The 72,089-nt window shown below is 35.0% G+C and overlaps 2 protein-coding genes across 4 annotated transcripts; both read right to left on the bottom strand.

The window, feature by feature from the left end:
• Nucleotides 1–36,699: 36,699 nt before the first annotated feature.
• Nucleotides 36,700–42,922, bottom strand: LOC141664725 (calmodulin-binding protein 60 B-like). Its single transcript, XM_074470681.1, has 8 exons — nucleotides 41,778–42,922; nucleotides 41,615–41,690; nucleotides 40,431–40,483; nucleotides 38,862–39,322; nucleotides 38,466–38,629; nucleotides 38,153–38,362; nucleotides 37,463–37,634; nucleotides 36,700–37,326 (listed from the first exon to the last, which is right to left on the bottom strand). The coding sequence occupies exons 1-8, from the start codon at nucleotides 41,867–41,869 to the stop codon at nucleotides 36,881–36,883; spliced, it is 1,674 nt and encodes a 557-aa protein (XP_074326782.1). The 5' UTR covers nucleotides 41,870–42,922; the 3' UTR covers nucleotides 36,700–36,880.
• A 231-nt stretch (nucleotides 42,923–43,153) lies between these two features.
• On the bottom strand, nucleotides 43,154–50,302 carry LOC141664713 (uncharacterized). Of its 3 annotated transcripts, XR_012552052.1 has the most exons (8): nucleotides 50,170–50,302; nucleotides 48,679–48,950; nucleotides 47,932–48,583; nucleotides 47,624–47,823; nucleotides 46,080–46,324; nucleotides 44,566–45,612; nucleotides 43,987–44,288; nucleotides 43,154–43,602 (listed from the first exon to the last, which is right to left on the bottom strand). XR_012552052.1 is itself a non-coding variant. In XM_074470668.1 (6 exons), exons 2-6 carry the CDS (start codon nucleotides 48,948–48,950, stop codon nucleotides 44,627–44,629), a joined length of 2,355 nt encoding a protein of 784 aa, XP_074326769.1. In that variant the 5' UTR covers nucleotides 50,170–50,302; the 3' UTR covers nucleotides 44,290–44,626. The 3 variants fall into 3 exon arrangements, 1 of the variants encoding a protein (XP_074326769.1); XR_012552051.1 differs by lacking the exon at nucleotides 43,987–44,288 and having other exon boundaries at nucleotides 43,162–43,602; XM_074470668.1 differs by lacking the exons at nucleotides 43,154–43,602; nucleotides 43,987–44,288 and having other exon boundaries at nucleotides 44,290–45,612.
• Nucleotides 50,303–72,089: the final 21,787 nt, after the last annotated feature.

Genomic DNA, 72,089 nt, shown 5'->3' with positions numbered 1-72,089 from the left:
ACTGAATGTTTTAGGTGTAGTCAGAAGTGACATTATGCGTCAGAATGTAAGGTGGAAAATCCAGGAGTCGTCTGTTATAACTGTGGTAAGGTAAGGCATGTTGCCAAGAATTGTAGAAGTACTTCCCGAGATAGCATTGGAGGTAGTGCATCAAAAGGTTTGATGTCCAGTACAGCCAAGGCTAAGACTTGTAATATGATTAAAAGTTTAGCTGCTCAGGACCCTGATAAGGAATCAGGGAAATAATTGATTACCGAAAGAAACAAACGATAATCTTTGCGGAAGCTAATATTGGAATAAGTATTCAAGGACATAAGCAAGAAGATAAGGCATAACTAGTGCATAAAAGGGATATTAAGAAGGAAACTTCGGAATTGTGGGATGAAAGAATAATGAGATAATGTGCATTCCGTGTTGTGCACCGAGGTGATTTATAGGAAAGAAGGATGGATGTATGAAGTTACGTGTTGATTATCAGAAGTTAGAAAAGTTGACGAATAGGAATAAGTAACCCTGCATAGAATGGGTTAGGAGTGCTGTAAGTTTTGGTGATAATGGGCGGAGTAACAAGTATATTAGTTGTCTATAAAAAAATAAGGAATATGGTGTATCAGGAGTACTTGCATGGTATAATCGTATTTATTGATAACATCCTCACCATCTAAGGGCTAAGGAAGGCCAAGTTGAAAACCGAAAGAAATGCTGTGAAAGGTTGCACAATAACAATTGTATATTAAACCTTAAAGGTATGAGGTGCTGGTTAGGAGCCTGTGTGTTTTAGTAACTAATAACCAAGTAAGGTCCATTTAGGGACCGATGTCTGGAATAGGAGAGAAGAAATGAATATGGTTAAGATTCCTGAGGAATTAATAGAAGAACTAGAAAGAGTGGGAGGTGAAGTTCGAATACCTGAAGGTAAGAAGAAGTGAAGATATGAGATTACCTTCCAGCCTTAATTAATGGAAATGAGTAAAAAGTGTTCAAATGTTTGGAAATTGAGTTAAAAGAGAGTACCATCTATCATCCGTAAACGAAGGGCCAAAGTGAAAAGACGATTTATACAATATAGAGAATGTTGAAAGTATATATATAATATGATATAAGTGTCAATGTTAAAGCGATATGTTTCTAATTTGAATCAAGCCATTGATTAGGAGCCAACGGGCTCTCATCCAAATTTATTCTGCGTGGAATAATCGATCCAAATCCTAGATTGTTAAGAGTGAGTATATGTGAATAGCTAATATTTTAATCTCGTAATGGAACAGAAACGCTTTAAGTTACGTATCCCCTGTATATGGAAATGTTGTTTAAAATTATGTTTTGGGAAAAAGTAACTTCTGAAGACACCTATCTCTAAACATGATTTAAATGAAAAGAGTTTTGAATAGTGTGCTCTAACAGAATGGTTTTAAAAAGAGATAGGTGACAGTGATTTTGGAAACTGGATAAAGAGACTGTTTTAATCCACCTATGTCGTGGAAGGTTTTGATCCACCTATGTCGTGGAATTTTGGAAAGAGGCAAAAAGGGAATTCAGTTGATCTATTGGAGTTGCGTAAGAGGCCCGTTATTCGGTAACGGCCCAGCATGAGGTTGCGTAAGTGGCTAATTGGATTGGCATTCTGTTTAACCGATTAGTCCAGCGTGGGGGAAAGACCTAGCTAGTCTTTTTCCAAGTTCCGGAACACATTCTATTTTTGGATGGCCGCTAGTCGCTGTCCGGTGAGGGTAGACTGATCAGCTATCTTCACCCGTTAAACGTCCAATAGATTTGATTGATTCAGTTTTGAAATTGTTTAACAAATCAATGTGTTTGAGATAGTTGATGTTGTGGTTCCAGTAATGGAACAAGTGATTTTGAGGTTCCCGGAGAGGAAATGGTTTTATAGGTCCTGTGATGGGACTAGTTTTATGGTTCCCGTAACGGAACAAATGATTTTGGGTCCCCGTAACGGGATAGATGGTTTTATGGTTCCTGTAATGGAACGGAAGGTTTGAAAATGGAAATAGAATGCTAAAATTAAACTATGGTTTTTATGCACAGCACACTACTGATGATATTGTTTTACAGAGCCTGCTAGTTTTGATATCCAGTTTATACTTGTTTTACACGTTTCTGGCAAGATATGAATTATGTTCTTAAAACTGCTTTACTTTAAACTATTTTACTTGTTATTCATATAGTGGTGCTGCTGAGCAAGCAATTGCTCACCCTTGCTAAATATTTTATATGTATTGCAGATGTCTAAGAGATTCTTGCGCGGTAGTCAGGGCAGAGTTCCAGCTCCTTTCGTGTCAGGCTCCTCTGAGTTAGTTGTGTTCATACCAGATGAGGTCTGTTGAGTTGCTGCATTAAATTAGTAGTCAGGTTTGTGTAAGGTAATTTGGGTTGTGTTTGTTGAATAACCTAAGTCATACTTAAACCTGGAAAAAGTCTTGGTAAAGGGGTCGTAGTGATGTATTATTAATGAGTTGGACTGAATTATGATTGTTATTATTGTTGTTAGTGACGTCAACTCCTGACCCCGGGGTTGAGGCCGTCACAGTTGGTATCAGAGCTACAGGTTTGAGTCCCTGATTTAGGTTAGGAATGGAGTCAAAAGAGTGCAAGAAGGTTTATGTGTAGATGTAAGTCAGCAACTCAATCAGAGGAGCGAGTCTATGAGTTTAGCCAAGGGTTTCGGAAGCGTAACCTTGACGTTTGTTAAGGGTTGACTGGAACTGCCCTAGCCTAGAGTACGTTCCCTTCGTATATGTGTTATTAGTAATGTTCGATTGAGATTTCTAGTTTTCTCGAGAATACGAGTCTGGTTGCGAGGATTCAGTGTTGAGCGGGCCCTTGTTGTGGCAGTTGAGAAGATGCCAACGTTATTCCCAAATATTACCTCTTCTATATCAAGGAATGTTATTGGCCCGATTGTGTGACCTTGATGAGTTCGGATAACATGATAATAGTCAGGGGTTGCTATAACAGTCAAGTCTCAAAGTGAATGTGGATCAGTACGGAGGTGTATATTTTGATTCCTTGTACTTCTTTCTTGAGATCTACTTTGTTTCCAGAGTAATTATTTCATGTTCCATAAGTTACTTATTTTCCTGTGAGAAAGTTGTGAACCCAAAGTAAGCTACTTAGGGTTTTGTTGATTTCATTACAAATCAGATTCACCCCTCTTCCTATTTGTGAATTTTCTTTCGAACCTTGTTTCTTCTCTCGGAAATTTTATTGGTTGATTGGGGCAAACAATGCATATGAATTGATCATTTGTCTGTGTGGCAAAAGGGTCTGGTGGGACGCCACCGAATTATGTGTTGTGACCGTATGGTACTAAGACTGGCCAACTTATGTACTTGTATGGTTGCTCTCAGTCATACCTACATTTTCTTCTTCACTGTTTCTTCTTATTCGATTTCCTTGAGCCGTAAATTTCATTGGATATTCTATGGAAATGAATTTATGTGATTAGATGGTCCTCGTTATTAAAAGCAAGTAAAAGCGACTATTGAGAAGAACGAAAGTCCTATATCAATATATCATTTAAGAAGAATGATAATCGCGAGAGTTCAGGACTTAATGATGGAATTATAGCCTTAGGAAAAGTGAATCAATGGTTGATGGGTTACTTGCGATGATAAGGAAATGATCCTTAGAAGAAGGGTTAATTGAAACATGAACGATGGTGCTTAGTAGAGTCAGTGTCCCTTAAGCTTGACTCGATTTATCGGCTTGTTCTACATAGTGTGTGACTAATATATTCAGCCGACTTTTGTGGTATGTTGGATAAATTTAGTTGTTGTACCTGAGTAGGGATGTAAAGTTGTTCAGTTGCTGTTATATTGAGGAACCGTGCTATGGTGACTAGTTTTTTATATTTTCATTTTTCTGTACTGTTGTTGATTCTGCTACTGTCATTGTTGCTATTGTTGCTAATGCTACTAATCTAAATTTCTTTTGTAAATGGACCCCGATATTAAAGACATGGGTACTGTGATTGGGCAGCATTTTCCTGATACAGGTGCACCGTTTAAACGGTGATACCTTTTGTCAAATATTTTTGTTATTGAATAAACTCATTTATATATTCCAGGAAGATGCCACCCAAGAAAGCTACCCAGTCTAAAGGAAATAGTAGTAGTTTTACGGAGAGTCCAGCTATAAATGAAATTCTAGACTTGTTGCGTCAGCAGCAGCAACAACAGTTGCAGTTAATCCAACAGGTTCAGCAACAGCAACTATTGTTGCAGCAGCAACAACAAGGAGTGAACCAAAGTGTTAGTTTTAAATCTTTTCAGAATGTTAGCCCTCCTGAATTTAAAGGTGATCCTAATCCAGTAGCTGCTGGAGTATGGTTAAAAGAGATGGAGAAAGCTTTCAATCTTGTTCAAGTAAGTGAGAATCTTAAGACTGATTATGCAAGCTATTTCTTGAAAAATGAAGCGAATTATTGGTGGGAGTCAACCAGGGCATTAGAAGGAGAAGGCCATATTCCATGGGCTAGGTTTACTAAGTTATTTTTGGAAAAGTATTTTCCTGACTGCGTAAAGAATCAAATGGAGATTGAGTTCCTAGAACTGAAGTAAGGTGACAGAAGTGTAGCTGAGTATGAGGCTAAGTTCACATAGTTGGCTAAATTTATACCAGATTATGTGTGCTCTGAAGCTCAGAAGGCAAGGAGGTTTCAACAAGGATTGAAGCCTGAAATTCGTAGTGGAGTGGTGGCATTGTAACTCAAGACGTATCCTTCCGTAGTTCAGGCCGCCTTAGTAATTGAATTTGATCAGAAGTTAGCCACTAGAGAAAAAGAAGATAAGAAGTGAAAGATGGATGATATGGAAGAAGCGCCAGGTCAAGAAGGATCCAGTCAGAAGTCTCATAAAAAGGTCGGAAGGAGTAAGAATAAAGAATTTAGAGAGAAAAGTATATCTTTAAATAGAATTAGTAACACCTCAGCCAGCTCTAATCAGGCCAATTTGGTTAAATCGCCTATATTCGAATGTAAGCAATGCGGTAAAAGACATGGTGAAAGGTGTAAAGCAAATACTGAATGTTTTAGGTGTAGTCAGAAGTGACATTATGCGTCAGAATGTAAGGTGGAAAATCCAGGAGTCGTCTGTTATAACTGTGGTAAGGTAAGGCATGTTGCCAAGAATTGTAGAAGTACTTCCCGAGATAGCATTGGAGGTAGTGCATCAAAAGGTTTGATGTCCAGTATAGCCAAGGCTAAGACTTGTAATATGATTAAAAGTTTAGCTGCTCAGGACCCTGATAAGGAATCAGGGAAATAATTGATTACCGGAAGAAACAAATGATAATCTTTGCGGAAGCTAATATTGGAATAAGTATTCAAGGACATAAGCAAGAAGATAAGGCATAACTAGTGCATAAAAGGGATATTAAGAAGGAAACTTCGGAATTGTGGGATGAAAGAATAATGAGATAATGTGCATTCCGTGTTGTGCACCGAGGTGATTTATAGGAAAGAAGGATGGATGTATGAAGTTACGTGTTGATTATCAGAAGTTAGAAAAGTTGACGAATAGAAATAAGTAACCCTGCATAGAATGGGTTAGGAGTGCTGTAAGTTTTGGTGATAATGGGCGGAGTAACAAGTGTATTAGTTGTCTAGAAAAAAAATAAGGAATATGGTGTATCAGGAGTACTTGCATGGTATAATCGTATTTATTGATAACATCCTCGCCATCTAAGGGCTAAGGAAGGCCAAGTTGAAAACCGAAAGAAATGCTGCGAAAGGTTGTACAATAACAATTGTATATTAAACCTTAAAGGTATGAGGTGCTGGTTGGGAGCCTGTGTGTTTTAGTAACTAATAACCAAGTAAGGTCCATTTAGGGACCGATGTCTGGAATAGGAGAGAAGAAATGAATATGGTTAAGATTCCTGAGGAATTAATAGAAGAACTAGAAAGAGTGGGAGGTGAAGTTTGAATACCTGAAGGTAAGAAGAAGTGAAGATATGAGATTACCTTCCAGCCTTAATTAATGGAAATGAGTAAAAAGTGTTCAAATGTTTGGAAATTGAGTTAAAAGAGAGTACCATCTATCATCCGTAAACGAAGGGCTAAAGTGAAAAGACGATTTATACAATATAGAGAATGTTGAAAGTATATATATAATATGATATAAGTGTCAATGTTAAAGCGATATGTTTCTAATTTGAATCAAGCCATTGATTAGGAGCCAACGGGCTCTCATCCAAATTTATTCTGCGTGGAATAATCGATCCAAATCCTAGATTGTTAAGAGTGAGTCCTTAGTAATGAATTTATGTATATGGTGAGTATGCGATGAATAAATCCCCAAGTAGAAGAGTTTACCTGGAATTTAGAGTCAAATATGTTTGACAAATATCCTCACTTGTTTAGTTAAATCAGATTCTGAGGACAAAATCTTTTTAAGGGGGGAAGGATATAACGACCCGTATATTTTTATTATTATTTTAATGTGTAATTATGGAATAGATAATTAAATAAAATATTTAAGTGGGTTCAGTCAGTGGGTTATTACTCTATCACTATGTGTATGTGATTATTAGTGTATGGAATTGAATTGCATGGTTAATTAATGAATGGTATGATTTTGTATATTTGTTAAAGATGGTATTATTGCAGTTTTATTTCCATAAATACTTGGATTTTCTCTAAAATTGTTTTTATAATTTTATAATTTCAATAATTATTTTTAGGACTTTATAAAATTGAGAAATCAATATTTTGTTAATTATTTATTTTTAAATAATTTTCTGAGTGTGTTTAATGGTAAAATCTATATTTAATTATGGAAATCTTCAAAAATTATGAAACTTGTATTTTATTAAGTTCGTATTATTCTGAGAATTTTAAAATTATTTTGGGAATTTTCGGAGTTAGTTTCACCCACGCGTCGATTCGTTTATTTGATAAAAGCGGGTATGAATTGTGTTTCGGAAATTATTTTAAAATTTCGAAATTCATGTTTTTATTTACTTCGGGATATTTCTTACATTTTAAGAATGTTTTCGTGATTTTCTGAATTTGTTTTAAGTGCCGCTCGGTTAATTGTGAAATGCGGGTACGAGTTATGTTTTAAAAATGCTTTAAAGAATAATGAAAATTTTATTTTATTATTTTTGGGATATTTAGAAAATTCTAAGACTATTTTGGGATTATTTTGATTAATATTTAGTTGCAAAGCTTCGTTAAATCGCGGAAATGCAGATCAGAGCAGGGTTCATACTAAAATACAGGTGTCCTAATTTTACTACAACAGGTGATTCGTGGCAGCAACTCATAAATTATAAAAAAAAAAGAAACCCAAAAACCCACCCCACCCCTGTTGTTTCTCGATCTCACCTTCTTCCTCTAATCAATCTCTCACACTATCATTTTTCTCACAATCTCTCTCGATTACTCTCCCTCCCCCTCACTATTTTCTATTTATTTTCTCTGTTTCCGTTTGCTCTTTCCGTTTTGGTGAGTTTTTCCGGCCACCATTTCTGTGTTTTTTTTAGTTTACTTGCTCCGGTTGCTGTTTGGCTGATATACACACGCATATACACGCGTGCATGTGTGTGTATCAGTTAATGGTTGTGGTGTTAGATCGTATTTTGTATTCGATTGTTCTTCCAGGTTGTTGTCGCCTGGTTTTCTATTTTCCGGCCTGTTACCCGGCCGTGTGTGGTGTTTTCCGATTACTGTTGTGCGATTATTGATCGGAATTGTTCTATGTTTGCAGGGAAATTATTTGACTAATATTGGTGAAAGTAAAATAATTTCGAACGGAAATTTAATTATCGATGAAATTTATGTTGGAAACCCGAAATTAATCGGGTACCCGTAAATTTTATTGCAGTCGGCGATGAGTTTCGGCGAGCCGATGGTGGACTATGATGAACATTTCTGAGTCCTACAATTTAAAATACAAAATAGGATTTAAAATGCAAATCGCGAATAAAATAAAAATATAAGATTTAAATAATAATTAGTTGGTTCAAATCGGTGGTTGGGAAATTGTTAATATGGATTGCGTGATTGGTTTGGACTGAATGGATTGGTTGTGATTTGACGTCGAGTTGTTCGACGGGTAGGCCGATAAACAGAGGAGGTGCTGCCGAATTTTTGGAAATTAAATTCGGAAATTCGGGGCATGCCCTGTAATTATCGGAACGTCGAGTGAGTATAAATAAGTATATACATAAGTTTTATGCGGAGTCTGATTGTATGTAATGATAAATTGTTTTGCCAAAATCAATAACCCTATTTTCGTACAATGACGAGTACGCGTATTTTCTGAAAATGAACACCGAACCTATTTTTTGAGAATGTGAACCTTAAGTTGATGCGTGTATTGTAATAATGTATATAAGTACGAGTCGGGATTTGATATCGAATGGGTAGATGTATATCGAGGATATGTCAAGCATACCTAGACGTCTAACGTAGGGTATTTCGGCTCTGTAGGTTCTAGTTGAAGGACTCCAGAAGTGAAGTTGAACTAAAGATAACCTAGTGATCAGTCGACAAGCCTAGCAAGGTTCTAAGCAAAGGACCTGAACATTGAAGTCGGATCCAGGATAGTCTGATAGTAAGGCGATAAAGCTGAGTGTCCAAGTTAGTTCAAGGTCAATCAGAGATAGTCGTAAGCTCTGCAAGGCAAGTACCCTTGACCATTCTTTTATGGTTCAGTATATGTGAATTGCTAATGTTTTAATCTCGTAATGGAACAGAAACGCTTTAAGTTACGTATCCCCTGTATATGGAAATGTTGTTTAAAATTATGTTTTGGGAAAAAGTAACTTCTGAAGACACCTATCTCTAAACGTGATTTAAATGAAAAGAGTTTTGAATAGTGTGCTCTAACAGAATGGTTTTAAAAAGAGATAGGTGACAGTGATTTTGGAAACTGGATAAAGAGACTGTTTTAATCCACCTATGTCGTGGAAGGTTTTGATCCACCTATGTCGTGGAATTTTGGAAAGAGGCAAAAAGGGAATTCAGTTGATCTATTGGAGTTGCGTAAGAGGCCCGTTATTCGGTAACGGCCCAGCATGAGGTTGCATAAGTGGCTAATTGGATTGGCATTCTGTTTAACCGATTAGTCCAGCATGGGGGAAAGACCTAGCTAGTCTTTTCCCAAGTTCCAGAACACATTCTATTTCTGGATGGCCGCTAGTCGCTGTCCGGTGAGGGTAGACTGATCAGCTATCTTCACCCGTTAAACATCCAATAGATTTGATTGATTCAGTTTTGAAATTGTTTAACAAATCAATGTGTTTGAGATAGATGATGTTGTGGTTCCAGTAATGGAACAAGTGATTTTGAGGTTCCCGGAGAGGAACAGGTTTTATAGGTCTTTTGATGGGACAAGTTTTATGGTTCCCGTAACGGAACAAATGATTTTGGGTCCCCGTAACGGGATAGATGGTTTTCTGGTTCCTGTAATGGAACAGAAGGTTTGAAAATGGAAATAGCATGCTAAAATTGAACTATGCTTTTTATACACAGCACACTACTGATGATATTGTTTTACAGAGCATGCTAGTTTTGATATCCAATTTATACTTGTTTTACACATTTCTGGCAAGATATGAATTATGTTCCTATAACTGCTTTACTTTAAACTGTTTTACTTGTTATTCATATAGTGGTGCTGTTGAGCAAGCAATTACTCACCCTTGAAGAATATTTTATATGTATTGCAGATGTTTAAGAGATTCTTGCGCGGTAGTCAGGGCAGAGTTCCATCTCCTTTCGTGTCAGGCTCCTCTGAGTTAGTTGTGTTCAGACCAGATGAGGTCTGTTGAGTTGCTGCATTAAATTAGTGGTCAGGTTTGTGTAAGGTAATTTGGGTTGTGTTAGTTAAATAACCTAAGTCATACTTAAACCTGGAAAAGGTCTTGGTAAAGGGGTCGTAGTTATGTATTATTAATGAGTTGGACTGAATTATGATTGTTATAATTGTTGTTAGTGAAATCAACTCCTGACCCCGGGGTTGAGGCCGTCACAATCACCACGTAGCCCGTCGCTGGAACGATCTACGCCTTGAAGGTATCCACGCGAATGATCGCTCGGAGGATGGGTGTGTACTAGCATGTTCTTGAGGCCGCCTTCTTGCTCTCTCTATCTCTCCTGAGGCTGCTAGGGTTTATGTTTTATCAAATAAAACGTGTAACCCTAATTCTATTAGAAAGAGATATTATATAGGCAAGAGTTAATGGGCCTCCAACCCTAAACTGAATTTTAGAGTTATTATTATTATTAAATTCGAAATTCTAATTATTGTATTATTAAGTCTCACTTAATCATCCAATAACTTAATTTCGGATTTAATATTAAATTCGAATTTTCCTATTTATTTAATTAATTAAGTCACACGTAATTAATAACAAATAAATCAAATTACTTACATTTAATTTAAATCCGAATTTAAATTAAATAATCCTCCAATCATTCTTTGTGCGACCCTTTAGATTATTATTACACTGGCAACAATTTTAAATCTAATTTAAAATCATAAACAATGAGTAGCATCTAGTAATACATCATTGTTACCCAAGTAATAATAATTAAATCGGTGATCAATTAAACCTTTCCTGAATAATGAACAATGTAATATAATCCCTTTAGCCTTATATTATAGATCAAACTCGAGGCATGCATTGTGTCATCCTCTGTTAATGTTCAATCCTTCTTTCCTTGATTAATGAGTAAACTATTACACAAATCAGTATTTGAGCACGACCATGCATTTTATAGTCTTACTCAATCAAGAGGCCAATAATATCCCTCCTTTATTAAAGGAGGGCTAAAACCCATCTAGATCATTCATATTTCTCATATGATTCATAATATACCCAATGTATACTTTTATTATTACCCGGTCAAGGATAACTTTCAATAGTATCAAAGTATATTAATTCTCGTATAGAAATATAATGATTTCAGGTCAAAGGACCAATACATCATTATCACTGTGAGATTAACTTATGACACTATAAACATGTAGTATCTCTCAACGGGTCAATCCAGCACCATGTATTTAATACATGTGCCTGTGTTTTTGACTTTAGTATCACCATACCTATGATCAATGAGATGTGATCATCAGCCAACAAACACACTAGTCTCAATGTATTTATTATCATCCCTTAACAATAATACTTGACTAGGAGACCTTTAGGAATATCAATACTATTCTCATAATCTCATTTCTAAGTCACTTACTTAGAGATATAGATTTACATATCATATTCCAAGGACATTTTTTAATCTAACATCTTATCGCAGAAAATAAAGATATAATAAATTACTAAAGAATAATCCATATAATCATAATTAATAACCCAAATGTTTCATAATATAAACATAATAGTGTTGTCTCTAGGGCACAAACACTAACAAAAGTAACTAATGTGGTCATGCAACTAGAGTTTGTTAATCTCTCTCGAGTATTAATGCTCTAAGAAATCCAATGATGCTCTCGCACTCAAATTCAGTTCTGCTAATCGTATGTGTATCTCTAGTAGTATATCTCTCGATCATACTCTTATTTGCTTAGAATTAACTCATGATATTGGTCGATTACACCACTTAATGGTGAAAGCATAATCAATTAGAATCAAACATAATCAATCAAACTACTGTGAAAATTATGCAAATATTATAGTGCAAACATGACTTCCTCTTCTATGCTGGGGAAAACACTACTCACTAATAATAAAATAAGTAAAGCAACCAATAAAAGAGAGATTCATAATTTAAACTAATAAGAACAAAAAAATAGATAAGAAAACCTGAAATCACAAATCCTCTCAAAAGATTCAGATCCGTGACTTTTCTTTAAGTAAAATTGTACACATATGTGTCTCTCTCTAAGCTAATAATAAGATCTCATTACTATGTTTCTAATTAAAATAAAAGTTAGACTTCTAAAATGAGTAGGATTCCCTCGTAAACTTCTAAGCTCTCTGTTATCCTCTGTTTCTAGGCTGCTACAGTTAGATTCTCCTTACTAGATCATCTTTGAATTAAAAAGAATTTTTTAGGCTTTGCATGGACTGTAATATCGTCAAAAACGGACTTGTGGAACTCAAGATACAGCCCAAATAGTACTTGTAGCCCGTGTAGTCCAATAATACGATTTTTCTTCTATTTTCACTCAAAAATAAGACTTTTTGCTCCAAATCCTTCCAAGTATATAATTTTCTTATAACATACAGTAAAATATCAAAACGTACTAAATAAATATCAAAATCAGTGCAAAACATAATTAATATGAGAATAAAATCATCTAAAATATATAAAAATATAATTTATCATTCACTGAGTAATCCAATTTTCTTTTCAGCTGCTCCATTATGCAGTGGAGTTATTGATACAGAAAACTCATGAGTTTTTCCCTTATGTACACATAATTATTTGATGTGACTATTGATGATTTCAACAACTTTAATTTTTGAAAGCTAGAAGAATATCTAAGTAAATATTGAAATACCACTAGTGATCATCAGATAGAGTTTACTTTGTTGCACAATATGGACTTACCCACATGAGTCCATATGTAGAAATTGCAGGTGGTTGTCAAATAATGACTATGTCTTCTCCTTGGATAAGATCATCTTCTTCTTATCAGATTGATAAGCAACAAGAAGACCATCCTTGGTAAGTTCCAATTATGGTGTTACTCCGACTGGGCTCTTTTTGATTGAAAGATTCAATTGAGAGAGCTTCTTATTTTCAAGCCATTTTTCATCCTTATTTGTCTTACTGAGCAGACAAACCATAGTTTCAGCATTAGTTGAGGTGAAATCAGCTACATATACATTTCTTTTTCTCTTTTCAGATAAAAGGACCTTGTTTTCATTTTTGTTAATGACTACACAGACTTCTTTATCAAAAATGACCTTAAATCCATTGTCACATAGTTGTCTAACACTTAGCAAGTTGTTCTTGAGTCCCTCAACCAGTGTTAAATCCTCTATGATAACATTTCCAACTAAAACCAAGCCATATCCCATAGTGTGACCTTTGGTGTCATCTCCAAAGTTAATACTTGGGTAAGCTTTCTCTTCAAACTTGGTGAGCAGGGATGAATCTCTAGTCATGTGATATAAACAGTCACTTTCTATGTACCAGATATTCATCCTTTTCCCTGCACACAACAAAATCATTTTAAACTTATTTAGGTACACAGATCCTCTTGGGTCCAATCATGTTGACTGCCTTCTTTTCTTTGTGACCACCTGTTGTCCTAGGATTAGTAGGATTCAGGTCCACTTTTACTCTAGGTGTTGATCTTTGAGCAAAAGTATTAGTTTTATAGTCATATGAGAGACCTTGAGAGTGAATCTTACTAGAGGAAGATGCAAACATGTTATTCATACCTTGCATACTCGATATCATGTTAAATGCAATGTGGTAAGGATTAAAATTGATTGCACAATAGGCATATTTGGCATGGCACACATAGATATAGGAGGAACAAATATGACAAGCATGAAAATAGTTTTACATCTAGTAGATAAATGATTAACACTGCCATATTTGACAGGATTTTCTTGAAGCAAATTTGTCAAGAGTGTAGTCGATGTGCTTGTTAATCTCTACTTTTCCATACATGTTGTTCTTCTTCTTGATTTCCATTCTATATTCAAGCTTACCCTTTAGTTTCTTATTGGACAAGTATCTTATGTTGCTCTGCTGAACTCTTTTGATTTTGCTGCTTACTCTCTTCAAAGAGCTCTTACTCATCGGTTCATCATCTTTAATTAACATGTCCAGTTTGCAAGTACTGATACTTTTTTTGAAAAAATAATTTTTATCCTTTATTTCTCTTTCTTCAATGGATAATTATTTTTATTGATGCATAGTTATCAGTAGATTTATCTTGTTCAAATTTATTTTTCTCCCATTTCCAAGCATCTTCACCAAAAGACTCAACACTTTCAAGATCTGTGAATTTGCTTGCTACATGCCTAGATTCCTTTCATTTAGCAATTACCTCTTGTTCAAGATTTAATTTCCTTTTTAGAATGTTTCTCTCTTTAAGATCCTCAGCAAATCATCTTTAGCAGCTAGGCAATCATTCTTAGCATTCTCATTATCAAGAAACTGAGTCGCTAATAAATTGTTTCTCTCAAATAATGAGAAATTAACATTTTTAATCCTTAGTATTTTCCTTTTTAAGAGAATTCAGAGTGACATGCAAGTTGTATAATTCAGAAGACATATCATTGATAGTTTCTTGATATTCACCCTTACTCAACTTAGAAAGATCAGTTGTCTGACTGCTTCTTGAGGTTATCTCTGAATCATCATATTTTTCCATGAGAGATAGATCTAGAAATTCTTTGTTCAAATCTGGAATCTGGGCTTCTACCTCCTTCTTCACCATTGTTGATTGAATCAGCTTCAAGACCTTTAGACCTTATGTTGTTAAAGGTTTGCTCTGATACCAATTGTTATTCACTAACAATCAACTTAGGTTAATTGTTAGAATGGGGGTTGAATACAAATTAAAATTTTCAAAATAATCTGTACTTGGGAGATGAAATATGAACACCGATATTCAAATTTTCAGGTGATTTATTTTTTGACTTGCCACTCGAGATTTATTTGAAGAAATAATCTGTGACAATTATATGAGTAATCTCACAGCTGCGATTTACAGTGTTTTACTCAGAGGAGGATCTCTCTCTCTTTTGCTCTCTGAAAATGTAAAACCTATTTCTTGACTGAAATATCTTCTACTTAGTTTAAAAATCACTAAGTTACAATGCTTGCTAGATAGTACATAACACAGTCTTAATAGTCCAGCAAGATTGCTTCTTTATTCTCTTTCCCGTGAGGCTTGACAAATGAGGCTAGATTGTATCCTGATATATTGCTTTGAATATTCATCCAATTTGTCATGCATGGAAATGGAATATTTCTTCTTATTCAGAATCCAAGATCTCATGCAAAGTTTGTCTTGGCTTCCATTTTCTTTACTAGGATTCCCATCAGTGTCATACTCGAGACTTGACCACTGTCTAGTCACTATCACCAGCTATGTGATTTCTTTTAGTCGTTGACAGTTACTTGATTAGTCGTTGGTGGGGTGATATTGCTAGCCATTGATGATGTATCTTTATTTAGGATTTGGTAGTTCATTTTCACTTATCAGAATTACATGCATCGAGTATTTACAATTAAACACTCTCTTCTAGATTATTTATTGGTCAACATGACTTCTGAATGAATAACAACATTGCTATCTAAAACAGAGAAATCTCATAAGAAAGTGTTGCAAAATCCTTATCTGTTGATGGGCAACTCCTTCAATGGTATCCCTTAGTTAGGCTAGCCTTTGAAGGCTACATTTTGTCTTAACTTAATTATGTAATGTAATTTGTTAATCATTAGGATTTATGATTGATTCCTAACATATACTTCTATTCAAAATATGTTAACTACTACATTACTACGAATGAAGTACTATGAGTGTAAATTCTATCATTTTTCTTTGAACCTTTGAATTTTGTATAGTTTATATTTAAATATTATTTCAAACACTTAAATATATTTTTTAAATATAATAAATATCTAGAAGTGCTTATCTCATGTTCAAATTCTTATACTTAGGAGAGTACTTAATAATATGTATAAATATTATGTTTTATTAAATAATTAAATAATAAATAATATTTTAAATATTATAATTCTAATAAATAATACTTTAAATAGTATAAAACTCGTTTATTCTTATTTACAATTATATTCATTTGATGGCCTATATCCATTATTGTTCTTGTGTTCGAAACTTATGGTCCCTAGATCTATTTATTTTTAATTATTTAATCTTAAATGATATATGCCCTTATTTAATATTTTATTAAGGTTAAATTATTTAATTTTAATTTTTCAATAATATGTGATTTGCAGACTATAATTTTGGAGAAGTTACACTTGACTTTATGGGTTTTCTCTTTTCGATTATTAAAGATTTATTATCTAAATGTTTGGAGATATATTCATATGCCTTTCGGTCATATAATAAACTTTTTTGAAAGAAAAAAATTATTGATGTGAATATTATATCTCTATCCAATTCATCTATGTGTATGTAGACCTGACAAAAAATTTACAAAAAAAATGAAATAAAAGAGAAAAATACTTTGGTAATGCCTTATAGCGGCGTCCACAATGGTTCATTACGAAAGATTTTTGCGTTGAAATATTGTGAAAGGCTTCGACGACCCAAATTTGTTGGCTCAATATCTACGTCGTAACTTTTGCCATAATTTAATTATCAAGTTTATTTAAAAATTATAATAAAAAAATCAAATGCAAGGTACGATTTGAAATCGTGATAAATTGGGAGGATCGAAAGTTTCGTGTTTAATTAAAAACTAGAATCATAGCCCGTGTAAAATTAAGTCTAATTGTTTAGTTAAATCTAAGAGTTGCAAAGTAAGTACTTTTTTACGCCCAGTTTACCGCATAAGTTGAGATTATAAATTTCAATAAAATACCTTCATGACAATATTGTTACTAGTTTAGTAGAGTGTCAACTTTGTTATTATTTAATTAATAAAGCCATTTTTTACAAAATTTAGAGACAACAATATTGGTGCTTTCGTTGCAATTGAAGTCCTTTAGTTTAGATAAAAATATCTTATAATGTGGAATGAGAAGGGAGAACCAATCTAAACCCCATATTTTTAACTACTTTAAATCTTAGTCACGACATTTTTAATGAACCTATTATCACTTTTACCCATATTTCTGCTTCATTTTATTCATATAACTTATTTCAAAAATCCTCTGCGTACTCATTTTTATCATCCTCCGACTACACCCCTTCCACCTAAATCTTTCAAATTAGCTCATTTGTCGATCATATCGTATAGGTATATTTATCTTTCCATTGACCACTTATTTTGATCTTTAACGACTTCAAATTTGTTCAATCAGTCCTCACTCCGACCATTCTCATTTATCTATGATAATCTTCGAACATGTTATTATTTTCAGAGCATTATGATTACAAAGAGGACGGTGGATACAATAATCATAGGTTGATTATTTTTCACATTTAAATTATGAATGTTCAGAGAAATTGATATATGATTGTATCATATGAACTACCCATTAATAGGTAGATTAGAACATACACATAATTGTACAACTCCTTACATCACATCAGGGACACAACTAAAGTCATATGTACTAAAGTCCTAAGAACTGAAGTCCTAAGAATCAGGAATATACACAAGTCAAATATATTGGCATTTCTCTCCTCTAGTTCACACCTAATATGTACACCATAAATCTACACTCCCCCTCAAGCTGGGTTATGTATATCAAACATTCCAAGCTTGCATATTAACTCATTGAAAACAGTCTTGGAAGGGCTTTGGTAAGAACATCAGCTGTTTGAAGTCTTGATGGAGTATAGATAGTTTGGATAATTGCATTTTCGATCTTCAACGTGGTGAAGTGTATGTTTATCTCGATGTGTTTTGTTCTATCATGATGAACGGGATTTTTGGCAATACTAATGGCAGCTTGATTGTCACAAAGCATTTTTATGGGCTTGATTGCACAAAGTCTTAGTTCACCGAGCAATCATTTCATCCAAATTCCTTCACAAATGTCTAGAGCAAGAGCTCTAAGTTCTGCTTCAGCTAAACTTTTAGAGACTAATGCTTAGTTTTTACTTCTCCATGTTACTAGATTAACCAAGACATAGGAACAATATCCTGACGTACTTCTTCTATCTGTTACATCTCATGCCCAGTCTGCATCCGTGCAGACTTTGATCCCTCGATTATCATTTTTCTTGAATAAAAGACCTTTCCCTGGATTCAATTTGAGGTATCATAAAATTCTTGTAACTGCTTCCATGTGTTCGTCAGTAGGATTATTCATGTATTGACTAACAATGCTTAATGAGAAACCAATATCAGGTCTGGTATAAGATAGGTAAATGAGGCATCCTACTAACCTTTGATATCTCCCTTTGTCAACCAGTTTTCTTCCAAATCCTGAACTGAGCTTTTTTTTGGAGTCTTTTGGAGTTAAGGCTGCTTTGCATCCTAGCATTCCTGTTTCCTTTAGTAAGTCCAGAATATACTTGCATTGTGAAAAAATATGCCATGTTTTGATCGTGCAATTTCCATGCCTAGAAAATATTTAAGATTTCCGAGATCTTTTATCTCAAATTCCTTAGACATAATTTTTTTCAAACTTTCCAATTCTTCTTTGTAATCACCCGTCAATATTATGTCATCCACATAAATGATGGGGATAGCTTTCCTTTCGTCAGATGAGAATTTTACAAACAAAGTGTGGTATGTTTGACATTAAGTATATCCGCTCTGAATGATTGACTTTGTAAATTTTCCAAACCATGTATGTGGTGACTGTTTAAGACCATACAAAGATTTATTAAGTTTGCAAACTTTACCTCGATTTTTCACATCCATATAAACATCCTCTTCAAAATCACCATTCAGAAAAGCATTTTTCACATCAAGTTGATATAAGGGCCAATATTTGTTTGCAACAATAGATAATAACACTCTTATAGTGTTAAGTTTAGCAACTGGCGCGAAAGTTTCTTGATAATCAATTATGTAGGACTGAGTAAAACCTTTAGCAACGAGGTGAGCTTTATACCTCTCAATGCTTCCATATGCTTTATGTTTAATAGTAAAGACCCATTTACAACCTACAGACTTTTTTCCAGCTGGAAGATCTGTGATATTCCACGTACCATTTTTCAGCAAAGCGGCAATTTCATCTTCCACTTCCTTTTTCCATTGGGGATTTGTCAATGCCTCTTGGATTGTTTTAGGAATCTGTATATTATCAATACTCGAGACAAATGTCAGATATGATGGTGACAACTTCTTATATGACATAAAATTTTCAATAGGATGTTCAGTACATGCACGAACTCCCTTTCTCAATGCAGTAGGTAGATCTAAATAATTATGAGGAATATCATTATCGTTAGAATTAATCAAACCTGAATGAGTTTCTAGAGAGTGAAGATGAGCATCCAGTTCTGATTTATGGTGGTCCTCCAAATGTGTTTTGTGCTCTATTAGATATATTTGATAATGTCATGGCTAATATATTTTATGTTTAGCTTTCAGAATCTTACGTGAACAGGATAAATCAGTACTTAACTGTTGATCAGTACTTATACTGGAAGTCAGGACTTAAGGATATCAGTACTTATATTATCAGGAGATAATCATCAGAAGATAGATATCAGAACTTAAGTGCTGAAGGACAATCAGATAAGGACAGTAGCTGATTAAAGAAAAGAAGATCGAGATAAACATAAGAAGAGATATGCATGAAGAAGGAATTCCGTGAAGAATGGAATACTTGGAAGAAAAGATATCTGATTGATATATTTTAGGAAGCAAAATTATATTCCATATCAATTAGCGATTATCTTGTAACTGTGTAGTATATAAACACAGACATAGGGTTTACACTACAAGTGTTATCATTATTAGAAAAGATTATTCATTGTAACCCTTGCAGCTCTCGTGATATTTGTTCATCACTGAGAGGTAACAGTTCCATATTGTAACAGAGTTTATTGTTTCAATAAAGTTTGTTTTCTGTTACTTAAGTTCTTAAAGTTCGATTTGAGTGTACTATACACTGTATTCACCCCCTCTATAGTATGTGTGTGTGACCTAACAATTGGTATCAGAGCCTATCTGTTAACATACATACAGTTAAAGATCCAAACACAATCATGTCGGACACAGAAACTCCAACTAAGCCTACCACAACTGAGGAACCACCAAAGACACAAATTCAGAGTCGGTATGAGACCATTAGAGTCCCCATACTGAGACCATCTGAATATCCCATATGGAAGGTAAGGATGACCATGTTCCTGGAAGCAACAGATCCAGAATACCTTGATAGAATCAAGGAAGGTCCTCACAAACCAACCAAACTCACTGTTGCAGTTGCAGGTGAAGCAGCAAAGACCGTACCAAAGGAGAAGAGTGATTATACTGCTGAGGACATAACATCAATTGCTAAGGATGCTAAGGTACGACACTTACTGCATAGTGCCATTGATAATGTAATGTCAAACAGGGTAATCAACTGCAAGACTCACTCAAGAGTATGAACACTTTGACTCAAAGACTAATGAGTCATTGAATGATTTATATGATAGATTTGTCAAACTTTTGAATGATTTGTCATTGGTTGATAAAGAGTATGATCTTGAAGATTCAAACCTTAAGTTCCTGTTAGCTCTTCCTGAATGCTGGGATTTGAAGGCAACGACAATAAGAGACAACTACAATCTTGATGAAATAACTCTTGACGAAATCTATGGAATGCTCAAGACTCATGAGCTGGAGATGGAACAAAGAAGCAAGAGGAAAGGAGGAAAGTCAAGGACAGTTGCTCTTAAGGCTGAAGAAGAATTCCCCAAAGCAGCTTCCTCAAAGAAAGACAAGGGTAAAGCTCTTTTCATAAAGTCTGATACTGAGTCATCAAGTTCTGAGAGTGATGATGACTCAAATTCTGAAAGCTTGCCTGAGACTGATGCTGATGAGGAGATGATGAAGTTGTGTGCTCTTATGGTGAAAGGAATCACAAAGATTGCATACAGGAAGTTCAGGAAGGGAAAGAAGTTTTCCAGGAAAAGCATAAGTTCTGATAAGAAGAATTTCAGAAGATCTGAAGGCAGAGGAGGAAAGTCTGACAGAGGAGATTACACCAATGTTAAATGCTATAACTGTGGTGAGAAAGGCCACATATCTCCTGACTGCAAGAAGGTAAAGGGTGACAAAGGCAAGGCTCTTGTCACAAAGCAGAAAAGCTGGACAGACACCTCAGACTCTGAAAGTGAGGAGAACTATGCATTGATGGCAAATGCTGATAAAGAAAGTGCTGAGAGCAGTTCTGAAGCTGCTGAAACAAAGGTACCTCAGACTACTTATGCTTTTCATACTGATGATATTAATGAGTTGAGAAGATATCTTAAAACCATGTTTGTTAGCTATAGAGATCAAACTTTAACATGTGAAAGATTAACTTCTAAAAATCTTGCATTTAAGAAAAGGAATAATTTCTTAGAAAAAGAGTTAGTCATGTTCCATCAAACTCAGAAGGATAGAGATGATGCTTTTTATGTTAGGATTGAAGTGCTAAAATTAAATGAATCTCTAAAAACTGAGTTAAAAAAGTGAAACTGCATCTATCTTGATTGATCATGTCAAACAGCTAGATAAAATGGTCAAAGATTCTGTGAAAATTTTAAGGAGTGATAATGGCACTGAGTTCAAGAATTTGATAATGGAAGAGTTCTGCAAAAGCCATGGAATAAAGCAGGAATTTTCTGCTCCTGGAACTCCACAGCAAAATGGAGTGGTTGAAAGGAAGAATAGAACTCTCATTGAAGCTGCACGTACAATGCTTGAAGAAGCAAAGCTTCCAACATATTTCTGGGCTGAAGCTGTGCAGACTGCTTGTTTTACTCAAAATGCAACACTCATTAACAAGCATGGAAAAACACCATATGAGATGGTGAAGAAAAAGAAGCCAAATCTGAAATATTTTCATGTATTTGGATGCAAGTGTTTTGTTCTCAAGACTCATCCTGAACAGCTATCAAAGTTTGATCTAAAAGATGATGAAGGAATCTTTGTTGGATATCCACTTTCCACAAAAGCCTTCAGAGTCTATAATTTGAGAACAAAAGTGGTCATGGAATCTATCAATGTATCTTTTGATGACAAGAAGATCACTGGTCTTAAAGATTTCATTGACCATGATCAGCTGAGATTTGAAAATGAAGACTCATATTCTGATACTGAAAATCCTGACAGTCTAAGTCCTGATACTGCAAACTCTGATGGATTAAACTCTGATGTTATTGAAACTATGGTGACTACGTTAAAGGAAGATGCACCTATGCAGGGGGAGCATACTCAAGATCCTACCACATCTCAAGAAACATCAGAACATGCATCTGGCTCTTCAAGTTCTGATTCGTCAAGTTCTGATAAGCCAAGTTCTGATAGTGCTGAAAATCTAAATACTGAAGAATCCAACTCAGAGAGCATAGTTTCAGGGGGAGCATCAGAAAATGAAAATGAAGATAGCATGGATCATGGGGGAGCATCCAGTTCTAGAGAAAACCTTCCATCTGCAAGGAAGTGGACAAAATCACATACACCTGATTTGATAATTGGAAATCCTAATGCAGGTGTCAGAACTAGAACAGGTACTTCAAATGAGTGTCTTTACAATTCTTTTCTCTCTCAGACTGAGCCAAAGAAAGTGGAAGAAGCTCTTCAAGATGCTGATTGGGTGCAAGCAATGCAGGAAGAGTTGAATGAATTTGAAAGAAACAAAGTCTGGACCCTAGTGCCAAGACCAAAGAATAGATCTGTTGTTGGTACAAAGTGGGTATTCAGAAACAAAACTGACAGTGATGGCATAATTACAAGGAATAAGGCAAGGCTGGTTGCAAAAGGATATTCTCAACAGGAGGGAATTGATTATGATGAAACATTTGCACCAGTTGCTAGGTTAGAAACCATAAGGATATTTTTGGCTTATGCTGCTCACAAAAAGTTTACTGTCTTTCAAATGGATGTGAAAAGTGCTTTTCTCAATGGAGAATTGGAGGAAGAGGTATATGTTGAACAACCTCCAGGTTTTGTAGATACCAAACATCCAGATTATGTCTACAGGCTTGATAAAGCACTTTATGGACTTAAGCAAGCTCCTAGAGCATGGTATGAGACTTTAGCTCAGTTTCTTCTGGAAAGTAGATTCAACAGAGGGATAATAGATAAAACACTGTTCTACCTCAACCATGGAAAGGACTTACTTCTGGTCCAGATTTATGTTGATGATATCATTTTTGGATCTACAAATGACAAACTTTGCAAGAAGTTTGCCAAACTAATGCAGTCAAGATATCAGATGAGTATGATGGGGGAACTTAGCTATTTTCTGGGCCTTCAAGTCAAGCAGAATGAGGAAGGCACTTTTATTTGTCAAACCAAGTACACCAGAAACTTGCTAAAGAAATTTGGAATGCAAGATTGTTCAGGTGCATCCACTCCAATGGCCACTACGACAAAACTGGATAAGGATACCGGTAAATCAGTAGATATTACTGACTACAGAGGTATGATTGGATCTCTACTCTATCTAACTGCTAGTAGACCTGATATCATGTATGATACCTGTCTTTGTGCAAGATTTCAAGCAGATCCAAGAGAACCTCATTTAACAGCTGTAAAAAGAATCTTTAAGTATCTTAAAGGAACAGCTGCTCTGGGATTATGGTATCCTAGAGAATCAGATTTTAAACTAATAGGTTACTCAGATGCAGATTTTGCAGGTTGCAAAATTGACAGGAAAAGCACAAGTGGAAGCTGCCAATTTCTTGGAGGCAGATTGGTTTCTTGGTACAGCAAGAAACAAAAGTCAATTTCCACATCAACTGCAGAAGCAGAGTATATTGCTGCAGGAAGCTGTTGTGCACAGATTCTTTAGATGAAGAATCAGTTACTGGATTATGGGTTAACATATTTCAAAATCCCTATTTACTGTGATAATCAAAGTGCTATTGCTATGACAGGTAATCCAGTTCAACACCCAATGACAAAGCTCATCAGCATCAGGTACCACTTCATCAGGGAACATGTGGATGAAGGTACAGTGGAATTGCATTTTATTCCCACAGATCAACAATTGGCAGATATCTTCACAAAACCATTATGTGAAGCTACTTTTACAAGATTGGTAAATGAACTTGGAATGGTTTCAGGTTCTTTCTCTAAATCTGCTTAGACTTGTTCTATGTTATCAGACTTTATGCTCAGTATTTACAGAATTAATCTCATTGTATATTCTGTGCTTAATTGATAAATGTCTTTAAGTACTGACTGTTGTCTGATATATGTTTCTAAACTCTGATAAGTGATATGTTTGTTCTAGTACCTATTCAATCCTATGAGGATAACTGTGCTAGATAACTGACCTAATAGTCTTTAATAAACAAATGATTCCATGTAAGAAATAATTATTTCGGTGGAAATCTTATGACACTAGCAAATTCTGATAATTGAGCTTAGTTAAGTTTACTTTGTATATCTTATTACTAAGTCACAAATTAGAATAATGCTACTCATCTGTTAAGTTCTGATACTAGTAAAACTGCTGAATGTACTAAGTGCTGATAAACCTCACTTATCAAAAGAAAAAGCAAAAAGATCAAAGAATAAATCAGGTACTCCTTTGAGATCTAGAGTAAAAATGTGGAAGGGACGACCCAAGTGCATTGCTGGTATTAAGTAAATATGCATTAGAAAAGCAAAATATTTTCTTGGTGACTTTTCACACTCTATGATTACTGGAGAAATACTCTGAAAATAGCATAAATTCTGATAAACAGTCGTGACTCACTTACACTGAGAAGCCACTGTAAAATAGAATTGCAAAATATGCATAAAATTAGCACAAAACAGTTGAGATGGACTCAAGCATGAACTCATTCATCAGTAGGTTTCAAGACGATGACAGATCTTTAGCAAAATTTTAGTTATGCCTTATTTCTAAGATGTACTGAAGTGAATCAGACTTTACTCTTTGTCTGTTTTTAGCTTAATGCACACACTAATCACTCCATCTGAATGATGAAAATTTCTGTGGTGGTCTATGTTATTTTAGATAAACAGTCATAGTGTCATTATTGCACAAATTCTGAGGAGAAGTTCTAAGTTACATGTTCTGATGATTAAGTTCTGACGTCCATAACTCAGAACTTGTATGAGTATTTACTAAGATGGGCATTCCTTTTTCGAGTTAAGAAATTATGTTCTGATGACTGTTAAGTTCTGGTATAGGTCTAAGTTCTGATTTCTCAGTCTAATCCTTTACTTGGCTTATCTGTGAATAAAATTTGATAACAGTCTCAGTTCGAACTAGAATATGTTGAAGTGGAAGATTAATAGTCACTATGATTAGGATTAATGGTATTCGTACTTGAACAGTCCACTGTTTCTTGTGTCTTGTGCGGTCTAGACCATGATTCATCTTTCCAATGTCTGTTATTCTTTTTCAAAGTCTAGGGAGACGAGGTAGAATTAATTCTACCTGTCAGCATTAAATATCTTTGTGTCTCTTGGCATTCTCTTGCCTATATAAGCAACCACTTCACATCAGTCTTTCCATCACATTCTTCTCACACACTTATCCTCCTTTTTCTGTCAAAAACACAATGGTCCGATACAACATGTTTTTGAACTACCAAACCTTCAATATGGAGCTAAGTTGTGCCGAGTGGCAGCAGGAGTGGCATGTAACAGCCATTCCTGAGGAGATCTGGGATTCTGTCCCACAGGAGGTGCTGACTCACCTTCTATTCTTCTATATGGATTACCATCGCCATCTGGAGCGATTGGAGGAAGAAAGGCGGGAAGCTATCCGTCAGCAAGAGCGAATCATACGACTCGCCATCTTGTTCGTCGAAGATAGGAAGAGGAAGATGACTTAATCTTGTCTTCTTCCTGTTCTTCTTCATCCTCGGCTTTGTCAGGCTTCTTAGCTAGGACTAAAGCTGTTGATGTTAGGATTAGGAGCTTAGGGAAAATCTTGTATAAGTATTGATGTAATTTCCATTTCGTAAATGTATTGTCTTGATATATTAATGAAAGTTGTTTTTACTTCAAGATTTTGTCTCTGATTTATTTCATCTTGTGTTGATAAATCCTGATTGATGTTCTGATGACCATATATATTTTGTTTTATATTAAGTTCTGATTCATTTTCAGCACTTACTCATCTAATTTATCTTGGTCATTTTCATGTGATGTATTTTCAGAATATCAATGATGCAGTGAAAAATAATTCAATCAGTACTAATGGTTTAAATTTTGAATTAAAACTGTTTCTCTTGATTAATGGAACGGTTTTTCCTTGAAACTAGGCAACTGGGTAAGTAATGATTCCTGTTTTCTCGAGCCCAGTAACTGACCGTTATTACTGCATGTCTGACAGGTGTCCAACGGTAACATTTTTTGTTCAGAGTATAAGTACAATAGAGAGAAGATTTCTTTAAGTTTTTATTTTCTTTATACTTTATCTCTCTCCTTACTTTTACTCTCTTTCTCATTCTTTCTCACGTTGGTTTTTCATACAGACATTATCTCAAACACCCAACAGGCATACTTGAATCTCAATATTTTTTTTCACATGGCACCAAAGGATTTAATCATTGATGGAGCAAAGTTTGTTCCAAACAACTATGCTGCAATTCTTGATCATGCTGAAGCTCCATCTGAATTACACTTTGTGCAAGATCTTCTTGCACATAGTGAGGTTGGGTACGCCTTAACTCAGCCTGAATTATTTTCAAGTCAACAAGTTCTGAGGTTCTGGAGGACTGGAGTTTTTGATGATGATGGTAAACGAGGAACTCCCAGTATTATCTTCCAAGTGGGTGATTCATCCTATGTAGTCACTCCTGGTACAATACGCAAAGCTCTACATCTCCCAGAAAATTGTACTTTTTCAACTCCAGAGGAATCAGCACTTCAGGAGTTAATGGCTGATTTGGGATATGAAAAGAGTTTGGCAAAGCTTGGGCAGTTAAAAAGGGCTAATATCAGAAGAGAATGGAGTTTCTTCTTTGACTACATCACCAAAGCTTTTGGGAACAAATGTTCGAATTTTGATGTTATCCCAATTCTGAGTCAGCACATAGGGTATGCCATTATTCATCAAACTCATTTTGATTTTGCAACTGGAATAATTGGTTTTATTGGGGATAGGATGACAGAGAATAGAAATATTGTCTATTTTGCTAGATTCTGTCAACTTCTATATACTTTTTGTACTGATGAACCTCAATTAGTCAGTTCCTCAACCCCACCTTTTAGAGTTGCAAAACGATACTTTAATGATCTGGTAAATGCTGATACAAAGAAAAAAGTGGTTAGACCATTACAGATTCCTCAGTCTGTAAAACAGATCCTAGTAAATGTTGATCCTGATACTTATAGATCTGTTTACTTTGATTTCCAACCAACCACAAACACCCAAAAACCATCATCCTCAGCACCTACCACTCATTCTACTCAACCTACCCTCATGAATTATCTCAAATCCTATCTCTCTACTTCACAGACTGTTAAACCCTCATCCTCCAAGCCAAAGAGGACAAAAACTATTCCTCAAACATCTCAAAAGAGAAGGAGGATTGTATTGAGAGATGAATCTGATTCTGAGGAACAGGTTTCTTCTCGAGAACCTATTGTTTCTGAAGCTGAGAAAGAGGTTTCTCAGAAGGATTCTGAAATTGGGGGTTCTAGGCTTCTCAAGAGGCTTAGACGAATGATAGTTCCTGAAACTCCCAAGGAATCCACATCAACAAGGAAGTACAAGAAACAGAGGGCATAAAGGCCAGTTTCAGATGATAAAGAGGAAGCAGCTAAGGAAGGGGATCAGGAATCTCTGATCTCACAAGACAAGGAATTTGCTCCAGTCACTTCTTCTCCATCAACTCCATCTCAGGAAGCTGTATCTGACAAGGCTAACTCACCATCTGTGTCTCTTGTTGATCCAGGCACAAGTGTTGAAATTGATATTCAGAACCTGGTTGTGCCTGAAATACTTTTCTTAGAAGCTCCAACAGCAAATAATCCTTCCACAACACCTGTTACTGATGTTGTTCAAACTCCAGAGTTATCAACAACACCTTCTCTGCATCAAGATGCTGATGATCAGATTTTAGGTGAGCATTAGGATATGGCTGTTGATCAGAACTTAGTATCAGATCAGCAATTAGAGGATGTTGAAGCCTCCATTGCTACTCACACTGTTGTCTTATCAGAAGATACTGATTCTTTAAGTTCTGATGCTGCAAATGTTGGAGATACTGGTGAAGCTGCTCCAACTGTCGATGCTGATGAAGCAGGTCCTTCAGGACATACTCCACCACCGACTCTTCCTAAGTCTGAACTGGTAAAGGAGTTTGTTATCAGGGATGCACCAATGCCTTGGAGTGAAACTCCTGCAGGTCAGGAGTGAACTAAGGAATGGAACTCAGCTTAGAGTCACTGCATTGAGTACTAAACATCTACAAGGTCTTCATTCAACTACTCATGCAGAGCTACACAAGATTCAGGAGAACTTTATCAAACAGGAACAAGTTTGGAAAATTGATAAGAAAAAGTTCTTTCAACCTACCATTGACAGGATTGCTTATATTGAGAAAACTCAAGAGAAACAACAAGCTCAGATTGATCAAATTCTGACAAATCAAGCTTCTCAGCAATCGCAACTTACTGAAATCCAGACCTCAGTGGAACTACTTATCTCTCTTTTACTACCTGCTGATGCCAAAAAGGGGGAGAAGGTAATTAAGTCCAAATGCAAAACCAACAAGACACTGCAAGGAAAGGATGATGGAAAAGATGACCAAGGAAACTCTGGAATGGGTAGCGGTCATAGTCAAGGTAGAAGGTTTACATCAAGACAAGCTAGTCACAGAACAAGTTCTGATACTGGGAAAAGAATAAGTTCTGCTGCTGGTAAAAGGATAAGTTCTGATGAACTTCTAGATCTTGATGAGGAAATGTCAAGACAGTTATTTCTTCAAGAAAATCCAGGAATGGACTTGGAAAGTTTAAAGGAAGAAGAAGCCAGACTTAAATCAGAGAAAGTCACATCTAAATCTGAAGCTTCTGGTAAAAAGTCACTTCCAAAACTTAAAGGCATTGTGATCAAAGAAAGGACACATACTGAAGCAACATTGGCTAGATCACAACCACATATAGATCCAAGATCTAAGGGTAAAGAAAAGGTTGGTGAACCTATCAAGGGTTATGTACCTCCTGAGGAAGAAGAAATTGCTGATGAAAAAGATGATCTTGCTCTGACTTCAAGAAAAGTTCTTAAAACAACCTCTGACATGGCTCAAGTTGTTCAGAGTCAAGAAATTGTAAGTTCTGATATTCAGAAGAAGCAAGTAACCTCTGACAGAGCTCAAGTTAACTTGATATCAGAAAATAGATCAAAGACACTCCTACCAGGATTCACTAAAGCAAAACAGACTCAATCTTTGAAGACTACTGCAAGTGGTTTTGAAGCAAGAGTAGTTACTGGAAAGGAAGCTAGAGATAAAACTGGATTGGGAAGTGCTGATGAAAGAAGAGTACACAACACTACCAATGATCCAACTTCCTTGAGTGAACCAGGTATTGGAGCAACTCCTGAGAGATTGAATCAACTGGAATTTGTACAGATGGTTTACCATACCTACTTGAAAGAATACATCATGTTGTATTTTATGATAGATGGTAGGGTTTATCATATAAGACAAAATGTCATTCCTTTGAAGTAATTTGAAGAATTGGAGCATGTACTTTTCTTACTTCAAGTGGATGACAGAATAACAGAGACTGCTGCAAACTACTTAAAAGAACAGATTCAGAGACAGAAAAGGCTTTATTCTGTTAAGTCTGACAGCATATATGTTCCAAAGTACAGAGATCACAATGGTGATATTGTTGATATGAAGCCTAATACTGCACAGATCAGAACGTATCTTGGTATTAAGGGACTTGAATTCAATCTTGAGTCTGACAAAGCTTATGTCATAAGACTAGATCAGGAGTTGAGAAAAGCAAAGATTAATGATCTCAGAGCTGCAATCTTTCAAACTGGTGAAGATACTGCAGAGCTTAAAGATGTTAAAAGGAGAATGATTGATGAACTAAGATATGCTGAGAAATGTTTGTTGAAGAACTATCTCAGAACAACTCCTGACATCAGAGAGATCAGAAAATGAAGAAGCCAAGTCGAAGATCTACAACTGCTTAAATTCTGATATTTATACAGATTGAAGTTGTTATCAGAAGTTGAAATTGGTAAAAACTTTAAGGACTGTAAGTTGTAGTTATCTAGTCAATTTCTCATGCATTTGTACTTAATATTTTTGACATCATCAAATATCTGTTAAACTTGTATATTTTGTTAATATACAAGTTGGGGGAGATTGTTAGATATATTTGATAATGTCATGGCTAATATGTTTTATGTTTAGCTTTCAGAATCTTACGTGAACAGGATAAATCAGTACTTAACTGTTGATCAGTACTTATACTGGAAGTCAGGACTTAAGGATATCAGTACTTATATTATCAGGAGATAATCATCAGAAGATAGATATCAGAACTTAAGTGCTGAAGGACAATCAGATAAGGACAGTAGCTGATTAAAGGAAAGAAGATCGAGATAAACATAAGAAGAGATATGCATGAAGAAGGAATTCCGTGAAGAATGGAATACTTGGAAGAAAAGATATCTTATTGATATATTTTAGGAAGCAGAATTATATTCCATATCAATTAGCGATTATCTTGTAACTGTGTAGTATATAAACACAGACATAGGGTTTACACTACAAGTGTTATCATTATTAGAAAAGATTATTCATTGTAACCCTTGCAGCTCTCGTGATATTTGTTCATCACTGAGAGGTAACAGTTCCATACTGTAACAGAGTTTATTGTTTCAATAAAGTTTGTTTTCTGTTACTTAAGTTCTTAAAGTTCGATTTGAGTGTACTATACACTGTATTCACCCCCTCTACAGTGTGTGTGTGACCTAACATGCTCTATAACTTTACCAGATTTATTTCTTCTTCTTTAGATGAGAGTTTCTTTATTTTCTGGTATGAGTCAAAGATAAAGAAGGGATTGGAGAATTTTCAGTAATTTACAAAGAAACTTGATTATCAGTGACTTGAGAGTTGGAATTGGTTTTTATACATGAAATATTGTCCCAAATATGAGATTCACTTGCATTCTCCCCCTGAATCTCATAATTGTAATAAGCAAGTTTTTCAAAAAAAGTGACATCCATAGAGTTATATATATTCTGAGTGATAGAAGAATAATATTTATAACCCTTTTGATGAGAAGAATAACCTAAAAATATACATTTGATAGATTTAGGGTCTAGCTTACTTCGATTTTGAGAATGGTCGTGCACGAAAACAGTGCAACCAAAGATCTTTGGATCAAGAAAAAAGACCTATGAAAAAAGATCTATGAATGTTCAGAAAAATTGATATATGATTCTATCATATGAACTACCTTTTAATAGACAGATTACAACACACACATAACTATACAACTCCTTAAATCAGGGATACAGAACCAAAGTTCTATGTGCTAAAGTCCTAAGAACTAAAGTCCTAAGAATCAGGAATATACACAAGTCAAGTATATTGACATTTCTCTCCTCTATTCACACCTAATATGTACACCATATATCTAAAAAATTCATGATATCCCCACCTATTCTGATTTTTTTTAAATCGCGGGATCAGGAATTTTTGTATTTATGTTAAAATTTTCGAAATTTATACAAAATATTATGGTGTCAATTAGTGGCGCAAAAAATGTTGTTCACATAAATGATTTTTCGTATAAATAAATTTTAATCATTACACATATTCTTATCGTTTGTATAATATGCATATTTTTAAATTTTTTTAAAGAAATATTTAATAATTATAACTCCCGTCTATTAAAATGGTTATAGATGTGAATGTAATTTCATTTGTTCATAGGGTTAGCCGGTGTTAAAGTGATATATGTGTAATTTATTAAATAGCGTTATAAACTTTTGTTAAAGACATATAGTTAATGATTTTACAAAACTGTATCAAAGATTGTGTTGGTGTAATGGTTGTATACTTCATCATAATCTTTCTTGTTTCATGAGGTCATGAGTTCGATTCTAATAAAAAATATTTTAAACTTAATTTGGTTGAAACGGTATATAAGTAATTTATTAAATAGGTGGAAAACTCATGGTCACCTATAATATGTATAATAGATAAATGTTGTGAAGTTAGTGAAGGGCGAATTTATTAATTATATATTATTTAAGTGATTAGTTATTAATATCCATAAGTGATTTATTAGTATCAAAACTATGATATCATTTAAAAATCATAGCCGTGCGAGGCACGGGCATTGCTCTATTCTGAAATATTTTAAAATTTGTATACATGCTTGTTTTTTTTTGACAAAATGCTTTTTATAAATTGCATCAACCAAAATTACAACTTAATTTCAATAGGAACAAAACTCCCATCGAAAAAAATACAGTCAGGATTAAACAAATAAACGAGCTAAGCAAATAGTCGCTTATATTTTCAGACTGTTTAACATCATGAATCTCACGATTCTTTGAATGAAAAAAGATTAAAATAGCTTCCTGATCGATCATACATGTACCAATCCTGGAACTAGTAATATCACAAATGACCTTCACATACGCACCACTTGTAGCCCAATGTTCAGAAGCACCCAAGCTATCTACATGCCAAAAACCAGGTATACACAAGCCGGGGGTGAAAGATCTCAAAAGATGAATATATTTTAGTTGTGAAAAGTAAGCTCTTGTAATAATCGGCACCAGCCCAAATTTAATGCACGAAAAACAGATCTCCCACAAAACCACATAAATCATTTTCAAAGTAGCCAGATTAACCCAAGCATGACTAAGCAAAAACATAACAAACACTCCAAAAGGAGAGACAGATACACACTCCAAGAGGAGAAACACACAAATACCCAAAAAAATTGGATTTTATTGAAAAGAAATCAACGAGAATAAAAAATGAAGGGATTGGGGCTTTCCACTGGAGAAAACCAGTAGAAGCCCCTCGATTTACTTGAAAATTGAAAAACCCTAGGAGAGGGGACAGAGGAGGGGAGGCGGCTTCATTGTATACATGCTTGTTAAGTAGATATATAGCATGTTTTGCGTGTGCAGTGACCTCTATTGTAAGTATAAGCTTCTCCGATTTTTATATTCTATAATTACCCGCGCGAGGCACAAATTTTTTTTAAACTCACGTATGAACTGTTTTAATAAACATAAATGAAGTATATATTATATTGTGAGATTATCTATTTTCTAACTTTAGATCGAATAAAAAATATATAATATTCGTAAAATATGTACTTTTTAGTGTTCTGAATTTTGAAATTTTACAATTGGTGCCACCGAGTATGGACATTCAAAATTATTTAACAAGATCATGTTAATCGATTAAGAAAAAATTTAGTTCATTTTCTTTAGTTGCCTTAATTTTTTATTTTGGGTTTGCAGTATTTACTGTAGCAATTGTCAGTCTTTTTCACCACACATGTTTAAAATGCGAATGAGTTGTTTTTTTTAAAAAAATACTAATGCATTTTGTTAAAAGTGCGATATTTTGTTAAAAGTGCGATAAGTGAGTTACATGATTGTTGATCTTGATGGAAGTATATTTTGTGAGACCGATGATCTCATGAACTGAAAGTATGTATCGTAATATTAATGATTCTCAAGTTTGTTTAAATATTTTTCTTATGAAAATGAAAGTTTTATATTTGTTATATCTAAATATGTTTGAAATTTTTTAGCAGTGCATCACATTTAGCCTTAAAAATTTCAGTCTGATCTTTGTTTATATTTAATTTTTGTCATTTTATGATAACGATACTTTATTATAATATTTTTTGTATTATCATAATAAGATAAATATATACATACATATAGTTATAAATTGTTAAATATTTTAGATAATGAATTAGTAATAAATATACGTAATAATGAGGCATACTAATTAATACAACAATAATATTAAGTTAGATTCAATTAATACATGCATATTAAATGAAATAATTATTAATATACAATTATGAGGGGTAATGTAGTAATTTTAATATGATAAAATATCTCAATCAACCTCCTAATTACTCTATTATATATATAATAGATAAATAATAGATAGACAGATGTTGTGAAGTTAGTCAAGGGCGAATTTATTGATTATCTATTATTTAAGTTATTAGTTATTAGCCATAAGTGATTTATTAGTATCAAAACTCAATGTCATTTGGTAATCATCGAATATATTTTTTTACTCGTTGGAGAATTTTTAGGTGATATTTACTAAATCATATAAGAACTAGCATAATAACTCATGCGAGACACGAGCCATTTTCTAACAATTTTTAAAAATTCAAAAGTATATAAATTTTTTTTGCTAAATAAGTGTATAAATTTTTAAACTTCATCTTTGGCGAGTTTTTTTTAGAAAATACAAATTAAAGTCAATGACAATATGATTAATATATGTACATCTTAAAGCAGCTTATACTCAATGATTATTTAGACCGTAGAGTGATGATAAATTGCGTCTTGTTCATAGTCTGTTTTTTTAACTTTGATGATTCTGATCATGACAAATATTTTGATTGTATATGATGTCCAAGTTTAAGATATGTTGATATTAATTATAATTTGTGTATGTCCGGTATCCATGGGTTGTCAAAGTGTATTTAAAAAATGTAGTATGTGTATTGTGTATATATGAGATATATATTTTAAAATGTCATCATGTGTGATCGTGTTAATGTAAGTTAGGCAAATATTGTTTTCTTGTATATGGACCACTTAACATTATTTTAATCATTATGAAGTTTTATTTTTGAATAATTGGTGATTCTGATCCAGACAAATATTTTGATTGTATATGATGTCCAATTTTAAGATATGTTGATATCAATTATAGTTTGTGTATGTCCGGTATCCATGGGTTGTCAAGTGTATTTAGAAAATTTAGCATGTGTATTGTGTATACGTGAGATATTTATTTTAAAATGTCATCATGTGTGATCGTGTTAATTTAAGTTTTCTTGTATATGGATCACTTAACATTATTTTAATCATTGTAAAGTTTTATTTTTGAATAATTTCAACCTTGTTTCATATATTTATTAGAAAATTCTTTTTAATTTCTATTAAAGAATTCATGCGATCATTTTTGTAATTATTATAAATATGTTTGTTTAAAATACAGAACGGATCGAATCAAATCTTTTAGTTTAGTGTATTTATAAGTTCTTATTAATATATATATTACATTTTAAAATATTAAAATAATTTTGAATATACCTAGTTACCTAATCTTTCAGGTCTCTCATATAAATATAATGTGATGATTTATTATGCTAAACAGGATGATTAAAGTTTTTACGACATTAAATAATTTCGTATCAAATTAAACAATTGCGCGAGGTTCAATATTCGTTAAAAAACTTTTGAATAAAAATGTAATTTTTGTTATATGAAATAATATACAATTTACTTACAGTTTGTTGAGTATAGCGTTCATACTTTTACCTGATCATACTTTTACCTGATCGTGCGATAATTGAGACCAAATCTTGAGTATTTCAATAACCGGGCCAAGTCCCTAACTAACACACTAATTTTTTGTGGATGTATAATGTTACAAACACCCCAATTAATTAAGTTCACGCATCGAACTAACAAACAAACTTACTAAATTTGAGAGTAAAGAATGACATTTCAGCCTAATCGGGCTATGAAATTATTTGTGAAAAATAGTCAAATTTTGTGTATGTTTCAAAAATTAATTTGAGTTCCAATGCTGAGTTCGAAATAAGCTTATATATTAGTCCAAATCAAAAATCGAATATAGTTATGACTTGTGAGTACAATTAATAGTTATATCTATTGATCCAAATTAAAAATTGAATATAGTTTTGATTTGTTGGTACTTTTAATAGTACTCAATTTATCTTATAATTATTGACTTTTTACGGTCAATTAGACCAAATAACTAAAATTTAAGATTTTACTCTCTTAAAATTACATTTCAAATATTTTCTAATAATATAAATTTTATAATTATTTTCGGTTAAATTGTAGATGTGTGTCTATAAGTATGATTCATAGTCAAATTGATCAATCTCACCTTAGAAAGTTAACCAAATCAAGATGTATAAGACGAAGAAAATAATACGCATGTTCATAAATTATTTAGATTATCTTATTATTCTTGATACGAAATTGGAATATTAGAAATCTGTAATTTATCTGGCATATCAAATATTATTTGTACAAATATATTAATTATGATTTTAATTTCAAAATTCAAATAATTAATTAATTTAAATTAAGTATATAACATCTATAATATCTTCACACTATAATATATATTATACTATTGCACATACTAATTTCGTTACGTTTTATTAACTTATCGAGATTTTATCGTAATTTTTTTTATTTCAATCTAATTCAATATGTTTGGTATCACCGGATTTAACAAAATATTTAATTTAAGTTGACTACATATCATATATAACTAATTTATGCTATGTAATAATATAATACAAAATGAAAAATAAAAAAATAAAAAATATGATTAAAATTATTAGTAAGTCTTAATAATATTAAATAATTAAAACACCAGATAGTTATCATTTCAAAGACACAAGCATGCCTTTTATGTTCACATCTGATTAATTGGCTTAGCAATTTGATGCCACGTAAAGCAATAGTGACACTCAAATTCAATTCTCACAAAAAAACATTCATTTTGAATGAATAGCAAATATAAGAGCAAATTAGACATTTCAAGCTGATTAAAATGTTCATAAATAAATTGTCTCATGATTTTTATCCTTTATTCTCCTATTATATATTGAAGAGATATTCTATATTTTATTTCAGAGAATGGATGGTTAAATATGAATAAGATTTATCTTTTATATAATTATATGTTATATTGTAGTGGGTTATATAATAAGTCAAGGAGTGTATAGGGCCCAAAATAAGTGGGCCAATATTGAGCCCAGGAAGAAATTACATAAACATGAAAATAGGACTCCAAAGCCATTACTGTACTTAATACAAAAGGTATTTGATACAAGTATGTACTGACAAGGCCAAGAAGCTATATGTACAAGTTGTTTATGGCACTGAACCAGCTCAACTTCTGTAACATGAGCCAAGCTATAATAGACCCAAAGACCTTGCCCTTCTTTTAGCAGCTACATCCCGCCTGACGAATATTCCCCATGTTATGACAGCTCGTAACTTACACCACCTTGCTTTTGGTCTTTGATTGCTTGAACAACCACAGTCGATATCAGAAGGAACAAAGACAGCTGACTGATTGTTGGAGTCAAGAAAAAGCTCATTCCATTGCCATGTCGATTTTCGGACCTTAAATATGTCATCAGTGGTTAAATTCCCAGTCATTAAAACTGAGTTCAGCAATCCACTTTGAGGATCATGCCTTTCATTTTCAAATCCGTAGCCAATATCTTCCATCTTGAAACTGTTAGCAGGCAAAAATGCCTGCATCGGATGACAGTTATTTGTCCGGGAAACTTCCAGTGAACTTCCTTTACCCTCTTCAAAAACATCTGGTGCGGATGTTTTCATATGAAAATAGCCTTAAGCAGAAATTGTTAGTAAACTTTAAAGATGGATGTAATGATATGGAACTACAAGTAATTTTGTTTCAACAGAAAATAGTAAATGAGTTGACAACAGATCAATATTGAAGATAACCCTGGATAGTTTGCATACCTTGGTCTGCAATTAGGTTGTTCGTATCTACTACAGTTGTACTAGAACTGTAAAGAGGTTCAGAATGAAGACTTGACAATAGTGTTGCTGGGTCAATAAAGGGTTGTTCACTGAATGGCACCAAATCATCTAAACTTAGATAAGCCTGCTGTTTCACTTCCTCAACCAACCGCTGTCAAATTTATATCAGAGTTCATTCTTCATCAGTGCAAATTAAAGGGAGATATAAATGTCTAAAGCTTAAAATTGCAGATTTATGATGGATATGGTGATGGAAAAATAAAAACTGAAATTCATTAATTTTTAACAATTCATATTTAGCAAAATAACCACCTATGGCTAGAACAAATACATTACAGACTTTGTATATTAAATTGAGAAAGAATCATCACTCACCCGTCCATCATTTGAAACAAGTTAAACACTGGATATAATTCCAGAAGCAAATAAAACTAGTTACCAAACTTAGATGACAAAGGTGAGTGGTGTTACTTTACTAGATAAAGCACAAAAAGAAATACGAATGAAGTTTTAGTAACGCAGTTAACAATTATCTTTTCCTAATTCGCATTGAGTAATGTGCAAAAGTGCCTGTGAACTAACATGACACGGATTCGCATTAAGGAACTGCAGAAATCAAGGCACAAAATGTAAGTATTTAGTTCTTATGATAAGTATTAAAGCACACACCATCTGAGGAAAGCTTAGACTGTCCAGATTTTGGTAATTTTTTCCATCAAAGGTTGCTCCTATAACCTTCCAGATGGAGTTGAACACGAGTATAACCCTTTGTGCAGCTCCGGTGTACAGGTACATTTTATTATCTAGAACACAAGTTGTAGCGTGTTCAATGATTGTGTCCCAAATTTTGTTCGAAATGCCACTGTCACCACCAATCACCTATGTATTTTACGGCACAAAGTCTCTATAATTAATTAGAAATTCTGCAGAACTAAAAGTCATTCTTAAACATTAAAATGTAACAGTAGAATAGGAGTCATACTCTGCGCAGCGAGGAAGGATCCGTGACATACATCTGAAGAAATTCTTTCACTGTGGATATTCCAGCAAGTGCCACTAGTCGCTTATGGTATTCACCATCTTTTGCTATTTTTTCCAAACGCCAAATGTCATCAGCTAATAATGGAGGGTGATGCTTCTTGTATGCTGGATGAAAAAATAAGATTTAGAATAGCTATGAATATCTCCTTTACCCTTAACATTAGAAATACTAGTTAGCAAATATATTGCAAGTTCTAAAATGTTATCGCATAAATGTTTTTCCCATTTTGTCATACAACACGAACAACAAATATGCTTCAAAATGGAGCATATAATAAAATGAAACTCCAGATTTGAAAAAAATCAAAAAACATGCTGGCAGGAAAGAGAAACTTACCTTCTCCGCGATGATCTTTCACCACAAAGGCTTCACTTTTTGCCTCTCTGACTTCAGGGGAACCACCTTGCAGCCTTGCCCCTAACCTAAACTTCCTACATCTTGTCCAACATGAATTATCTGTAAAGCAGACGTTATCCAGATTAGCAACTCCATCCTGCAAGGTTATTGTAAGATCCCCTGTCACCAACGGTCTTTTCCCTTCTCTTTCTCGTATGATATTGTGCTTAAAATCTTCCTCAGTCCAGTTCTCTCTTTCATCGGCAACAAAATCACCGTTAAGAACGACAATCTCAATCTTCATTGAGGATAAAGGTCCCGAAGTAATTGTCTTTTTAGAGCTAGGGTCCACTAAAACTACTTTGATAGGCTCACCATCCGTGGACGCAACCTTGGTGCAAGTGAACAAAATATCGGGAAACTTATGCTGAAATACCAATTGCCAGACCCTTGAACTTGATCTGCAGTGACATGGAAGCAAAAACTGCAAAAGATGACGCATTGACCAGTCGACTTTACTAAATAGAGAATATCAATATATCCAGTTAGACTTGGGCAGTCAGATCAATGTTACCATATTACCAAAAACATGCAGACAGTTGCAAACTTACATAAGCAAGCTTGACAAAATTCATATGCACCATACTCTGGGTAAATGCCTCAAAATAACAGTCATGGTTCAACTAAATTAACAAACAAAAAAGCCTGGCCTTTGTTGTATAAATATTCAGGCTCTGCCTCTAAGAGATTTGAATATGATAAATCAGGTAACATATTCTAGTAAAACAATATAATTGGAGAGAGACTAACAGATTAGGGAAGACACGAGAAATTTCATGAACAAATAGTAGTCATAATTTTCTTATAAAATTATATCTGGTAAAAAATAAAAACATAATGATCTTAAAGCAGTTGACAATAAGAAGACAACTATTTTCTTGTTTTGAATTTCTTAATTAATTATTATCATCTTCTATTTACCTCCTTTTGTTGCAAATTGTAGAAGTATATTGGTAGTTCATGAGACATGCAGTAAATAAAGACAAGATATAAGAAGAATAACAAGTTTAAGTTCTATAGTTCTGTGCATCTGAAAATTTTTAAATACATAGGTTGCATGAAAACTTAATTTAGTAAATTTCCAATGTCTAATTTAGTAAACTGCCAAGGTCATGAAAACTATTCAAATCTTTTTAAGGGATATTCCAATTGAAAAAGTAAATATATATAACAAAGCCAAACTTTGAAATTTAAATTTAAATGAAGGAGATTTGGATGGAAGGGAGCAGGTAAATTCAAATTCAAGAGTTAGGTCCTCCACACTATCTGAGGTAAGCTAAGTCTATCTAAATAAACTTTGAAGTAGCCGGGATATGAAGAGTACAATCCAACCAATTATCGAAAAGGCAGATTATGATTAGAGCTTATAAGCATTCACTGTCAGCTACATTTTATGCCAACACAATCACATTGAGTCATTGACCAATCCAATAAAAATCATAATTATATCTTTATCCTCCATATTGAGACGACCTAATGTTTAAAACATATGAAATAATTGAATGAAACCTTGTAGATGAATGATAAAAGCGTTGAACTGTGAGGTTGACCTCATCCCGCACCTAGAAACAAATAACGGAATCATTAGAGACAATTGAGTAGAAAAGTATGTTTTTCATCTATTTTTGGTTTTTTCAATTAGTAGGATACATCAAAACAGATATGATTATCCACTAACCAATTTCACCCTCAAGTTAATGAAGTGCTGAATATATATAGTAAAGCAACAATATCAAAGAGGTAGAAAACATCGACATATACTACAGTAATTCTGTATTCAACAAGGGAACTGAGGGTATCATGATGAAAAAATTAAACTGATAAAGGCACTTGTGCCATTACGAGCTAATTATGGTTGATTTTACATATATATTTAAGAGTGTTTATAGAGTCGTGAAGCTATGCTAATTTGTTGTACCCCAGAAAACCAAGACATGGTTCTGTTAAGAACTTCATCAAATTTTATGACATTCAAACTTGAACACGGTATTTGAGGTACAGTCCGTACAAAAAGCTCAAATTTACTAAAAATTATTTAGAAATGAGAAGTTAGCAACCTATGAATGAGAGTCCTAAACGGTATTGTTAAAAAGAGAAATATGAATGAGAGTTAGCAACCTATGAATGAGAAGTTAGAAATCTTAACCCCCCTCATTTTCCTAGAACGCAGGATAGACAATGACACTATCATTGTGTCTATATATGGATATGTACATGTAAATTTCAATGACTTTGCTGTGGAATACATATGCTTCCAAGTCCACTTCATGGGGTCTCCTCACTCCACGCGCTTGTGTGCTTCCACCTTTGTGTTTCTTGCACCTTCCATCTACCTTCCTCAAGCTCCTCTTTTTCTTCTTCTTTATGCTCCACATTGTTTCATCTTAACTTACATTTTCATTATTTTAACTGCTAATGCATTTGCATATTAAATAAACATTGTGTGTGCTCGTTTTGTACCTTGATTTCCATCATTAGGCGGTTATTTAACTTATTGTACTTGATATATTTAATGTGTTTGTACTTTTTTAGTTGTGATATATTTAACTTATTGTACTTTTTTTAACAATACCGTTTAGGACTCTCATTCATAGGTTGCTAACTTCTCATTTCTAAATAATTTATATTTATTTAAAAAGAGAAATATATTTATATATATATATATTAACTTCATAAGCATATAGAAATCTTACCACTCTGCGAAAGAAAGGTTCTAGACTTGACCCAATTTCATGCTGTGAACTTCCCCTCATAACATCTCCAAATATACTGCACATAGAACATGCCCACATACTTAACTAAAAAGGGACAAGCAAATTTAAAAAGATGAATCAAATACAAAGAATGACAGCCTACCGTGCCATTGGAACCCGTTTTCTTGGATCACATCGAGGAACATTAGACTCATCATCACCCTGCACACCACAAGGTCGTTTCGGTGGAACCATCACAAACTAAAATGAGAGTTAACAGCTCAAGAAGCAACAATCGATAAAAAATGAATGATCTCAAGTAATTAACCCAAAACACCACAACTTCCTCACTTATAAAGTACACCAATTATGTCTAGCCGAAACCCGAAACAAACATAAAATGACAAAAACCCCCACTTGAAGAAAGTACATAGAAGCTGCAAATTAGTTTAAAAACAAATGTACAAAATCAAGAAAGTCAATAAATTCTTTAGAATCAGCAGGAAAATAAGTAACAACCCTCTTTTAGTTAGATTAACTATATCTCACTATTTGGAATTAACAACAATATTGAAAGTACATAGAATGTATCACAACTAAAAAAGTACAAACACATTAAATATATCAAGTACAATAAGTTAAATAACCGCCTAATGATGGAAATCAAGGTACAAAACGAGCACACACAATGTTTATTTAATATGCAAATGCATTAGCAGTTAAAATAATGAAAATGTAAGTTAAGATGAAACAATGTGGAGCATAAAGAAGAAGAAAAAGAGGAGCTCGAGGAAGGTAGATGGAAGGTGCAAGAAACACAAAGGTGGAAGCACACAAGCGCGTGGAGTGAGGAGACCCCATGAAGTGGACTTGGAAGCATATGTATTCCACAGCAAAGTCATTGAAATTTACATGTACATATCCATATATAGACACAATGATAGTGTCATTGTCTATCCTGCGTTCTAGGAAAATGAGGGGGGTTAAGATTGTGTTTTGTCTTAAATGTGAGCAAAGATTGACAAAAGTACACATCTGGTTTGAGTGTGTTTGTTGGAGAGAGAGAGAGAGATGCTATTTCTTGGAATGTTCAGGGGGGCAAATGGTGGGTTGAAGATGAAAGGAGTTGGACATGACCATGACATGTTCTTACGCAGTTGAGGATTATGGAATCTCAGTCTGATTCAACCTTTAGGGGCGATCTATCCAGAAAAAAAAACCTTTAGAAGCGATGTGTTCATCCAACTCAAATATCGTAAGAGAATAAAAAGAATCTCACAGGACGATCAAGAAAGTAATAAAGCAGGTTTGTTAGTAATAAAGCAGGATTGTTACTATGGGTACAGGTTGCTCTGTTGCAAATGCACATCTTATAAAAATAAATGTACCAAAATTTATCATATCAAAATTTGGTTATTTTCACCGAGGGATTCGTGTTTAAAAAAATAACAAATACTTGCTATATCGAGGATTTTCGATAAAATAGCCAATTGAGCTATTTTACAAGATATTTTATGTCATTATTTTGACCGCATAATTCAAAATATCTAACAGTCAAGTCATTGTAGCTTATTTTATATTGTATTAATTCCATATTATTTAAATTTTGTTTTTGAAATAACTAGCATTGCCAAATTGATATACATTCTCAACCTCCCTTTAGCATGTTTTCCCGTCGTATTCATTATACAAATAGCCGTAATATGAAGAAGAAAAAGGAAACATCGAGCTTCTTCTCCTCCCTGTCTCCTTCAAACCCTTCTCCTCCCTATTTTCCTTCCATCCCTCGGAAGCAATGAGCGTCGGGGCAGATAACAACTCCATGGTTCAACAAACATATATTAAAACTGCTGAAAAAACCGTTTATGTCAATGATGGAAAGCCTTACAATGGGAGCAATGTTTTCGTCGTCCGATCTAACCCTTTTCCAGATCTTTCGATGCCTACACCAGCAATCTATAACGTCATGTATAACCCCAGGGCTAGACCTGCAAAATCTAAAAAACCTAAGAAACCATGGCTAGAATCTTGCGGCATGAAGAGAAGAAAGCGGATCATCAAATATAAATATTATGATATGGAAGGGAAAGTTAAGACATATTTGAGGAGAGGGGTTTGTTGGATAAATGAAAAATGTCACAAGATTGCATATGGTTTTTAGAGATATTGCAGAGATAAAAAGATACAAAGACAGAATGGTCAGATTCATGCATGCATGATTGATCTCATAGGGTTATTTTTCTTTCTGGCTTGCATGTTATCTTCCCAAATAATGTAATGCTCAAAATAACATTATTCATATGAACTTGGAATCAAGTTTCCAGTAGGTACGGCATTTATATATTTATATAAAATCACACACACACACACACCTGACCCTTGTTCAAATCCCTGAATTGCCTCCCAAATAGGTGAAAAGGGTGCTTTGCCCTGGATATTTTTCTGATTAGTACATTATTGTACCAAAACTCAGTAGGCACATCATGATATATACACACACACACACTCACGCGCACATAATATGACCATTCGAACTCCTGAAAACCAAGAACTTGCCTCCCACTAGAGTGGGGAGTCTCACACCTCTACGCCAATCTTGCTTCCCACGGGACTGTAAAAGGGTGTGATACCAGGTCCCCAACCTTGGTCAGTCAACATGTAGTTCATACGAAATCTATTACACAAATAACATTAATTTATAAGGAACTGGAATATGCTTCATGTACATTTATATTAAATGGCTCATATTTAGAACATGAATAAGATATTTACAATAATCAAACTTCTATATCAACGTTTCCAAGCATTGAGTCAAAACTTGTAACATTTGTAAAAACCCTGTCTTGTCAGCTTATATCAGTTCTCACATCTTAACTTATCATGATAAGTGTGTGACCCTAATCCTTGCATGCAATAAAAAAAACAAGTGAACTTAGTTTTTCAAGAGGTACCAGTTTCCTTGATTTTCAGCTCAGCAAAGGGCTTGGGTCTCACTAGCATCATAACATTTGATTAGAGCTCACAGATGTCAATCTCATCTGCCATTCTCATCAGGTCTTCACTCAACTCATCAGCAATGCAATCCGAAAATGCCAATGAACAATCAATTTCATTGTTGGATGATATGTTCTCATTTGCGAGCTTATTTTCAATTATTTTATATCTGTCCACATTGGCAGAAAATGGATCAATGGCGACACTTCTTTCACCTACTTGACCAATCAAGTCTCCACCCGAATCATTGATATTACTGTTTGACACATCATATCCAACAAAATCAGTTTCCATAATAGATATTTCGTTCTCATTTGTGTGATTGTTCTCAATTAAGTTATGTGCCACATCACTAGAAGCCAAAGGCACAGCGGCCTGCAAATCCAGCATAATCTGGTTATTTTCTGGACCTATTTGTGCAGCCAACTGTTTCTGCACCCAGACTGCTAAAGAAACAGCATGATCACGGATCAAAGAATCATGAGGGCAGCATAGCATGTTAAGCAAAGCCTGACTATACTTGGACATGCTAGCTGATGACATGGTATGCCCTCTATCAGACAGTACTCTGATAACTTTCAGTACATGCTCACACAGGTTGCCCAAATTTGCCAAATGACAATCACAGATTCCAAACTCAGAGCCTGGGTTCCAAACAGTATAGAATTTATCTTGATCTCCTTGATCAAAAACCTTTGCATAATTACTATCTAAAACAACAGAAGAGTCAGGAATTTTCAATGATTTGCGCCAAGCTGTAAGACCGCTGAGCCATTCATCCTTCCTGTAACGTGCAAAGTCATCCTTCTCTGAATACTCGTCAAGCCAGAAGTAAGAATGCACTTTAGTATTTAACTTATCGATCAACCAGTCCGCACGTGAATATCCATCAGGCTCTTTTTCATTATACAACCTTAGCTTCAATTGGTTGTGGTAGAACTCCATTGCTGCACAGCTTTCATAGCTTGCAAGTGGAAGAGTTTTAAGCACAGTTTTCCACAGCCCTGGGTCAAAGTTCAAAGATGAAAGCATTAACACATTGAGGGGAAACATAGCTTCAACAGAATAATATTCCCATACAATGCACATCTTTATACAATATATGCTTGAAAAACGTAATCGGTTTGCATGCAGGATAAGAACGTTGTAGCATAAAACTAAGTTATTTCCGGATCAATATAGCATACACCATATCCCCAAGCCCACTGCAACGACCCCAATCTCTTCAACTGATTGGATACATAATTTTAAAAACCAGACAAACAAAAACATTGATAGCGAGTCTGTTGTGTGAACAATAAAAATAGTGCAAGAAACCACTAAAGAAGTGGCAAAATTGTTTAATAATCACACTGGTTGCTGAGTGATACCATATAGTGCACAAAACTGACCAAAATGAATAAAAATAACAATAATAATAATTATAGAACAATACCAGAATAATCCTTGTCGAGAAGTTAGTGCAGCTAACCTATTCTAGGATACCAAACTGCCTTGAAGTAATCCACAAATTCTGACGCATCAACAAAATCTTCCATGATATGTTCAAATAAACCAACAGTTCCAGATCCTCTGCAGATTTGTTGCATCGACTGACTCAGCTGTCTTGAAATTTCAGCTCGCATCTCAATTTCAGGACATTTCTTTATTAAGTTTTTATGCCACGCATGACGTACCCTCCATAAGGATATCAATACAGAGCACTGGAACACTTCCCTGCAATTAAATTGTAGTTAGTTACGATGCAGCTATATTATGTCAGGAACTGATTAGTTCCATACCTGATTTGTGACTATTTTTTGTATTTTCTATTTATATAAACAACAAATAACAGATAGAGAAGAGAAATAGAGGTAGATAGAGTGAGATTAGAGAGATAGAAACAGATCAGAAGAGAGAGATCAGAATAGGGAAGAAGAAACCCGAGAGAGAGAGAGAGAGAGAGAGAGAGAGAGAGAGAGAGAGAGAGAGAAGAATCAGTTATAGAGGGAGAAAGAGATTGTGGCCAAAGCCATTTTCATATATTCAACATGATGCAAATAGAACAGTTCTCTGGCTTATATAGACCAGTACAACACATAACAGCAAAGACAAAATTACCCTTAATGACATATAGTACCCATACTGCTTGCACAACACAGCACCTATACTATCATATATACTATACTGCAGACAACACATACTACTACACTTTACTATACTCAGCTATCCTAACTTATTATCACCCAGAACAGAAAAGTAAAGGAATATAGAGGTCATAAAAATGTAGTAGCTTGCTCCCTGTAATTGCCTCCTTGTTTAGGTTTTTAAGAATTTGTCAGATTCTTCCCACATGGTCATCATATGAGTGTATACATTAAATATTCCGATATGACGATAGTTTGCAGGATATACAATAAATTAAAATCCAAAAGTAGTTTGATGTACTTACCACTGTATTAGGTACTATGTGGTGTGACCACCATATGAATCATAGGTATAGTTCTATGAATTTATAACTTATGACATCAAAAGCTTAAACAACATAGCTATACTATATTACTTTATACTTGCATTTTTAAGAGACTTCCTTTACAGTCATTTTCAGTTACCGATGATTTCCTTCAAACAAAACAATCTAGTTCTCAATGCAGGCCCTTCTCAACTCTAGATAGAAGAAGTCTCTTATTCTTATCTAGTTTTGTTATTCAAACTCTCATTTAAATTGTTTAATCTAAGTATTAAAGTTGTTCTCATTATAGAAATATATTTGAGATGTAATCAGATAGATTCCAAGTGAAATTTAGAAGAAAGGACCAGTCAATTTTTGTTTCATTTATGCATAATACACTGGATAAATGAATAATGACAAATACTGTAATAAGGATTCAGGGATATAAAGTTAACAGCAATTAAATGCAGCTTTTTAAGATTGCAAGTTCGTGATAAATTATGGAGAAAAGACAGAAATCAAGAATATTGAATGACTGAATCTTATTTTAAGCACTTTCAGGGATGAGGGGATCAAGAGCCTACCTGATTGCAGAAATGTCGATCAATGGATCATCCACAATAAAACCAGCAAGTCTCCATGTAGGGTCTTTTGTGCAAACTCTATTGTAAAGAGCCCTCATCCATCTATGTGCATCTGAGCATGCAAATTTTGGTGCTATTATCCATGCAACTGGTATTGCCTTGTTGTCGGAGTTGAAGACAACAATACTATGAACTGGGTACTGTTTTAAGTTGCAGAATTCCACATTATTAATAAAAGGAAGTACTCCTTGTCCTTGCGTCATCATTGACAACAGAAACAGTTATAAAAAATAAGGAGCAGAACATACCTTTAACTTATTTGTTCCAAACCTTGAATCAGAAGCAAGGAGACGGAAATTGCCAAATTGAATCATTTGTTGCAATTGCCACTCTGTTTGAATACCTAACATGAATGGACTAGAATCAGAGAAATCCTCGTAAAAGAAAACTTGATTCTGATGGCTTTCAACCCACAAGTTGATGCTCACTGCGTCATCCACATCAAGTTCATATGTGGAACGCCTTATACTCCTTTCTTGTCTGCGAACAAACCTGTGATTTAGAAGGTCATCACGGTTACTTGGACCTCCTTGCTTCTCAACATATTCATTGTGTCGTTGCATTATGGTTTCTACTGAGACCCCAACATGTAGAAGGGACAAGACACGGAGCCGAAGGTCTTCTGAGATGCAAGGAGCATACATTGCACGAGTTCCAGCAGATTTTTTGTCCTGTGGGCCATGACATGGTGAACCTTTCTTATCAATGTGTTTGTCTTGGTTATATATAATTAGTGCTACTGATGGTTCAGCAATTAAACGCTTCACGATAAAATGGCATGTACAGCCTCTCTTAGTATTTGGACGCCCAGCAGATTTCTTTTTGGTGACGTATGATTTCCTACTAGGTCTAACAATGCCACCTTTTCGATGGTCATCAGGCCCAAAAGAACACCAATACCTACAGTGTCGTAAAAATCATTTCACCTCAGAAATACAGTTGAAGTATAGATGTAAGATCTCAAAAAAATGATTAACCGAAGATCCAAGACTTACAGAATGTACTCCTGAACTCCATCAACTTTAGGCTTGTAGGTCGTCTCAGGAGGGCGCACCCTCCTTGCCTCGCGATGAAATTTTGTTGGGCACTCTTTTCTAGATGATTCGCCACTCAAAAAATTATTCAGTCTTGCAAAGGGAATCCGAGCTACTCTATCTATGTTGTCACGCCAACCCTCCACCTTCGACCACACAAGATCAGAAGAGGAAAAATCCAAGATTGGAGGGTTCTGCACGGGAAGGGACATGATTTCATCCCATCTGGCCATCTACATAAAAAATTTGAATTGTTATACAAAGTTTAAGAAGGGTACGCATGAATTTCTAGCATTTCCATGTGGCAGGTACCAGGGAGACCTGAGTCCAGGTGTTTTAAAGAATAAATAAGAGCTTATAAAGTGCAAACAGACTGTGGAGGAGGAAATACTCCCAGGTACGACAAAAGTCGATAGCAAGATTTGAAAACCCCCACCTCTCCCCCCCCCCCACAATAAAGAAAGTAATGCCCTGTGCAAACATGGCAATTTCAAATTCACAAATAGGTGGCACGTACAAGTACATAAAATTTTTACCGGGGACTTGAACCCTAGACAATCAACAATCAACAATACTACACCTTAGACCAGATCAACAATCAGAACTGAAAACTTTAAACAGTAACTTATTTTATTCAGAAAACACCATTGGTAACCTTGGTTACTGTGTGGCTTCGCCTCAGCATACAGATATACTATAATAATGATAGTTTCATCAAAAAATACTTCACCTTCTTAAGATGAATATGTGCTGCACACTATGGTCAATTCCAATATTAGGACGATCTAATGTGGAACAGTTGTAAAAGTATAGCTATTGTGATCATAAATCTTGATCAAAATTACTAAAAATATCAAACGTTTAACATGCCATTTTCAAATCCAAGAACAAAGTATTTCGTTAGTCCCGCCTATTACACAATTCTTAGGGGTGAGAAGGTCCCAACACAACCAAAACCCAGCTCAATTTTACAAAACAAACTGCGTAAAAACACGAATAAGACCCAGACTAAATTATTAGTTAAAATTGTATTCCTTTAAGCTTATATCAATTTTTAGCAAATTTAAGAGCTTAAAAAGTGCAAACAGAACAAAATTAAAATGCAAGTTTCATAATGCTACCAATTTGACAACATACACAACCGAAAACCCGAAACTATCACCCTATCAATCCAATGAAGCCAATTTCCAAAACAACCAAAAAGGGCCAAACCCATCAAACAATAAAACTACAATCTTTCTTGATTTTTATTTTTAGATTTTAAAAAAGCCATCATTTTTACATAAAATCAGCAAATATAATACAACCCCAGATAACAAAATCAACATAAGCCCCATAAAATGACACATAAACATAATTTAATCAGAATAAAAAACCAAACTTCACAAGTAATTAAAGTAGAAAATTGAAAAGTACAAAAAGGGGTAAAAGTAAATAGAGTAAAGATTGTACCTTGAAGATGAATATGAAAGTAAATGATATATGAGTAATGAGATGATGTAGAAGAGGGTTTATAGAACAGGTACAGCCAGGGTTTTTGTACTGTTAATTATACATACAACTTACAAAGAGGAGTGTGTGTATTAAGCTCAAGAAATATTTCGCTTTTTCATTTATCTAAAAATATTTTGGATAAGAATGTGACAAAAATAAATTTATAATTACAACTCATTTTTAATTATTCATTTTCTCAGAATTTAGTTAAAAAAGTTTATTTATATACTTAATTTTAGAATATTGATCTAAATTGATGATATATTTATATTTTGTACTATCTATATTAAATTTCTGGATAATTTGTAATTTATTTATCATCTTAAATTGATTATATACATTTTAATTGTGTCAGATTTTCAACTCAAATTATGTTAAATTTTGCATATTAAACTAGTGTTTTGTGGTTAAAAAATTTAAAAGTGGTATTTGGTCAAATTATCTAAAAAATTAGTATTTCTGGGCATCGCCTTTGTATAATTGCACAAACTTTTGTTTATCTTACATAACAAGTTTTATTTTATATACACTCAAATTATCGTAAAAGAGTGATTTGGATAAAATACTCACAAATTATTCGATTTTTAACAAGTTCTTGATCAAAATACGGAATTGAAATAAATACAAACAAGTTCGAGTAATATATTATTTTATTAATATAAAACTTTGAGTTTGCTACGATCTAATCAACAATGATTGGATACAATAAATTCGGCAGTATAACGTTGCAATTACAAATTTAAGAAAATATTCGACCTTTATTGGAGTCTCGTAATTCTGCAGTTGGTTGCTGGTAAATATTAGTCTTGGTGATACGAGTAAGTTGTGACGGCCACGAGCTAAAGTGGGTCGTGACGTACACGGTCCAAAATCAGTTACACGATAAGCCCGCTGAGATGACCTGAAAACGAGGTCCACAATGACACCAAAGCAATGTTTAACATGAAAACGGACTCTTGCAAGGAATTATCTGGGATCCATCGTCTTTGGGAGTCCTTTTTACCATCAAAGTTGGAGACTTGTCCACCAAGTTTCCCAATCTAAGTCTAACCCTAGACTCGACATTTATATAAAAGGTTTTACCGTTCAACCTAGAACTACATTTTTGACTTGATTCTCTACAACACAGAGATACATAGGCATCTTGTAAGAATTATTTAGTCTCAAACACAAGCGCAATCATTAAAGATCGAAACTGAACAAACCTAACATTAAATACAAATGAAATCCTAATTTTTATTACACAACATTTGGCGTCGTCTATTGGAAGACAACTTCAACCATGATGAGCACACGGAGTAGAAACAACAATGGAACTGATGATTCAATTCCATCGGAGATATTCTCATCCACCATTGAGATGCCAACACACTCAACCTACGCCACTTTTGAAGGAGGAGCTCCCGTGGCAACAACTGAGCCCGCAACTCTACCTTTAAGGACAAATTCTCAAATTCAAGATCTGATTTTAAGGACGAACTTCAACCGCTATATTTGACATAGAGCGCTCGACCTGTTGGGTATGAGATGTCAACGATTGTGATCCCAGGCCCCCGTTACAGGATGCCATTGTACCCTAAGGTTGAAGGGACTGACCTCTCACGCCAAGGAGAAGGAGCAGACACCCCAATATATCCGTGACTTGGCCCCTATCCCTAAAGGGTGATATTTCTATGGACCTTACTCGGAGAGATTCAGATTTATCGGAAGAGGAGACCGCTCCAAGGAGGAGTCGTGCAAGAAAGCAGTTTGAACAAATAGGCCACCATCAGTTTCGAAGGCCCCAATGGACGATTCCCCAAGACATCCAAAAGATGATCAGGGCTCACGAAGCCGAGATTCAAATGTTGAAGCATGACATGGAGATGCATCAGCCACCAAGGCCCACACCAACAGTGAGATCAAGGGATTTTCCTCATGTTATAGACCTGGAAGGTCTGACATCAAGGTAAAGGGTTGTTACCCCAAGGGTCGATCCAATTGATTTAATGCCCCTAGGAGATCCCGATGATCCTAAGCCCACATTCACTAAAGAGATTATGAACGTCCATATCTCAAGGAAGTTCAAGATGCCCACCATCAAGGCATATGATGGTACTGGTAATCCCGCGAATCATGTGAGAACATTCTCCAATGCCCTGTTGTAGCAGCCCATGAACGACGCTATTAAGTATCGGGCGTCCCTCAAACCCTAGCTGGCATGGCTCAAAGACGCTACAGTAGTCTGCTCCCCAACTTGATTGGGTCCTTTAAAGATCTAAGTTAAACCTTCATCAAGCAATTTATCAACATAAGAGTGTATGGAAAATGTTTAGCTCATAATCCTTGAATAATGAGTAAAGGAGACCCTGAGAGAATACCTGAATCGGTTGTCGACGGAGACCTTGAAGGTCCCGAATCTTGATGATAAAGTAGCCTTGATAGCCTTGCATCAAGAAACGAAGGATGAATACTTCAAGATATCATTGGTCAAGCACCCACCTGAGAATGTTATAACTCCAAGAGAGGACTGAAAAATATATCAAGGTCAAGGAAAATATGAAAAAGAAATTTACAAATAATGAAGCCACAGGCAACAAGAAACAAAAAATAGAGCAGGAGTACGATACCGAGGACATGTATCCTTGAACTAGAAAAAATTCAGACTCTCCTTCCAAGAAGACTCAAGGGATGAGATTTACCGAGTACGCAAGGTTGAACACTCTAAGGATCCAAATCTTGTTAGAAATCGAGAAGAATAAGGAGTTCAGATGGTCGAAGCCGCCAAGGGCCCAAGGAGAGACTCCGAGAAGATGTTGGTCATGACACTAACGACTATAGACAACTCAAGAATGAGATTGAGTATCTGATCTGAAGAGGAAAGTTTGGAAGATTCACCAAGGGTGAAGATTGCGGAGGCCAGAAAAGAGATAATGATCAAGAAGCTAACAACCGAGATCGTAAGCCACGACCCTTAATTCTAGTAATCAACATGATCTCAGGACCAACAGCCGCTTAGACAGCAAAGAAATCTCGAAAGGCCTATACCAGAGAGGTAATGAGCATAGTTAGAGATGCGCCTAAGCGTGCTAAAACCGAGATGACACTTAAATTCGGTGACCCCGACCTCGAGGTGTCTGAAGTTTCCTCAGGACGATCATTTAGTTATCACATCGATAATTGGAAATTATCCTGTTAAGAAAGTCCTAGTTGATAATGGAGCTTCCGTAAACATTCTGTTTCATGACACGTTTCTCAGGATGGGGTACAGTGACTCGTAACTGACCCTTTTAGATGAACCCATCTACGGTTTCAACGAAGTGGAGTGCCAATTCGAAGGAGCGATTCAATTTCCCATAACTATTAAAGAATAGCCAAGAAAGGTCACACGAATATTAAATTTCCAGTTATCAAGGCAGCATTTACCTACAATGCAATCCTTGGAAGAACATGAATTCATGAATTTAAGGCTGTTCCCTTACCCTACCACATGGTGCTAAAGTTCCCAACTAAAAACGGTATCGAAGAAGAAAGAGGAGATCATAAAATTGCTTGAAATTGCTATATGGTCGCACTTAGGCATGATAGAGCCAGGGCAGGTCCTCCCAATAGAAGACATTGATGTCCGCAAGAATGAAGAACGTCGAGGGAAGCCATCTGAGGACTTAGTCCCAATTTCCCTAGACTCATTAAACCCAGATAAGGTCACCTATATTAGAGCATCCTTGGAAAAAATTTTGATGGGCCGATTGATAAAGTTCCTGCAAAAGAACAATGACATGTTTTTTTGGACAAAGGGTGACATATCCGGGACTGACCCCAACCTTATAACTCATAAGTTGAATATTGATCCAACTTGAACGACTATCAAACAAGAGGTTGAGAAGCTCTTAGAAGCTGGATTTATTGAGTAAGTTTAATTCCCCGAATGCTTGTCTAACTCCGTGGTGGTCAAAAAAACTAATGGAAATGGAGGATGTGCATCAATTTCACTTATCTGAACAAGGCATATCCAAAAAATTGCTACCCCTGCTAAGGATTGACACATTGTTCGATGCCTCTGCTGGGCATAGAATGATAAGCTTCATGGATGGTTTCAGCAATTATAATCAAATTAAATTGTACAAAGACGACACCCATAAGATTGGTGAATAAGATATTCACTCATCTGATCGGAAAGACCATGGAGGTCTGTGTTGATGACATGTTAGTCAAAATACTGCAGAAGGCCGAACATATTGATCACCTTAGAGAGGCATTCGAAGTATTGAGGCACCACAAGATGATGTTAAATCCCGCCAAGTGTGCCTTCGGCTTTGGTTCTGGAAATATTTTGGGTCACATGGTCTCGAAAAGAGGAATTGAGGCCAAACCTGACAAGATCAAAATAATATTAGACATCGAGCCACCACACTCCATAAAGGATGTTCAAAATCTAACTAGGAGAATTGCAGCTTTGGGGAGGTTCATCTCCAAGTCAAGAGACAAATACCTACCCTTTTTTAAAACCCTGAATAAGGTGGAGAATTTTGAATGGACAGCTGAGATCCAAGATGCCTTTGAACTGCTAAAGAAATACATGAATAAAGCCCCGTTGTTGGCTAAACCAAGTTCAGAGGACATCCTTTACTTATACCTCACGGTTTTTAAGCAAGCAGTGAGCGTCATCCTAGTAAAGGAAGAATAGAAGGTTCAAAAATCTGTCTACTATGTGAGCAATGTGCTCTATGGAGCGGATTTGAACTACTCCACCGCTGAGAAGTTTGCACTTTCCATGATAATAGCCTCGAGAAAGTTGCGACCATACTTTCAGGCCCACAAAATCGATGTCTTGAAGGACCAACCTTTGAGGAACATCCTTCACAGCCCAAAATCCAGTAAAAGGCTCATTAAGTAGGAAATAGAGTTAAGTGAATTTGACATCAATTACAAGCTTCGAACAGTCATCAAGGCTCAGAAATTAGCAAACTTCATGGTCAAATGCACCATTAATGACCAAGAAGTCGGGGCTCGAGAAAGTAACATTAGAAGGAGATGAAAAAGAGAAAGACAAAGACTCGAATCTAAAAGACTATTAGGTTCTTTATTTTAGAGGAGCATTCAAAAAAATCTAGTATTGCAGGCTTAGTCTCGCAAAGTCACGATGGGTTCAGATTCGAGTATAATTTGAAGTTGGACTTCCCAACAACGAATAACGAAGCAGAGTATGAAGATTTGATAGCCAGCTTAGGCTTTGCTAGAGGCGTGATGGCCAAGAATTTTAAAGTTTGTGGAGAGTCAAGGCTTGTGATTACCCCAGTCTATGGAGAGTTCAATGCCAAAGATGATATAACAGCCAAGTACCTGAGAGTCGTGAAAGGAATACTGACTCAGTCGATCAATGGTATGCGGAGCACGTACCGATAGAGGAAAATACTATGGCGGATGCCCTATCTAAGTTCTCCTTATCTGAGATTGATAACTATTTAAGAAGTATGTAAGGCCCCCAAATCTGGGGTCAGGAATCTGGGTCGCCACACTATACTTCAATCATGTATAACTTGTATTAACTCAATAATCCAATAATTCCATATCACACATCCCTAATCTCTCTCTCCCTCTCTCTCACACACACAAGTTATATCCTTAGAAATGATGTACAACAAATACCATTTGTTATTACAACTCAAGTGTACTTTACATGATCTCAAAATATTATTTGTAGCCTCTACATGAAGTTACAATAATTTTTACAAATATCTTATACCTATCTGAATGCTCTAGCCCACCTAAGACAAAGCTACAAGGACTTTACGGAAGGCCTATAAATTCTCCCCGTGATTGTAGGCGATTAACTTCCTCAACTACATACTGGTTATCAATTTTGTTGTGATATTTAGAGAAAGTAAGAGTGAGCAATAATGCTCAGTCATAATATAAAACAGTTTGAAGTAATGACTATTAAATGTAATTGTATTTTCTCGTATAATATTATATACTTAGGAGAATAACTTTCTCAGTGATATACACCTCTTTCAAAACCATCTTTTATTTTCTCAAATATTTTGTGAATACTGTGACGCCCCCAATCCGGGGTCAGGAATTTAGGAGGCCACGCCATCTTGAATCATGTTTAAACACTTATCTTTACACAATATTATAAATACTCATACATCTACAATCCCACACTTAATAACACACACACACACACACTTACAGGTTATTGTCTTGAAAACGAATAAAACATTACTATAGTTTCTAAATCCACCAGATGATAGTTCTTACAGGCCAAAAGTAATTATGTCTTACCATAGGTATAACCTTTACTTAAGGTTAGACCGGCGGCCAAATATATATTTCTTCATTACTACCTTACATAAGTCATACTTGTATATAAGCCGGACTAAAAATAATTAAAAACTAATCCAGCTCATATGGTCTACCTGTGGCTCTGCACCATACAACATACGAAAAAGCTGGCCATTTCCTACTCGCTTTTGGGATGTGAGCTTTCTGACCGGCATCTTGGTTCACTGTTGTGTTGTGTCATTTTAAGAAAACAAGTGTGAGCTATAATGCCCAACATAATAGTTGACAGTATGAAAAGAGTGTACAAGAATTTATATCTGAATCCATATATGGATATATGTTTGGTTAAAGTAATTTTTCTTAGTGATACACACCTCTTTTCAAAATAATTCTTCGATTGACTTATTAGTCTGCAAATACCTTAATGATAAACCCAAAACCTAGGCTTGGGTTATGGTATTGCATCTCAATTCGAATTGGAAGAATAGGACATTCACCAAAGCCCCCGAGATACGATGATCAGTCGTAAAACGGTAAATATTTATTGTTCTTTACATGTAGAAGGACGCTCCCATACATCCAGTTGTCACCCTTGCCGTATTCGGGCGTATTATGTGTGGCACATACATCCAGGCTTTCCACATACTTTACATGTTTACATGTGATACACCAGTACTCGCTCCAGTACACAAAGTACTAGAGTCTACCCCTCCTTGTCCTTTAGAGAATCCTATCATATACTTGGAACTCGAACTATATCAAAGTTTCTCATGTGTTTTGCTTGTTGATAGGCACAACTCATATTATATATGTATATATATATACTTCCGAGGATTTTCGGAGGAAGTACTAAGATAATGTGAGTTGACCGTTGTCCACAAATAAGTATTTAAGGGGGAGTTTCTTTTGACACTATAATCAAAATATTTAAAATGCGTCGAGACAATGTTTTTCAATGATCCGAAGGTATTGAACTGATTTTCTGTAATTCATAAAATATTTTAAAAGTAGATTTTTGGATTTTTAAATCATATTAAATCAATTAATAAATATTTAATAATTAAAAAATAATTATTAAATAATTAAACCTCGAATAATTATATTTTTAAAAGATTATTTAAAATAATACTCCTCAACTAATTTATGGTTAAGAAATTTAATTAATCTTTAATAAATATTAAATGATTGGTTTAAAAAAATAAAATAATCATCAGATAATACTTCTTCCCTTTAATTGAATATCTTAAATAATATTCATTGTTCAAGTAATTATATATAGTTGAGGGAATACGATGTTTGGAAATTATTTTAAATATATTCGAGGTAATTACTACTTCGCAAGAAAACATCGAGTCCCTTGGAATAAAATAATTACGGACCTTTAATTGTCTAAAACATCTCCGGGATGATTCCCGAGTTTATACTTTATAAAAAGATGATCGGCTCTCGGTCTTATAACTTATACATCACGCTATTTAATAGCGTTAAAATATTCTACGATATATTCATCGTAATCTAAATCATTATCGATACGTAAAAACTCATATTTTATTATCATGGCAAGTATGACATTTATACAAAATTCAGTAAATTAACTCTTCACAACACAAAAGTATATGGAGTAGGGTTCGTAAACTTGCCTGGGTGTTTAGAGGTGGAGGGCTCTCTCGAGTTAGTCTGAAAATCTATAATAAAGAACATTATCGTTTTGTTAGATTCTAATCGTATTTATTGTCACTTGATAAATACACAATGCTTATAACCAATTTGCACGACTCATTTTACTCTCGTCATTTTAATAAGGTACGAGTAGTCATTAACTTCGTTTTCTTTTCACGATCCTTTATGTCCATTATTTTAGTTTGCTTTTATTACTCTACTCCTCTTGCGATTCTTAAGGATTTCTACTCGCGCGATCTTGGCTACGATATTTTTATAAAATTGAAAAATTTATATTTCACTTGAAATTTTTATGGCAGTTAGTATACTCCATTTCTTACTCTCTATAAAATTTTCATGATTTTTGAATAATTATAATTCGATCATTTATACTTCCAAATTTCGTAATTCGTAGTAATTTTTGTCACGTAAATCATTTTCACTAAAACGGACCTAACCTTTGAACCGTAAATCGAAATCAAGCGATTTAAACGCCTAAATGATCCTTACAACACGCTCTATCATTATCAAGTTTTATTTTTTAATAAAACACAGTTTATACTTTGTTGGGTCCCAATGTGTTTGTAGAAGGGGGGTTGAATACAAACGTTACCAAATAATCGAATAAAATGCGGAATAAAAAATGTGAAACAAAATTCAAGTTAAATAAAAATATTATTAAACTTGAAAGGTGTTACAACAACTGTATCGATTACAAGGAATTAATCTCAAATTAATTATCACAAATCTAGAATAAATTCGACATGAACTTTTTCTATTTTTGTAATAAAAAGATTCAAATGCTAAACGCAATTTGAGATTAAGTTCTAGGGATTTTAATCCGCTAGATTGATATACAAGAACAAGATAAAGATTTCTAGTGGATTAGATTTAACATTACAATCTAGAAATTATGATCTTGAATAAAGCAGATGAAGGATGTTATATTTTTCAGAGGCGGCTGCTCTTTGTTCTTGTCTTTTTCTCACTTTGTTAAAATGACTTCTGCTTCTATTTATCAACAGCTGATTTAATTGAATTGGAATGACAATCCTTTAAGCTTGTATGACTTTCGGTAGGACAATTGAATGAACTAGCAAGACAATCTGAATGAACTAGAATGACAATCAGAATGAACTAGCAAGACAATCATCCTCCTAGAGTGACTTTCGGTGTAACAATTGAATTTGGCCTAGCATGACAATCGGTATGACAATCCTGATTGTCATGCTAGTTCATTTTCAATTGTCTTGCTGATTTAAAGCTTGAATTTAATCCAATTAAACTTCTGAAAATTCCTAAAATTCCTAGAATTAAATCAGAATTAATTAATCAATTAATTCAATTAATAAATAAATTATTCTTCACAGATATAATTTATTTTCTTAATTAAATTAGATGAATTAATTAATTAATAGAGAATTAATTCTAGTCTTGAGCAGCAACCATTCTTTTGCAAATCTTCTGAAAATCACTGAAAATTATGAATCAATTCCACCACTTCAACGTTGACACTCGATGTACTGTCTGGTTCATGAGTGACTAACTTCCGTGACGTTTCTTCATGTCTTGACTCTGACACTTTGATTTTCTTCAGATTAAATCCTTGTAATTAATGATACTCTGACGAGATCTCTGTCACTTGATTAAATCCACAATCTTGACTTATATCACTGAGGCATGATCAATTTCTTGAACTTCTTCCAGTGAATTAATTCCTCAAGTCTGTAGATGAACCTTGTCTCTGAATCCTTTGACAGATATTACTTTGCGAGATCTCTCTGACGGTCGATCCACTATTTACTTATTACATTCTTATTTGAGTTGAGTTGAATCCTCGAATATACAAATAGGCTATGACATATGACTTACAATCTCCCCCTATTTGTTTGTTAGACAATAACACACAAATACCTAGAGGATAACTCAACTAACAAATAAGAAAAAGATATAAACATACATGCAAAGTAAATAGCAGAAAATTTCTGGATGAGATTTAACATTTTCCAGATTCCAAGTAGATGTTCCTCTAGACTGAACATATCTTCAAGTAGTTCCATCTTCATTTGTACAACCACATTTCCTGTTGAGAAGCCCATATCTCTTGCTTCTCCCCCTATGAGAATCAACTGATTAAAGAAGATCACCTTCGTTTTACCACCTCTCCCGTACAATAGGATCCGCAGATAAAAATCAATGGTACTCCCCTAACAGCTTCTTCCCTTATCAGAAAATCACCTTGTGTTTACCACCTCTCCCGTACAATAGGATCCGTAGTTACAAACAACAATGGTGTGGTGTAGTGTACATGTAGGATCTTTTTCTTCCTCCCTGCTATTTCTCCCCCTTAGTTGAGGAATCCTCCAAACTATTTCTTAAGCTTTTATCTCCCCCTTAAAGAAGGAATGTATGCCGTCGTCTGAAGGAGTTCTCATATTTCACTTGGTTGGAAAAGAAATAACAAGTAGTTTCTCTTTCTACCTCACTGTGAGTGTGTGATTCTGTTTAGTGTACCTCACATGTGTTTCACTCTTCTCTCCACTCGTGTTTACACTCATTCTCACAAGTGTATCACTCTTCTCTCATAGCTCCATAATCCAGCTGTACCTGCAAGGAAAATCACCTTAGCCATCCTTAAAGGAGGTCACAGGTGGTGCAATGGGAGTTCACAAATCCCCATCCTTGTTAAACTCGTCAGATGAATCTGAGTCATAATTTACAAGTTGCTAGTTTCCCTTTTAGGGTTCCAGATTTGAATTCTGGGAAGGTAAACAATGATCCAACAAATTTAGCATAAGGATCAAAGTTCCCTTCTAATGTCTGTGAAGACATTTCCTTGTGACTTATCAGGTAATATCTGAATCATTGTCAACAAGTTGCCGATCTGCACCTATGTCAGATCCACTATCCGCAGATGCATCCAGGGGATTTAAGCCTGGGGAGGTAGACACTGACCACTGACATATGGCTTTTGGATCAGTATCCTCTCCTAACACCTGTAAAGGCAATTGGTCCACTAACGAACCTTGAACAATCGAATCTGACCTTAAAATGGTCGAAACTCTTGTTTCCGTCAACTCATCCTTTGTGTGTGTAACCTCTCCTTGTGCATCAAGAATTGATTATGTTTGAAGTGGTGACACTACATCGGATACCTTGGCCGACAGGCAAAATTCAATAGACTCACCCTGTTGAGAGAATGAATCTAGTAACTGTTTTTGAGCCTTTTCAGCCATTACATCTTTTTGAGAAGATGTATGGGGGCTAGCAGTTGTCTCGGTTTAAATACTACTCATCTATGTAGGAGACAGAGCTACTGGGTTGACTACAGAACCTTCCTTATGTGGTGCACTAAGGCACTATCTCCCTCACGCTCATTCATACTACATTTAGTGGTAAGAGAGTGTTGGTTGGTTCTGTTTTTGTGTTTGTCTTTACAGTCTGGGATAGACGTTGTGGGTTTTCAACCTCATGACTGTCAATGAAAGAAAGTCATTGGAGACTGAACCTGTAACACAGAACATATGGTAATAGAGAGAAAATGATTTACAATAGTGATTTAAAAAGATTTTACATGAAATAAGAAATCACTAATGTAGAAAGAAGTTTGATTTTGTTTTTTTTTTAATATGAATGAGTTTTTGATAAAACATTGATCACTTAGGGTAAAGTCTAAGTAATTCTCATTCATGTCAAAAGCTTACCAATATCTGCAACATAATGTTAACAAGATATCATTGACCGATACTTGTCAAGTACTTTAGATACTAATTGTTATGTTGCATTATCAATATACCACTGCACATATAAAACAATATAATTGTGCTTAGTGATAAAATAGTTATAAATATGACGACTCTACTAGTTCATATAAAATTATAACTTCTGTTAGAGTGCCATACCATGTCCTTGACGATTGCTTGAGCAGTATACTAGTTCATACCAACCTGAAGTGAGATTGTGAAGAAGAGATTGCATAGTCCAATAGATCTGCAGCTGCAAAGTCCATGAACTGTGGTGCACTGACTTCTTCTTTTAACTCACCAATCAGGAGTACACTTGTACACATCTTACTAGAGTACAATTCCAAGTGTAATGTGCAGCAGGTGTCTGATATGTCGTAATATTCTCAAGTCTCGTCACTGGTGCTATATGTTAGATACTGCTTCCTGATAATAACCTAGCACAATATACAAAATTTCACTGATAACATTCCCAGCTTGCAAACAGCCATATCCCTCAGATAAACCTTTGCTGTTATCTCCAAAGGTAATCAGGGGGCCAGCTTTCTCAATCACATTTGATAGCAGGGCTCTATCTCCGGTCATATATCTTGATGATCCACTGTCAAGAATCCACACTACCGGTTACACCTGTATACTGCCCTGCACTTCAAATGGATTAGACCTTCTTCGGAACCCAAACTTGGTTGGGCCCGGCATACTTGTAGAACTGTCCTTTGTCAGGCAAAACAACATTTTTAATTTCAACGATCTCAACATCCTTAATGACTGAACATTTGACCTTGTAAATAGCCTTAACAAATTTCTGTTTAAGCTTAGGCACAAATGTCTCCTTTCTAGCCTTAGAAGGACTAGCAGTCTTAGACCTATCATGTTCTTGTTATTCACATGCTGACGAGGAGTAGTCTTATCATTAGACACATGCTTACCATTAAAATAAGCATACATCATATTAAAAGCACAAGACATACAATTAGCAACACCACATGCTTTATGAGAGTGATTAACAGCAGGCAATTTATGCATGGTAGACATGGCATTATTGTTATCCAACTCATGTGTGTCTGAGTTAGTCTCAGTTGCTTTCACAACTTTGACTGGAACTTTCGACTCACTTGACTTGGAAACAATCTTCTCATAAGCATGATCCTCAGCACGTATTTCTTCATGAATAACAGAAGAGGTCGCATCAAATGGTTCAGCAATTGATGCTTTATAGAGGGGTTCATCAACACCCTTAAGCACATGTGGTACTTCCCTCCCTTTAGCACATACATGAGGAGGGGAGTTTATGCCTAATTCTCCAATAGCAGCATTGTAATCATAACCTATTCCAGATGTTTGATTAACAGCATGCTTACTGTAGAACTCTTTAGCCTTCGTACAAGAATTGAAGTAGGCTCTAACCTTAGTCTCAAGACCGGTGATCTTGTCTTTGAGAATAGTTTCGAGTTTTCTATAACAGTCAACTCTATTCTCTAGAAAAGATACCTGTTCTTTTAATTTGTCTTGATTAATGTGCACAAGTCTTAATTCATTGACCTCTTTCTCAAGGTCTGTGATCTGTAAACTTAACAGTTCATTATCACAACGTGCACAATCTAAGTTACCTCTTAGATGATAAACCATTTCAGCATCAGAAAGTTTTACCTCTATTCTTGACGATGAAGCTTTTCCATCAATAGCCATAAGAGCAAGATTTCCTTCATCTTCATCTTCACTGTCAGTATCATCCCAGCTTCTTCCCTTTGCCAGATAAGCCCTTTCAGAGTTCTTTCTTACTTGCTTTGGCTTTCTACATTCTGTGGCAAAGTGTCCCAACTCATTGCAGTTATAGCATCTAATGGTGCTCCGATCAACCATCCCTGTTTTGTATCCACCACTGCTGGTGTTAGAGGATGAAGATCCACCTTTCTGGAATTTGTTGTAGTTGGACTTGTACTTAAGCTTGGGATTCCTCTTGAATCTGACATGGGAGAATCTCTTGACAATTTGGGCCATTGACTCGTCTTCCAATTGCTCCAGCTCTTCCAAGGAATAAAAATCATCACTTGATTGATTTGTAGTAGGAGGATCATATTCTGCTACTAACTCATTTTCCTCACCCTTGGAAAACTGTACCATTCTTTCTAACTGTTGAGATTGTTGTTGTTGTTGACCTTCAGCTACAAGTGCAGTAGATGTGCTGACCATTCTATCCTTCCCGTAGACTTCCTTCTGTTGAATCTGCTCCAACTCATAGGTTTTTAACACTCCATAGAGCCTGTCCAAAGAAATCTCACTCAGATCTCTAGCTTCTCTAATGGCAGTGATTCTATGTTCAAGATGAGCTGGCAGTGTTAAAAGGAACTTTTTGTTGACCTCCCTGATTGAATAATACTTTCCATTGATGTTCAGGTTGTTGATCAACGCATTGTACCTCTCAAACACTTCAGTAATTCCTTCTCCTGGATTTGATTTGAAATGTTCATATTCAGAGGTTAGGATTTCCAACTTGTTCTCCCTAACTTCCTCTGTGCCTTCATTAATCACTTCAATAGTTTCCCACATGTGTTTGGAATTTTTACAGTTCATCACATGTCTGTTCATCAAGGGATCAAGGGAATCAATTAATATTAATTGAAGGCTGGCATCCAAGGAGGCTTCTTCCTTCTCAGCAGGAGTAAAATCTTCAGGCTCTTTTGGATAGGTTCTAGCTTCAGTAGTCACCACACCATCTATTATTACCTCCGGTTCAATAATCATCGGAGTTTTTATACCCTTCTTTAACAAGTTTGAATATTTGGGATTTGCAACTTGTAAAAATAATAGCATCTTCTTCTTCCACATGATATAATTCTCTTTATCAAATTGTGGAATTTTAACGGTTCCAACTTTATGTGAAGTCATTATGAATTTTTGAATAAATAAAAATTCAAGGAGTTGAAAAATCACAAAAGTCTAGGATCTTGATTTGTTCGTTAATCAGAAGGCTCTGATACCAATTGTTGGGTCCCAATGTGTTTGTAGAAGGGGGGTTGAATACAAACGTTACCAAATAATCGAATAAAATGCGGAATAAAAAATGTGAAACAAAATTCAAGTTAAATAAAAATATTATTAAACTTGAAAGGTGTTACAACAACTGTATCGATTACAAGGAATTAATCTCAAATTAATTATCACAAATCTAGAATAAATTCGACATGAACTTTTTCTATTTTTGTAATAAAAAGATTCAAATGCTAAACGCAATTTGAGATTAAGTTCTAGGGATTTTAATCCGCTAGATTGATATACAAGAACAAGATAAAGATTTCTAGTGGATTAGATTTAACATTACAATCTAGAAATTATGATCTTGAATAAAGCAGATGAAGGATGTTATATTTTTCAGAGGCGGCTGCTCTTTGTTCTTGTCTTTTTCTCACTTTGTTAAAATGACTTCTGCTTCTATTTATCAACAGCTGATTTAATTGAATTGGAATGACAATCCTTTAAGCTTGTATGACTTTCGGTAGGACAATTGAATGAACTAGCAAGACAATCTGAATGAACTAGAATGACAATCAGAATGAACTAGCAAGACAATCATCCTCCTAGAGTGACTTTCGGTGTAACAATTGAATTTGGCCTAGCATGACAATCGGTATGACAATCCTGATTGTCATGCTAGTTCATTTTCAATTGTCTTGCTGATTTAAAGCTTGAATTTAATCCAATTAAACTTCTGAAAATTCCTAAAATTCCTAGAATTAAATCAGAATTAATTAATCAATTAATTCAATTAATAAATAAATTATTCTTCACAGATATAATTTATTTTCTTAATTAAATTAGATGAATTAATTAATTAATAGAGAATTAATTCTAGTCTTGAGCAGCAACCATTCTTTTGCAAATCTTCTGAAAATCACTGAAAATTATGAATCAATTCCACCACTTCAACGTTGACACTCGATGTACTGTCTGGTTCATGAGTGACTAACTTCCGTGACGTTTCTTCATGTCTTGACTCTGACACTTTGATTTTCTTCAGATTAAATCCTTGTAATTAATGATACTCTGACGAGATCTCTGTCACTTGATTAAATCCACAATCTTGACTTATATCACTGAGGCATGATCAATTTCTTGAACTTCTTCCAGTGAATTAATTCCTCAAGTCTGTAGATGAACCTTGTCTCTGAATCCTTTGACAGATATTACTTTGCGAGATCTCTCTGACGGTCGATCCACTATTTACTTATTACATTCTTATTTGAGTTGAGTTGAATCCTCGAATATACAAATAGGCTATGACATATGACTTACATACTTTCTGTATTTTTGCAGAAAACTTAATGTCATGATTCAATCGTTTTAGTGTCGTTACGTTTACGATCCGTGTTTTGTTTTTACTCTAAACCACTAACCAACCAAAAATCATCATACCAAAATTTAACTACTTAATAATATCAATAACATCAAGTTCTTGAGGCTAAAACATTAACCTTAACATCTAACTAACTAATATTCAAGAAATCACAAAACAATTATCAAAACCAGGTTTACATCCAAGATCCTTACTTTTCTTGAAACTTAAAGCTTAAACAAAGTTTGGATGGAGGTTTATACCTTTCATTGGTATCTTGGGAGGTTCTCTTATTGATGGATGATGCTTGGTGAGTCTTTGGTGTGCTTAAGAAACCTAGATCTTTCCAAGAAATTCAAGAAATCAACAAAAGTCACTATTTGACACTATTCATCATCACTTTCATCATTTTATTTGACCATCAAAACCTCAAGGAAATGCTATGAAAGCTTTATCTTACCTTATTTTGATGATAAGGAGGCTTAGAAAATATTTATAGCATTTATCCATGGCTAGAAGTTGAGATTTGAATTTGGGTTTCTTCTTTTCCTTAAAAAGTCAAATGAAGCTTCAAGGGGGAGAGGGATATAAATTTTTGTTGCTTGCTTGCTTGCTTCTTGGATAAGTGTTGGTTCATTTGGTGTATATAATCTAGGTATGCATTTTTCGATCAAATCTAGTAGCATGGTCTTTTGTCCAAGCAGAAAACCTAGCCAAGTACTACTACTACATGCTTGTTTACTTTCACTCTACTAGGTTACTATACTCCTTGGATGGTTACTATTTGATTACCAATACTTGGTTGCATTTTATACTAATTACTTTGCATGGATTGCATGGGAAGTTACATGGGCTTGATATATTTATTTATTAGCTTAAGTATTCGTTTGGTCGCTTATTCGTGATCGTGATAAATCTTCGTAAGCGATTTGCAGGGTAATTCCTTTTCTTATAAGTCCTTTATGCTTTGTAATATTGTACTTGGGTTTTAATTTTTAGAATTCTAGATTCGTGATTGTAACATGATTTTCGTATTCCTTGATAGTTCGTAAGATAAGGTCATTTTATAAAGTTGGTTTTCTTCGAAAACTGATGGCTTTTACATACACTCATTTGGTACGTATAATCACAATATCGACTCAGAAACTAAATTTTCCATGCATAACATAGTGTGGGGTAAAAAGTTTTCCCTGATCTTCAGGGTTACTATTCATCGAATGTTTTACAAATTCCCAAAAAATCGGGTTATTACAGTCTTCCCCTCTTAAAAGGATTCCGTCCCAGAATCAAATAGAAAATAGGTGGGGATATCTCTCCTTCATCGCGTCCTCTAGTTCCAAAGTTGACTCTTCGACATTCTGGTTTCTCCACAAAATTTTGACCAGCTTGACAGTCATGTTCCTCAACACTTGTTCCTTCTGGTCCATCACTCTCACCAGTTGCAAGTCTACCTGTTCATATTTTATCACGTGTCGCGCATCAGCATGGTACTTCCTTAGAATTGACACATGGAACACATTGTGCACTTGTTGCAAGTTAGGAGGCAAGGGGAGCTCGTAAGATAGAGGTCCTATCCTCCTTAAGATTTCAAAGGGTCTAATGAACCTGGGATTTAGTTTCCCTTTCTTTCCAAATCTCATCACTCCTTTCCATGGAGATACCTTCAACAATACTGAATCTCCCACTTCATACTTTCTATCTTTCCTGGTCTGGTCGGTGTACTTCTTCTGTCTGTCTTGAGCCACTACCAGTCTCTTCTTGATGAGTCCCACCGTCTCTCATTTCTGCTGGACCAATTCGGGCCCTAGAATCTTATGTTCTCCAACTTCATCCCAACATAAGGGAGAGCGGAATCTTCTTCCGTAAAGAGCTTCATACGGGGGCATTCCTATGCTAGCATGATAGCTATAATTATATGCAAACTCGATCAGGGGTAAGTGGTCATTCCAACTTCTCTTAAAGTCAATGGCACAGACCCTTAACATATCCTCTATGGTCTGGATGGTCCTTTCACTTTGCCCATCCGTTTGGGGGTGGTAAGCTGTACTCATGTTCATTCTGGTGCCCATATATTCTTGAAAGCTTCTCCAAAATTCGGAGTTAAACCTTGTATCCCTATCTGACACTATAGCAACGGGACCCCGTGCCTTACTACAATCTCTTTCAGGTAAATATCCACTAGCTTGTCTACGATGTACCTTTCGTTAATTGGAAAGAAGTGCGCGGACTTGGTCATTCTATCTATGATTAACCATATGTCATCGTGATTTGTTTAAGTACTTGGTAGGCCTGTCACAAAATCTATGGCTATATGCTCCTATTTCCATTACGGAATTTCCAGGGGCCGTAATAGTTCACTCGGTCGCTAATTTTCGGCCTTTACCCTCTGACAAGTCAAGCACTTGTTGACCTACTCTGCTACATCTCTCTTCATGTTAGGCCACCAATAATATTCCTTTAGGTCGCGGTATATTTTCGTATTTCCTGGGTGGATGGAATACCTGGAGCTGTGTCCTTCGTGCAACAGCTCGTCTTTCAGTTCTTGCACATTCGAAACCCAAATTCAGGATGCATACCTCATGATCCCTATCATATATTTCTCACATCTGACCTCTTCATCGGTCAATGTCTCTATTTTTTCACTCATTTTCTTTTCCTGACACACTCGTATTTTCTCGGCTAGTTCCGGTAATAACCTGATTTCAAATAGTCCTTCAGATCCTTTACAGGTTATCCTCACTTCGATCTCCATCTTTTCAAATTCCTTAACCAACTCCTCAGATGTCATTAACATTTTAAGTCTCTCTTTCCTACTAAGGGCTTCAGCCACCATATTGGCTTTACCCGGGTGGTAACGATTTCACAATTATAGTCCTTAATCAGCTCTAGCCATCTCCCTGTCTCATGTTCAATTCCTTTTAGGTGAAAATATACTTGAGGCTCTTATGGTATGTGTAAATCTCGCAGTTTTCCCCATACATGTAGTGCCTCCAGATTTTCATGGCAAATACTATGGCTGCTAGTTCTAGGTCGTAGTTAGAGTACCTTATCTCGTATTCCTTTAACTGCCGAAAGGCATAGGCAATCACTTATCCGTGCTGCATGAGCACACACCCTAACCCTTTGTGTGAGGCATCACTATATATCACAAACTTTCCCTTTCCATCGGGAAGAGCGAAACTGGTGTTGACACTAGTCTCTTTTTTAACTCTTGAAAACTTGCCTCACATTTTTCCGTCCATACAAACTTTTCTGTCTTACGGGTAAGCCTTGTTAGGGGCCGGCTATCTTGGCAAAGTCTTGCACAAATCTCCTGTAATATCTTTTGAAGCCCAGAAAACTCCTAACCTCGGTTGGGGTAGTCGGTCTTTTTCAATTGAATACTGCCTCTATTTTGGCAGGCTCGACTAGAATTCATTCGCTACTTACCACATGTCCTAAGAACTGAACCTCCTTTAACCAAAACTCACATTTTGAGAACTTGGCATACAACTTCTCATTCCTCCAGATCTCTAAGACCATCCTCAAATATTCGGCGTATTCTTGTTATGTCTTTGAGTAGATTAGAATATCATCTATGGAGACTATGACACATATGTCTAGGTACTTTTTGAACACTATGTTCATCAAATCTATAAAGGTTGTGGGTGCATTGCTTAACCCGAATGACATGACTAAGAACTCATAATGTCCATACCTAATGCAAAAGGCAGACTTTGATATATCTCCGGTCTTTATTTTCAACTGGTGGTATCCTGTCCTCAAGTCTATCTTGGAAAAGTGTACAATACCTTTATGTTGGTCGAATAGCTCATCAATCCTAGGGAGAGGCTACCAATTCTTGATGTTCAGTTTGTTCAACTCTCGATAACCCATGCATAACCTCATGCTACCACCTTTTTTTTACAAACAACACTGGTGCACCATATGATGACACAGTTGGCCTTATCATCCCTTTGTCTAGTAATTCCCGTAGTTGAGAAGCTAGTTCCTTCATCTCGACTGAGGCTAGCCTATATGGGGCCTTAAATACTGGTGCCTTCCTGGTGCTAATTCTATAGCAAATTATATCTCTCTGTCGGGTGGAAACCCTAGTAATTCCTTCGAAAAAACATCCTCGAATTCATTCATTATGGGTATGTCATGTATATCAGGGACTTCCTTCTTAGTGTCCATCACATAGGCCAAATAGACCTCATTACCTTTCTTTAACAATCTCTTGGTCTGGACCATGGTTAAAATTTTCTAGGTCTGTCGTTGACCTTTAAACACTATCTATTTTCCATCTTGCACTCTTATTTTTATTTTCTTTTTTTTCTCACAATCTATTTGCGCTCCATTACTGGATAACCAATCCATTCCTAGGATCACATCGAATTCTCATAACGCAAATGGGATTAAGTCAACCTCAAAGGCTTTCCCTTCTAGTTTTAACTCGCATCTGAGATGTACTTGATTAACATGAATGATCTCTCGGTTCACTCTTTCTACTTGTAATACCTCACGTAAAGGTACAACATTAAAATTTATTTTCTTAGTAAAATTTCGAGATATAAATGACTTGGTCGCTCCAGAATCAAATAAGAAATTTACACATTCGGAATTTAATAGAAGGGTACCTGCTATCACATCCGTGTTCCGGACAACGTCCTGAATGGTCATGTTTAAAGTCCTAGCAGTTGGAGGACGGTTGGAAGCAGCTATGCTCATCCTCGAGGCCGAAGGCCTTGCCGTGGGGCAATCCTTCCTTACATGCCCCATCTTTCCGCACTGGAAGCATGTCATTCCTGGTTGTGGGCAACTTGGGACAAGGTTCACCCTGCCTCATTTATAACATGGTCAGGTTCACCCTGCCTCTAAATAACAGATTCTGCGGGCTTAGCCCTAGTTCCTCTTCTACGGGGTGACATCATTATGATAATGAAAATAGTGTTAATACAGTTGCACATATTTATACTGTGATTAATTCATTTATACATACGCATGCATTTATATATTTGGCATGCTTTCATCGAGGGAGGGTGCAATAATAAAGTAAAATAATTTCTTAAAACCTGATAGATAATATATAACAAGGTCTCCCAGACTATGTCTTGGGGAAAAATACATACATCCTGAATACAAATCACTAAATACATAATTCCTAAATACTGAACATCAAATAGATAAATTGGGAACCCTGGAGGGTTAGGAATGCTATCTACTTAAAAACTCGTATAGGTGTGGTTGTAAAAGTATTTTAATAAACCGCACGGTTACTATTCATAAGGACTTTTACCGATGTCAAAAAAAATTTGGGTTTTTACAGTCTTCCCCCCTTAAAAGGATTTCATCCCGGAATCAGTCTAGAAATAGGGAAACGGGGAGGGATAAGCTTCTCACATGACAACCTCGAATTCTCACATTGACTTCGCAGTATTGAATCTCTTCATGTGGATTGTGACTCAGCTGAATGCTGAGATCACTGTAGCGTCTACCAAATGAGTGTATGTAAACGCTATTAGTTTTCGAAGAAAATGAACTTTGAAAAATGACCATATTTACAAATCATCGAGAATTACGAGGATCATAATATAATTATGAATTTAAAACCCTACGGATTTATATCCAAGGACGATACTTCAAAACATGAAGAATAAATATGAAAGGATTTACGTCGCGAACCGTTTGCGAGAAAGTATTACGAAAACGTTTAAGCGACCGAACGAACGCGTAAATGATTAAATAAACATAACACACTAACTAACCATGTCATAAAAGTAACCATGGTTACTTTATTAAATAGTTAGCTAAGGTAGTAGGATGATCAACTAGGGCTAGAGAATAGTGAAGCTAATGGCTAAGCTAATTAGCTTAACTTGTAATCTAAAAAGCCT

This window comes from Apium graveolens, chromosome 1 (assembly GCF_009905375.1).
Source record: "Apium graveolens cultivar Ventura chromosome 1, ASM990537v1, whole genome shotgun sequence".
Lineage (NCBI taxonomy): Eukaryota > Viridiplantae > Streptophyta > Magnoliopsida > Apiales > Apiaceae > Apium > Apium graveolens.
The sequence above is the reverse complement of the archived record's forward strand: the minus strand, read 5'-3'. Positions and strand labels throughout refer to the sequence as shown.

Bases quoted from the DNA above. Each gene is read 5' to 3' on its own strand.
- LOC141664713 (XM_074470668.1), bottom strand. From the start codon at position 48,950: ATGGCCAGATGGGATGAAATCATGTCCCTTCCCGTGCAGAACCCTCCA. The intron at 48,584-48,678 runs GTAAGTCTTGGA...ACGACACTGTAG, and splicing joins GGAGTTCAGGAGTACATTCT to GTATTGGTGTTCTTTTGGGC. The intron at 46,325-47,623 runs GTAGGCTCTTGA...ATTTAATTGCAG, and splicing joins ATCGACATTTCTGCAATCAG to GGAAGTGTTCCAGTGCTCTG.
- LOC141664725 (XM_074470681.1), bottom strand. From the start codon at position 41,869: ATGGTTCCACCGAAACGACCTTGTGGTGTGCAGGGTGATGATGAGTCT. The intron at 41,691-41,777 runs GTAGGCTGTCAT...TTCTATGTGCAG, and splicing joins AAACGGGTTCCAATGGCACG to TATATTTGGAGATGTTATGA. The intron at 37,327-37,462 runs GTATGCAAACTA...TTTCTGCTTAAG, and splicing joins CAACCTAATTGCAGACCAAG to GCTATTTTCATATGAAAACA.